Raw genomic sequence first — 70256 nt, 5'->3', positions numbered from 1 at the left:
TTATAAAGTAAAAAAAATAAATAAATGGGAGAGGAGGTGGGCAAGGGGATGGGTTAAATGGATGACGGTATTAAGGAGGGCACTTATGATGAGCTCTGGGTATTACATGTAAGTGATGAGTCACTAAATCCTACACCTTGAAGTAATGCTACACTGTATGTTAACTAACTGGAATTTAAATAAAAACTTGGAAAAAAAAATAAACCAAAACCAAAAAAAAAAAATAAAATAAATAAAATAAACAAAAAAAAAGGTAATAGACATATTAAGTGCAACAGAGAAAGGATATGTTTGGCTATCAGATATTAATTTTTGAAATATTTTATTTTTTCAAAAATTTTGAGTTTATTTTGAGAAAGAGAGAGCACAAGTGGAGGAGGAACAGAGAGACAGAGAGAGAGAGAGAGAGAGAGAGAGAGAGAAAGAGAGAGAGAATCTGAAGCAGGTTCCACACTGTCAGCACAGAGCCCAGTGTGAGGCTCAAACTCACTAACCATGAGATCCTGACCTGAGCCGAAATCAAGAGTCAGATGCTCAACCAACTGAGCCACCCAGGTGCCCTTGAAATATTTTAGTTGTCACTCTCCTTTTCCACAACAAATAAAATGCTACATTGTAGAAGCTTATTATTTCGTTTTATTCTTTTTTGCATGTCTGATCCTTAAAGAATTATTTTTATGCCCTTTCACTCAAAGCGGTCATGCATTCCTTTTTCCTACTGACATTCAATGGAACTACTAAAAAATTATCTTATTTTTCCTGTGTGACCCTAAAGGCAGACGTTTGGTGTCACTAGTGATTGGTGGAAAGAGAGTTGAGTTCCAGTCCCGGCTCTGGGGACTCTCATGGAGATCCTGGCAGTCACTGAATTCTGCCTTTACGTCTGATGGGGGTGGGTTTGAAGAGAGAGACTCTAATTTTTCTCACCATAGTATAGGATGGATGATTTTCACATTCACAGACCCAGGTTTGGGTGAAACATTAATATTTCACGAGGATGCAAAACAATATGATTGAAGACATTTTTTGCTAATTGCAACAACTATAATAATTAGCAGCATGTCGGTTATCTTGCTCACCCTGTCATAGATAAGACAGACTAAGAGTCACGAGCAATCCAGCGCAAACCAGCTATGATCCCACCTCTCTGCTCCTTATCACGAGAGCACTTCAGAAAGCAAGTGACTAAGCATGATGGGTCTGTCATGGGAATTACCTGCAATAGTACCTATTTTTTAAATAAATCACTTCCAAATAATAATAAAAATAAATCGTTTCCAAATGGCAACATATTATTGTTAATTATTAGTTATTGGCAATAGCACTCACACTTGATCACCACTCTTTGGTTGAGAACCACAGGACTAGATGATTTTCAGATACCTTCCAACACAAACATCTCATTTATGCTCTTGGAACTTCTATCCAGTAGACCTTCACAGTAGTTTTTCTGGATTCCCTGCCTTTGAGAGGTGTTTCATGGCACAATTTCTTCTAAGTTCGGTCTAGTTTGCTGATCTGGAAAAAAAAACACTAAAAACATGTTGTAGTGATTCCTTGAAAAAACAAACAGAAAACAGCCTTGAGAAGAAAATAAAATTGCCAACTGAAACATGTCTTCTCCAGAATCCTGAAAGACATGGAAAGTGTCAGGTGGCCAGTGCCTGCCGGCTTCAGAAAGTCCCAGTCATCAGCCCTGGGATGGAGGAAAGGATCGAGCTTACTGACACTAAGGTGCCCAAGGCCTTCAAATGGGAAATCATTGAGGTCCAAGCTGTCAACTTTCATTTTTACATTCAGCATTTCTCCTCAGTTACTTATTTATTCCCTTTGGGATTCTTAAAAGACTGCCTAGGGAATTTTTAGAAAATGTTTTAATCCACATAAGGACAATCCAATATTTGTGTTATAATTTCCCTTATAAACATTCTAATCACTTAGTATTTACCCTATTTATCCTGGCACAAGGTTTTCAAAAACAGGATATTCTCCTTAAGTCCCATTTTAGTTATAATGTGGCAAATTGCAAGCAAGCTTTTCTAATTTTTTTATATGGAAGTCTTGGAATTTCCACAGCATATGTTCTGAGCCAAAAAAAATAGAGATGGAAAGCAGGGAATTTTTGAATCCAGCTGATTTACTTCACATAGCTTTTTGCAGACATATTTGCTTAACAGGGCTGTGAATCTTAAGTGTGATTTGGAAATGGAAAGTTTTATGAAATCAGAGGAAACAATGGTAAAAATAGTTTATATCTGACGATACCAATCCCAGGAAAAGGTGATGTCTAAGCTACTTACTTTCCTTACTTTCCTGGACAGCTACCTGATATAGGAAGACCAGAAAAAGGGCTGGGGTTGAGCTGAATTGAGACTGTTTTGAAAGTTGGCAGTGTGCTAGAGCAAAAAGAACAGTAAACATAAAGTTAGAAAACATCTAGCCCTGTTTGTTTGTTTGTTTGTTTGTTTGTTTGTTTTTATCACCGAGCTGTGTGCCTTCAAGCAGATCAGCTAACCACTCTGACCCTCAGTTTTCTTTTTCATCTAAGGGAGAAAAAATACTCTGTGTACTTTGAATTGTTAGGAGGCTTACGTGGAATAAAGTATACTAAAGAATTTTAAAAAATTATGAAGCGCTTTACAAATTTGAGATATCTTTATAACATCTTTCAATAATTCAGTTACATTTGAACACATGATATTTAAGTTGGAAGAGATGGCAAGATTAATTGGGGAATCTTAGCAGACCAGGACATGGTGTATTATCATTAGTACTTGTTTTCACCCTCCAAAGTTTATACAAATATCTCTTTGGGGCAGAGAGAGCAAATATTACTGATTCTCCTTTAGGACTTAAGAGATGCCTACTGGCTTTGTATTATTTTGTTAGATCACCTGCCTCCTTTCTGCTCTTCCTCTAAAGTTCAAGAAGCTCCTGGAAAGACTGCCCCTCCCCTTCTCAGCTTAGTTTTGCCATTACAAACTGTCCATGAAACCCCACACAGAAGGTGGCAGTAATTAGGTGTGGTTCTGGACTTTCTTTTAAGAGATTAGCAGGATGAATTACATCTTTCCTTACATCCTTCTTGACAAGTCCAAATTTCTGAACTCATTATTGATACCTCTTTGTACAGTCCTTATTCTGAGGCAATTCTGGGTCTTCCAAGACTTCCATTGTGCCCTCTAGAATTTAATACCTGTCATCTACAAAATCTTTGATAGTGTCTACCTTCACTAACCTTTCCTCCATTTTTATTATAATGGAAGCCTCATTTGTCTTGATAACACTCTTTCCACTGGAGGCTGACCCCACATGCCACTGAGCCTGGAGGTTAGATTAGGGATCCTCTTTCTTCTCATTGCCAATTCAAAAATATATCTCCGCTCTGCTACTGCCCAAAGCCTGTGTTCTTTAACCTCCTGCTATCCTAGTGACCCTACTTCACTTATTAATGATTTTGACAGTTGCTTCAATCACTTCCTCTCCACCACTCCTATTTTGATTCTTAGTAACTTGAATACCCTCACGGACCTGGCCTCTGAACTCCTTGACCTTCTGGTTTTTAACAATCATCACCTCTACCCAACCTTCCTTATTTCCTGTCATAGTTATTTTCTAAAACTTGCTGTCACTCATAATATTTCTAATTGAAATCCCAATATCAAGATTACCATTTTCTGACCCCTATCTCATTATTTTTTTCTCCAATTTATTTACTCTACTACAATCCCAAGTTAATAGTTCTTTGACTCTGTCTTATCATTCTTAGGCATGATGTTCGGGCTCACCCTCACTTCCTGTGCCCCACTTTGGAGCCATTGTCCTCACCTGGCAAACTCCCAACTTTGGCTTATTCAGTATCATACCTTGCAGAACCTTGCACTCTTCTAGCTAAACCTGGCCGGGGCAAAACCAGCGACTTCTTAAGATATTTGTTTAAGTGCATGACTTCTTAAAATATTTATTTCATGCCATTTTCTATATCTCAGGCCATTAACATTTAAGATGTGTATTTACTGAAGAAAGGGGAAAAGAAAGAAGTTTCTGAAAGAAACTCACCATCCTCCTGCTCAAATACTTTGTACTTCTACCTGGTGTTTGCTTTGCTTCCCCGTCTTTCTTCTGCGAATCCATTTGCTCTTCACATTTCTTTGTCTCGTTACTCTAGAATGGAAACTCCGTGGGTGCCTGGGTGACTCAGTTGGTTAAGCTACCTACTTCAACTTCGGCTCAGGTCATCTTACCACTTGTAAGTTCAAGCCCCATGTCGGGCTCTGTGCTGACAGCTTGGAGCCTAGAACCTGCTTTGAATTTTGTGTATCTCTTTCCCTCTGCTCCTCCCCCACTCACAATAGTCATTCTCTCTCTCTCTCTCTCTCTCTCTCTCTCAAAAATAAATAAACATTAAAAAATTAGAATGGAAATTCCATGAAAGTAGGTATAATGTTTGCTTTGTCCCCACTGTATTCCTGAGCACCCAGAACAGTGCTCTGGACATAGGAGACAATAAATATTCATTTTGTCACCAACCTTAGCTGTGAAGGAGAGATAGACATGTCCACGTCCAAGGGTTCAAATAGAGACATTTGGGAATAAATAAATCTTAGAGCCCAGAGCCTCAGCCAACATCAGAAAGTCTGTCTAAACCATAAAAAAAAATCAAACACACAAAAAAAGAATAGCAATCACCTAAAGCCACAAAGTAAGATTTCCATGAAAATCCTGCAAAGGAATATGTGCCTGCCAGAGGGCCAATGTTGGTTTGCTTAGAGTCTTAATGCCTGACTAGCAGAAATGTGGCCAATTTATCTGCAGCTCTTTAGCCAGTTATTATTAGTCCAGAAATCATATTGATGATAAGGACTTTGAGAATGTCTATCCTGCTCCATTCTTCTCTGCAGGTGAAAAAGTTTGTACCGTAAAAGTTAAAACTCTTGGGGCATCTAGGTGGCTCAGTTGGTTAAGTGGCTGACTTCGGCTCAGGTCATGATCTTGCAGTTCTGAGTTCAAGCCCCATGTCAGGCTCTGTGCTGACAGCTCAGAGCCTGGAGCCTGCTTCAGATTCTGTGTCCCATTCTCTCTCTGCCTGTCCCCTGCTCACGCTCTGTCTCTTTGTTTCTAAAAAATAAATAAACATTATAAAAATTTTTTAAATAGTTAAAACTCTTGTCCCAGGTTGCCGTTTTATTTACAGAATAGAAGAACTCAGGTATCACTCCTCCTGACTACTTTTTTCTTCACGGTACTTGCAAATGTCCAAATATCTCTCTAAACAGTTTAACAATGTAATGTTGAATTATTGAAATGGCACTAGGGTCCTAAAGAAAATCTTACATGACGTTTATGAAAATTGGAATGTAATTTAGCACAGAAATTTAAAATATCTTAAAGGGAGATTTCCACAGATGTTATGCTTTGGGGAGTGCTCTAGTCAAATGGCAGAAAAATCTTCTCTTTTCTATTTTCCATACAAAACTCTGATCTTTGCACATTATGAGATCATTCCCAAATTAAATAATCAATTAATTAATAGACCTAACACATTTTGGTCTAAAGTGACTTTCTCTTACAGTATTTGCTTCTTTTATCTTTCCCATGTGTTTATTTGTCCTTGTTTACCACAATCTCATAAAATGTCCTCTCCAAGTCTCCTCTTATAATGTAAACAGATGTTTTGCAATCATTCTGGAATGAGAAGAACCCTGAATATTTTCATCTCCTCATTCTTTAGTGTCGCCCACGTTGCAAGTGAAGAATGGATTTGGATTCATTTGGGGCTAGAAGGTATGGGGACCACGAGGCTGATCTCACAGGCTGGCTGCCAAAGAAATCCCCCTTAGGGCTGACTGGAGGCAGCTGGAGGAACAAGGATAGGAAGTGTGCTTTGATGCTCAGGGGCTCCACTAATTTTATTTTCTAAGCTCTGACAAGAGGCAAAGGGAATTCCTTTTTTGGAATTAGGTTTTGGGCTTCTAAGAGAGACTCTGGACAAGGTGCTCTCAGAGTGTCTGCTCATTCCTGTCTGTCTTGTACACTAGCAGCAGATTCCAAATGCTCAGCATAGTTGTTCCAGTGCTTAAACTTCAGAAATGGCCCTGAAGGTGGTACTGAGAGGCTTATGCTCATCAGCTCGAGAAGAAGCTGAATCTCCTGTCATATGCATTATGTCAAACTGGAGTTAGACTCATGAGCTTCTGGGTCCCCTAAGTGACAACGTCAATGGGAAGGTATGTCTCTCAACCAACACTGAGACTGAGATACCTTGGTGTAGTGTACCGAGTAGTGAACTGTGAGTGAGGAGAGCTGCGCTTAAGACCCAGGTCACTGTCTGTGTGATCTTGCTCAACTAAGCTTCTCTGAGCCTCAGTTTTCAGATCAACACCATGAAGATAAGAACAGCCACCTCACCCCTCTCATAGGGTTGCTGTGAGGCCCACAAACAAGAATCCCCAAACACTTTGGAAAACTCTTTTCGGAAAGAGTTACACAAATATGAAGGGTTATTAATAACTGAGGAATTGTCCTGAATGATTGCCTGAGTAATTATCTGTGGATGTGATAACACCTAGCAGCTCAGAACGCACACGCTTGTTTACTGTCACTTTACAGGCACTTGGGGCACTCCGAGCCTCTGACTCAGTAATATGTAAAAGTTGGCAAGACTTCTACACCCAACGTGGCAAAATCCATTGAGAAAGCAAAGCCCATGCTGGAAATAACAAACAATGGAACAAATACAAGGCAAGGTGTTTCAGAAAGCCAGAGATGGGGATTAGCAGACAGTAGGTGAGGGTCACCCCAAACAGGAGAACTGGAATACACAAAAGGTATCTTTGTCCATCTTGAAAACATGTGATAGTCAAAGCATAAATGATACAAATTCTGAACTCTGTTTAATTAATTTACAAAAGGGAAAGGAGAAATAATTTTTATAGGGGCAGTCTTTTTTTATACTATTATTTTATGTAATAATTCAGTGCTGGATTAGCAATTCAGTCAGTCACTCATATCAGATGCATGTTATTAAATAGATATTTTTTACTTCTATTGATGAGTAATATTTTTCTCAAAATTCCAGAAGGCTACAATAAACCCATGGTGAAGTAGGCTTTTAGCTAATGATTCTTCCTGTGGTTTGTTTTCCAGAAAATTTCAAACTTCTATCAGCTTGCTAAAATACGATTTATCTCCTAATTACAGATAAGTCACAAGTTGAACTTTGTGAACTGTGCAATTCTTCATTCTGATACAGGAACTGAGTCTGTGTCTTCATTTATTGTTTCCAGTGCTAGCACAGTGTCTGTGTAGTAGTTCCTCAGTAAACACTTATAAACTGAAATGAATTAGGAAATTGTGACAGACACTGCTGGTCACCTACTCATTATCCATTTTTCCGTTTTTCTTATGAACAGCATCCTGATTTATCTGGGGGCAACTATGTATTCAGTTAAAATATTCAATCTCTCCACCTTTCAATGAGCCGTAGGAGGAAGTCACCACCTGGAACTTACTGAAAGCTCTTTATTATTATTTTTTACTGTTTTCTTATTTGACAGAGAGACAACATGCAAGTAGAAGAGGGAAGAGAGAGAGAGGGAGAGAGAGAATCTCAAGCAGGCTCTGTGGTGTCAGTACAGAGCCCAGTGTGACAAACTGTGAGATCATGACAAACTGACAAACTGTGAGATCATGACCTACGCCAAGATCAAGAGTTAGACACTTAACCAACTGAGCCAACCAGGGACCCCTGGAAGCTCTTTAAAGGGGGATCAACTCCACTGGGTTTGTCTTCTTCCCTTCATTTTTTTCTTATTTTCCTGTTTGAAATACAGATGCAATGTTTGGAGATGGAGAAGCCAACTTAGGATCATGAGGATTGTCCACGTGCCAAGAATGACAGAACCAGCAGCTAGAATCAATCTTGGTCTTTGATGTTTTCTTCAGGTAGCTGATTCAGCCTTGAGCTGCATCGCCTTTTTTAAAAATGTTTTTAATTTTAATTTTTGAAAGACAGCACAAGCAAGGGAGGGTGAGAGAAAGGGAGACACAGAATCTGAAGCAGGCTCCAGGCTCTGAGCTAGCTGTCAGCACAGAGTCCGACGCGGGGCTCAAACCCACGAACCATGAGATCATGACCTGAGCTGAAGCCAGACACTTAACCAACTGAGCCACCCGGGCGCCCCACTGTATCGCCTTGAACCTCACGCTGATTTTGCCACTGTAAAATATTTCTGTTACATAGAGCCAAATGGAGTCATAAACACAGATCTTAAAGCCGGGAGAAGTTGACATGATAGAAGGTACGTTGTCATGTTCCCAATCCCACTCTAATATTCCCTCAGAAAAATGAATTGCTCTTTCTCTCCTCTGGGTGAGAATTACTGTCATAATGAGCCACTGTTACTACTGGGAATGTCACTTTCCTCAGATGTGTTAGGTCACCTCCAGGGAGGCCCATAATAATTTGCCTACTTGAAAGTTGTGAGTGTTGGAGTTGCTACAAACTCAGTAATTATTAAATAGGCTGAAATAAATATGCCTGAAGCATCTCAGAGTCCAATGAGAGAAGCTACAGAAGATGCTTTAAATTGTCATATGGACAATGAGGGATTGATGAAATTAGGCTGAAAGGCTGGATTGTACTACCTACAATACAGAATCCTAACAGTGGAAGACACCTTACTGACCATCCAATTGGCTATCTTATATGAGGCAAAACCTGACCTCTGCCACATTGTATAAATGTCATCCAACCTTACTTAACCACTTCTATTGACTAGGAGTTGGTGAATTCATCACGTGACCCATTTCATTGTGGAACAGATTTAATAGCTGGAAAGTTCTTCTTTTTTTTTAGAGTGAGCTCAATATGGCTGTATCTTGATGTTATTATATGCCGTACATATGGTGCTTTATATATCTAAAATGGTTTCATATGATCACATTTAATTTGATAGTAATAAAAGTCATGTGAATCACTTGGAATGGTACTCTTACCCCTATTTGAGCATGTGTAAATGAGTGCAGAGTGGTTACCTATGCTTATGCAAGGTTTTACAATTCCTGAGTAGAGTAGCTGGATTTGAACTCAGGACTATTGGGTTGTGAGTCAAGTCCTTTCTCAAATTGTTATTATTTGTCCATTTGATATTGATTTACTGAGCTCCTACTGGTCACTATGTTAAGTGCTGAAACTCTCATGGTGAGAGGACACACATATTCCTGGCCCTCCACTTACTAATGGGTGCTATTTTTAGCCCTTGGCATAACACAGGGTAAAAAGTGTATTCCTTCCTCTGCATATCAGTCATTCAGTTATTACATAGCTTCATTGGTGTCTCTTATCCAAACAAAACATACTGTTCCTTCAATAGCTCCTACTATACCCTGAAGTTTGGAGCTGCCTACCATCTTCACCACTTTTCTCTGGACACTCTCTACTTTTTGTCTCTATCATAAGAAATTGTGTCCTGAATCAGATACCTCTGCTCCCAGTATTGTCTTGGATTGCCTCGGGTGATTAGAAAGTTGAATACTGTAAGTACAGCTTGAGCTTATTGCATCTATTTTGGCTTCTCATGGCAATGCTAGCTTGTGTTCACCTTATGGATCACCAGGAGGTCTTCTTATTGATTATGGTCAAGTCAACTCTCCTCTATCCTGTACTACTCAAGTACTTGATGTTTCACATCTAATTAATATATTTTAATGCATTCCTATTAAGTTTCACTTCATCATCTTTGAGATCTTTATGTCGATTCTGTCATTCTCTAAGGTTAACTATCTCTTACAGTCTTCTATTATGAATAAATTAGATAATCGTGTCTTATGAATAAATTAGATGATCATGTCTTCTATGTTACTGATAAAAATGTTGAACTGAACAATTTCAAAGACAAAATACAGGAAGATTAGTCCTAGTCTGTTAAACTTACACTTGCAGCTCCCTTCATTCACTCATTCCACAAAATTTAATGAATGCCTTATCTCGGTCTAGATATAAGATAAAAAAATAAATAAAACCACCTGAGGTTGTAAGTTGGGAAAGATAGACATGTTAACACATAAATGTCACATGACAAGTGCTCGGCTACCTGTGTGCATTAGGGCAGAGAGGCCATAGAAGAGTGCAATCAATTCAACCTCAGAGAAGCAGGTGAAACCTCAAATGTGTACAACTCAAAGATAAAATGAGGGACTTTATCATATATTTTGCTGAAAGCACTATTAACTAATTCAATAGGTTAGGTATTTCTTCAATATTCAAAACTTGGAATCTTATCCAAACTCCAGACTGAAGTTATTTATTTACCATGACTTGGTCTTTAGGATCCCACCTTAGATCCTATCAGTCACTTATTTTTGTACTTCAGAGAGATGCATCAAAATCCCTTAATCCCTTTTAGATTTCTTCCGAAGATAAGCAGACAACATAAATGGTTCAGATCATCTTCTTCCATGACACCAATTTTGTAAAGAACCATTAGGTTACTTGTTTACCAACCAATTTTGCCTGAAGTCACCTTTCTTTCTTTTTTTTTTCTTTAATGTTTTATTTATTTTTGAGACAGAGAGCGAGAGAGAAAGACAGTGTGAGCAGGGGAGGGTCAGAGAGAGAGAGAGGGAGACACAGAGTTGGAAGACGGGCTCCAGGCCCTGAGCAGTCAGCACAGAGCCCGATGTGGGGCTCGAACCCATGATCTGTGAGATCATGATCCCAGCCGAAGTCGGACGCTTAACCGACTGACCCACCCAGGCGCCCCTGAAGCCACCTTTCCAATCCTTCGATATTTGGTAGGTAAAGTCACACGTGTCTCATCACAGCCCCAGAATAGCTCCTCTTTTTCTCCTCTGTCCTTGTCCAGTAGTGAGTCTATCCTTATCAGTATCCAGGAGGATGCCCAGAAGCCTCTCCAGCCCTGAAGGGACAGGGGTACTTTCCAAACCTGTTACGGCCTTTGTTACATAGCACTGGACTCTTGGTTATACACATTCCTGGGAGTCAAGGAGCTCGGGGATTTTTTGTAGAATCCAAATTTTTCTCAGGCAATACTTATATATTATTGTTAGCGTTTTAAAAGTTTCTTTTCCAAATTTTAATTCACAGTATTTATTATTGTTGGATCTACTAAGGGCAAAACCATGCATTAGATGCCGGGAAGGCGGAGATTGATACAATGATGTTCAAGAACTGGTCCCAGCCATTAAAGGACTGGTGATCCAATGGAAGAGGTAGACCAGCATGTACATAATACAAGGAAGTGGTTATTCTGTTGTTTTTTTTTATTAACAAGCATTTTGCAAACACTTGAGCTACGTGTGTGCAAGGCTGAAACAGTCATTTTAAAAACAGCTTTAGAAAATAATTTCACTGGGCAAGGTGGTATGAGTTAGGGAGGGCATAAAATGGGGTATCATCAACTCCCATATAACAAAAACACATTATTTGTCATGTTTTAACTGTGTCTGTGGTCCATTCCAAGAGATTTGCCACTTCAGATGAATTCCATACATTTGTATTTAAGTCTGAGAAGGACTTTCAGTTACCAGGCAGTTGAATCAAAAGGATTAATAACTTTTCTGAAAAAAAGAGGGAAAAATTAGTTCTCTTGCTTTAGTAGCATTCCTTTACTTTTCACTCAAGAAAATCATTTCAGAAAATTGACATTTGTCATCAAAAGAAGTATTTTATGAATATTTTATGAATAGAAAGTATAAAACTAAGAAGTTATGCTGTCTCCCTTTTAAAAAATATTCATCAAAAGATAGGACTTTTTCCTTTTTCTTGTGAGAGAAAAATTAAACCTTATTTTGGAATTTGCAAATATGTCTTAATGGAGAAAAAAAAATCAGTTCACATGATACAGTGGTTATTTAGCCACTTCAAATTCAGAGTAAAATTTACTATTCTCTCTCTCTTCCTTTCTTTCTGCCTATTTCCTCCCTTTCTCTCTCTTGCCTTTCCCTTATTCTGAAATGAGCATTATTCTGAAATGTACATTACCTTGTATTTTTCTTGCAAAGATATCCATTTGGAGGGAAAAACCCGGAAAAGCTTTAATTTTATCACCTTGGGAGTGTTTCAGTTTTCTGTGGCAGAGAGAGTAGTTTTAGCACTGAGAGCAAAGGAAGGGGTTAACCCTGGACTTGGCTGGGTGTCAGTAAAACTTTTTCTGGCTCTGCTCCGGGTTTCCCCTTGAAGGGATTTCCCTCCGCCTCTGTGCTTCTGCGACAAGACCCTTTATAAGAGCAGACTTTCTATTTCACTCCTCACTGAGCCTCACTGGCTTTAGGAGCTGAAGCCTCTTCCAGGGCACTTTCAGGTGGGACGGAAAGAAGAGTTTTGGGACCATTATGTTCTCATCACAGAGGCAACTAAAAATGCCTAGGAAGATGGTCGTGATCTTTGGAGCTTCACATATACTTTGGATGGTGTTTACAGTTTGTAAGTTCTCTTTGATCTGTTCCAAATGCTCACATTCCATTTCAGCTCCGCTTTTGGCTTCAGTCAGTTTTGCTATGGTAGTGAAGAAAGGCACTAGGATTTTTAGGCTGTGGAAAACCTTAATTTAACATAACATGTAATGTGCTATTGAGTATTGCTATGTACCATTGTTTTGTCATAGTTGGAGGTGCAAACTGATTTTTTTCCAGATATCTTTTTCCAATGTCAAGTAAATAATTGGATTTACCTCTAGTAAGGTCTATCTCTTCAGTTTCCTGTACTTGATAATGATCTTAAACTTAGCAAATAACAAATTAATTTTGATAAATGGGCATCAAGGTCAGAACTGAGAGTTCTCCATGATTCTAACACCTTTGGCAGTGACTCCAATTCTTTTTGGCTGCCTTGCAAATAGTTCAAAATTTAGGAAACGGACCAGCCAGATTGTATTCTGGACATTATACTAGGACAGAGAAGAAGGAGTAGAATACTAAACAAAGTTTTCTCCTTTTGCCTTCACAGCTCAAGCTTTTAAAATAGAGACCTCCCCTGAAGACAAAATTGTTGCTCAGATTGGTGATGTCGCTTCACTGACCTGCAGTACTACAGGCTGTGAACGCCCATCTTTCTCTTGGAGAACCCATTTAGACAGTCCACTGAATGGGCAGGTGAGAAATGAGGGGACCAATTCCACGCTGACCATGGATCCCGTTGGCTTCAGGAATGAATACTCTTATCTGTGCACAGCGATTTGCGGATCTGAGAAACGGGAACGAGGAATTCAGGTGGAGATTTACTGTGAGTACTTCAGAGAATCTTTGATTTTCTCTTAATTTTGCTTTAAGATAAGTTTTTTTTAAAGGATATTTTTAAAAGAAAAAAATGAAAGGATATTCAGGTCCAAATTCTTGGCTAGAGGACATACGGTACCAAGAACATTAGAGGCAGCTGAATCTAACACTGGAGACGGAACCCAAACTTTGGCTTTTATTTCTAACTCTGCCACAAACATAGTGACCATGGTTAAGACTCAACCTCTCCAGGCATTTCTTTTATTAGCCATAAAATGAAGCTCTCTCAAGTTCTTCAACCTTATTTTTCAGCAATTTCTATTTGATTATATCCTCACATGTTTACTTGGCCATACATCCAAATGATTTATGAATTCCATTCTACAGGGATTTTCCACTTATTTATTCTTATGCAATTTTGTGCTTAAAATCAGCGTAAGTAGGAGATCTACAATTCAGTAATAGGCTTCAGTACAAGAGTTTTCCCTTTGACATAAGAAAAGTATCTGCAAACATTTCACTCATTTGACTTTGATATAGACAAATTTAGGAGGGTGGTTTTTATTTTTGTTTTTGGTGTCTTTAAGCCTTCATGCTCAACCAGTCAACCTCAATGTTATTTGTGTAATGGATTAGATTTGCCTGATGCATGTTAATAAGTATCCCTAGTTTGCCATTCTACCAAAATGCATCCCATTCCATTCTCAACCCAGCATATAAAGTTAGCAAGAAGAGTTAAAAACCAACCTGAAATAAAAATCTTGCCTTTGGTTACAGATGATTACTCTTTCAGAAAAACAAACAAACAAAACAAAACAAAACTCTGGAATCCTTTATGGCAATCTCTTCATAAAGATCCCATTTGATTATCTTATAATTATGTTGGTTCCCTTGTGCCGTGGCGGAGCTTAGCTTTGTCCAGTATCTGTAATTGATTCCTCAATAAGTCCCATGTGTTACTAATGTGTCCCAAGAAACTGTGCCTGGCCGGCTGCTTTCAATTATGCTGGTTGCACATGCATTGTTTGTACAGCCTCCTGAGGTCCTTAAGAGGCCCCCTTATGTAAATACAGGGGAAAGTAACAAGTTCTTATATTACCTGACAGCAAACCATGTGGATTATGGGCACATTTCTTACAGAATAGGAGGGATAGAAACTATTGGTGGAAAAATTTTAAATACTGTTTTTTTTTCCCCACAAAACAAAGCATTTCCAGTTCCTTTGCCTTTGCTTGCAAGTATCAAATAGTTGAAGATTTTAAAAGGAGAAATAAAGACGCTTCTGGCTTTAATTATCTTTCTGGAGGTTTTCTCCCTCAAAAATATCTGGCTCTCATTATGTTGAACAATCCTGTCTCCATTCCACATTTGATTGTAATATTCTTTAGAGCTGGGACCTTTGTGTTCCTATTACACAGAGTCCTGAATCCAGCCAATGTGTTACCGTCATGACAGTTTGTAATGAAAAGGTAGGCCTTGCAAAGGAAGCAATGGCTGGCTGACATAGCATGTTCCCTTAGCACTGAAAGGTTCAAGTGCTGTGCTGGATAGGACATTGAGCTAAGCATTTCAAGAGGCAAGTCTGCCTTCCAGAATTTAAAGATTGCACTTTCCTGGTGGATGAATTCCTGTCAGAGGCATCACTTTCAGAAGCCAATTATTTAATGTTGCTGTCTTCCTTTCTGAGTATGTGTTGCCCAATAAATATTCTTTGCAGTGACATTCTGAGCCTCAGTTTTCTTATTTGTAAAGTGGGCATATCTCTGCCCTAAGAGAATGTGGTATAATGTAATCTTCAGTAGCAGCACAGAATAATAAAAAATCCTGAGTTAAAATCCCAGACTTGCCATTTGCGAGCTGTGTGACCTTAGGCAAGTTATGGAAATGTACTAAGGCTAGGTTTTCATAACTGAGGTGTGGTCTCTATGTATTAGAGTTAAAATAAAATTCTTTATATTTAATGAATAGCACAGTGATGGGCATATGTAAGTATCCAACAAACATCAATTTCTTGTTTCTTCTATTACTCTAAGAGTATGTAACCCCTAGTACATGCAAGCTCACAGCTGAAGAACTCTCTAAAGGGTGATTGATTCTGATTCGTGAACCCACCCAAAACCATGAAAGGCTATTTAAACAATGAATTAAGACTGTATTAACAGAAACATTAGACTTGGTTTGCATTGCATTGAATCAGTAAAAGACCTTATACTACATGAACAGAAACCCTGCTCATGGGTATTCATTTGACCTTTGCAGCTTTCCCTAAGGACCCAGAAATCCATCTGAGTGGCCCCATGGAAATTGGGAAGCCAGTCACAGTCACGTGCTTGGTCCGTGATGTTTATCCATTTGACAGGCTGGAGATGAATTTGCTGAAAGGCAATGATCTCCTACAGAATAAGGACTTTGTGGAACCTATGGAAAGGAGGTCCCTGGAGACCAAGAGTTTGGAGGTAACCTTCACTCCTACCAATGAAGATACTGGGAAAGCTCTTGTTTGCCGAGCGGAATTACACATGGATGAAATTGACTTCAAGCCCAAAGAAAGAGAGACTACAAAAAAACTGCAAGTCTACGGTAGGTACTTGTGTGATGTAGTCTAGTCTTTATGGGAATTTAGTCTTGGATGTATATAGCATTAAACTTAGCAGCTAAAGTCAGGAAGGCATTTTTTTATAGTTTTTACTCCATTTTTATTCATTGAGAACATAATATTTGTCAAGAGCATAATTCAATGAAAAGATCATTGGATTTGGGTTGAGAAGACTTCCGACTCCATGAACTCTGTGAGCTTGGGTTGTTTACTTTCTTTACTTCCCAGCCTATCAAAGGGGAGTAATAATACCACCTGACTGGGTAGTATGAAGTAGGCTCAGAAGATAAAATGTTTTAAATCATATTTTATAAGTTCTATCATATACCTTGCAAGATTAAGTTATAGAGATTTTACAAGGTGAGAATTTGCTCTGTGTGTGCGTGTGTGTGTCTGTCTGTCTGCACGTGCAGATATGCACGTGCTCACACATAACCATGTGCATTGGGTGGGAGAGTGGAGATGATTACCTCCATATTCCCCGAGACTCTGGGGGAGTGTGAGGCAGACTTGGAGTCCCAGAATTGTGTAGGAGTGGACTCACTGTACTCTGTTCCGGACCCAAAGGCTGTGTTTTGCTTTGAACACTACATTTAAAAGTATTGCCAACTATAGCACGTTTTGCTGAAGGAGAATGAGATGGAAAGGCTTTTATCAATATTTTGAAAAGAATAGTCAAGAGAGGGGATATTTTTCCTAGAGAATACAGAACTGGGAAGAGAGCTATCATTAAGTATTTGAAAGACAGTCGTGTGGAAAAGGAATTTGATTTATTCCGTAATAGCAAAGGACTGAACTATGGCCACTGCATGAAATTTCCTTACAAAGAGAAAGGTTTCAGCTCAATTGTTCTTATAATTAGAGCTGTCCCCAAATCAAAAGGACTGTTTTGTAAGTTAGTTATTTCCTCAATCACAAGTGTTGAAGCCAACTTCTATGAACACTTGTCAAGGATTTGAATTTAGGACTGCTACCTTATCTAGGAGATTGAACCACATTACTCTAAGGGTCTTTCTTAATTTCTGAGTATCTGTTGCCATCTGAAAACACCAAACATCAGAAAAGTAATTCAATCAGATTAGTCAGAAATTGGATTGAGTGATTTTTGTAAACCCACCATACTAATTTCACACTAATTTGGCAGAGTAAGTTTGTCAAAATTGTGAAAGCATGTAAATAGAGACTGAAAGAAATACATTTTCCTCATTGGATCAAGATGATGCCTAGCAGTTACTAATGTCATGCCCTGCCTTTTCAGTCTCACCCAAGAACACCGTTATCTCTGTGAATCCCTCCACAAGGCTGCAGGAAGGTGGTTCTGTGACAATGACATGTTCCAGTGAAGGTCTACCAGCTCCAAAGATTTTATGGAACAAAAAATTAGATAATGGGAATCTACAGTTCCTTTCTGAGAACTCAACTCTCACTTTAATTGCTATGAGGATGGAAGATTCTGGAATTTACGTGTGTGAAGGAGTCAATCAAGTCGGGAAAAATGGAAAAGAGGTGGAATTAATTGTTCAAGGTAAGTAGACTGTGAAAAAAGAATGGTAAGGGTGCCGTGATTGGGGTTTGCATAGTAGTGAAACAGCTTCAATGCCAAAATCACTTTCTTAGATTTTATTGATGACCCATCTGATATCATGTACTCCAGCATGATTGTATGTTCATCTTGCTCATACTTCTCGGAAGTCTTTCCTCCCATGGCTTTGCTTTTCTGATTCTTTTCCATCCCTCACCATTCCTTCCCTGCCTCCTTCTTTGGCTTTCTCTCTTCCTTCCTCCCCTTGTATATTAGTTTTCTCAGGTTACCACATCTGTCCTTGTTTCTACTCACTCTGGACTCCCAGTATTTGGGCCACCACACTCTGCTTACTCCTAAATTCATGTTCGCATTCCATATCACCAAATCCTGCCCATTCTTCCTCAGAATGATCCTTAGAATTTGAGCTTTTTTTTTCAACCCTCTTGCCATTGCCTAAATTTATCATCTCTGACTTGGACTCTTGCAAGATGTTTTCAAATAATGGCATTCGTTGAACACCAGCTGTATGCTAGGCACTTTATATATGTTAGCTGTAATCTTCCAGAAATAACTAGGGAGTAGGTATTTTATACTCATTTTACAGATGAGAGCATATTGTCTCATAGAAATTAATAATAGCTCCTACTGATCATACACTTGAGTTTTGTTGGGAATTCTACTTTCTACTTTATCTATGTTGCCTCCATAGTCTTTACTGATACCTTATGAGGTGAATAAAAACTGGTGAGTTCAGCATGGTTCATAATTTGACTAGGGTTAAATCACTCACTAGGGGCTTTAACTGTGATTTTAATACAGGCCCATTTTAATCTAGAACTCCATGACTTTTCAACTAAATTGCTAATTGTTTTCAAATGGTCATCCCATTATCATTCTGTCCTCAAGACTGTCAACCCTGAGCAATGCTACCAGAGTAACTACCATAAACCAAGCCTTAAATGCATGTAAATTAAAATCACATTTATTAAAATAAAACTTTTTATAATCAGGTCAGAAACTACCTTGACAGCTTTGGTGGTGTCTCTGTACCACTGTCTATGTTGTTCCTTCTGCCTGGAGTACCATTCCTTCACCTGGCAAAGTCGTGGCCATCCTTCAAAACAAAGCTTCCAATTCCAGATTCTGTTGGGCAAAGGTGGCCATTCCTCCCTTTTTGTACGTCCAACAATTGTTATCGAAGTTTATCTACTTCTGTTTAGCTCAACATATATTAATTAAGAGCCCTTGTCCAAGAATTGTGCTTGGTGCTGTGGGGGCAGAAATGAAAAAGTTATGGCGGCTGCCATTGTAGAGCTTATAATGTAGGCAGGAAAGACAGGCATATAAGTAGATAATTTAAATATACTTTAGTAAGAGCCAAAATAATGTATTTATTTAAATGTGTCTTTCCATTAAACTGTAAATCAGGAATTGTATGCATGTGTATGTGTTTTAATATTTGGGTGTCTGCCACAAAACAGGTGCCCAATGAAGGTCAGTTGCATAAATTGTAAACATGAGCAACACAAAATTTTAAAATATGAAAACATAGGATTTAAACTTGGATGGTTAAAAAATAAAATTGAAACTCAACATCAATAGATTAACTCAGTTGGGTGTTAGGTTACCATTCTCACGAGACCAGGAAAGTATTACACTAATAAAATCATATGCAGCTAATCACCCATCCTGGAATAATTCCAACCCATAATAAATTAGATCCCATTTCAGTGTGAGAAGAAAATGCCCTGTGGGGTTAGGGAGGGTTGTTTTGAATTTTGCATTACAGATACTAATCACCTTAAGTACTGAAGAGAGAATTGAACTTTGAAAAGATCTTTCAGTGACGGAAGAACTACTCCACAGGGGCAAAGGGTTCACCGGGTAACATATGCAGCCACTGGGAAAAAATGATCTGAGAACACTTCACAGGCAGGAAGTGGGTCTGTTTTCAAGTTCCCTTTTCTCACACTAGCCATAAGGAATTCAGAAACTCTGGTTATTGTTCTCAATGATTTGTCTTTTTCAAAACCTAATAGCATATCAGTGTGTTGAGGTAATTTGAGGAGAGCCTTTTTTGGAAAATACTACGATGTCCGATGTCCGCAGTGAGACAAGCCAAACAGGGGAGTAACTTCTCCTGGCACAGATGAGAACTCTGCAAAATGTGGTGTATTTGGATGACTTCTGTGTTGAGCATTCTTTCCTCCCTCTCCATTCTGCTATTTACAGGAACACTTTTAGTGATTTTCTGTGGAGTCTTAATTGTCACTCTCAGGGTTATCCAACCACTCCCAGTTTCTTCAGGGAACAGGGAGTGGAGATTTGAAACTCCCTTTCTCCCCAGACAGGACGGATCCCAAAGCAGCCTGTGTCTCCAGCAAGGATAGGACTGGCAGCCAAAGAGTTTTTCTGGATATGTGAGACTTAGGACTTTGACCTCCGATCTCATTCTCAACCCCCGAATTAATTCAAAGTATTTTTGTATTGCATCACACAAATTTTGGAGGTGGCTTGTGCATCATTTTCATGTTTAGATTTGGACTTTGCTTTCAATGTGATTCTGTGTGCTTTCAATGGTATAACTTTATATTGTTGGCACAGAAATTCTAAGCACTGGTCCATTAGGGTAATATGTCTAATCAGAAGACATGTTTTTGTAGCTGCTTTCACAACCTCTCTCAGATCTGGTTTTATCTCCACATGAGGATGACTTGATTCAGTTGTTGAAGCAACTGAAAAGCTGGGGTCTCGAATCAGATTCACTTAGCTTCAAGTCCTAATTTTGTCAGTTGCAAACTAGATAAGGTTATCTAGCATTTCTGAGCCTCAATTCCCTTAAGGAGAAAGAGGAGGAGGAGGTGGAGAATGATGGGAGAAGAAGGATGAGGAAGAGGAAAATAAAGAGAAGAAGCAAGAGGAAGTGAAAGAGAAGAATTAATGGTAGCAGTTCATGAAGTTGTGAGGATTAAACAATGAAATATATGCAAAGTGGCTTACACAATGCTTATACACTGGAACCTCCTTAATTATTGGAGCTGTTGTCCATTACTGTAGGGATCTGATAAACTAGAATTGAGCAGAAACTGAATTAGTGTCATGAAAAGATGCCAGCTTCTGTCCTAACAAGTCTTAATCCACATTTGTTTTGTTAAATGAATGACTCAATGAACTCTTATGGGTTCATTCTTTAAAAATATCTTTCAGGATTGTCCCAAGGTAGAAAGGAGTGATTTCTTGGCACAGGTGTTAACTGTAAGGGATGAGAAAAAAAAGACCATATATTGGAATGTGGTGAAGGAAGAAAAGAATCTTATCTTCTTTTTGTCTTGTTCTTTTTCCTCCAGAGAAACCACTCACTGTTGAGATCTCCCCTGGACCCCAGGTTTTTGCTCAGATTGGCAACTCAGTTGTGTTGACATGTGGTGTCACAGACTGTGAGTCCCCATCTTTCAGTTGGAGAACCCAGATAGACAGCCCTCTGAGTGGGACGGTGAAGACTGAAGGGAGCAAGTCCACGCTGACCCTGAGCCCTGTGAGTTTTGAGAATGAACATTCTTATCTGTGCACCGTGACCTGTGGCCATAAGAAAGTGGAAAAGAGAATTAAAGTGGACCTCTACTGTAAGTTGTTTTCAGAACTGTTTACTATTTTTTTTCCTCAATTCTATTCAAAGAAATAGAATGCTAGTCTGTGCTATACAATGAGATCCATGTGTTCATGTGCCATCCTTGCACAGGGGCCATGCTAATCTTCTCTGTATCATTCCAATCTTAGTAAATGTGCTGCCGAAGGAGCATCAGATCCATGTGTTTAGAAAGGGAACTTAGCATTGTGAATTGTTCCAAAATCTCTGGACCAGAACTTTTGATGCAACCTAATTGGCCTACGTCTTAAGTATATACTAGGAATGTACATGGCATCCACAATCCTTACTTTGTGTCTTGTCAAAACTCTGTCATCATGCACTGGAACACGCTACATGTTCACTGCTTCCTTCCTGTGTGTAGGGGGTATTCCAGAGGTGGGAGTGAGCAACGAGAGGGGATCAATGCCCATTCAGATGATTGGATAGAGGTTACTATTACTCAGCTATTTGAAAGGGGGTGAGGCCCAAGCCTACTATTTTGAAGGTACATTTGGAAAGTTGATTGACAGGATGGGAAAAAATGAGGCAGTGGGGAGCAAGACAAACCCCAAAATGAAAACAGATCATTATATTGGCCATAGGGCGTGGCCAGCAGCAGCATCTCAGGTGAAAAGCAGAGCCAGGAGTTAGCACTAGATCTTAACATTGATTTACACTACACACTTCCAATACACTTTTTCTCGCTGTTCCTGTCACCTTACTAAAAAGCCTTTACAACCTCGAACCTCTGCAAATTTGACATTGCCAGAATTCCTCATTTTATAATGAATGAGGGGCAAAATATTCAAAATGCTCTGAGAATTGATTACTTTGAGAGGGTTACCCTGGCTTGTGTTATTCAGCTGAATTCAAGAGAAAAAATAGCACATTCTCTACCAGAAAACCTGCCCAAACTTGTGTTACTCATCAGGATTTTGTTTAGCATGAGTTAGAGTATGTCTGTAAAGGGATTTGAATCTCTCAAAATAAGGGTGAATTTTATTGTGTTATCCTACTACCCAGAGTCCAGGATCTGCTGATGTTGGCACATTCCCAAAAGAAATGAGATCCAGCAGTTCAGTCTTACTGCAATTTGAGGATGTATCACTTTAACAACATTTTGCGCAAGGAAAAATTTTTAGCTTTGCTCTTGCTCTTGATAACTATTTTAGTCTTATTTTTATTGGTTTGCCTAAGATACATGATACATATTAATCAGAATGTAGATCTCATAGTTTTTTGTTAACTGCAAGGATTGTCTGAGAAATATTTAAAATTTGCTATCTAGGGGCGCCTGGGTGGCTCAGTCGGTTAAACATCCAACTTTGACTCAGGTCATGACCTTTCGGTTCGTGGGTTCGAGCCCTGCATTGGACTCTGTGCTGACAGCTAGCCCAGAGCCTGGAGCTGTCTTCGGATTCTATGTTTCCCTCCCTCCTGACCCTCCCCTGCTCATGCTGTCTCTCTCTCTCTCTCTCTCTCTCTCTCTCTCAAAAATAAATAAAACATTAAAATTTTTTTAAAAGTTTGCTATCTAAACTTGGCCATTGAAAATGAAAAGTCTAACCTGAGAACTGCACTGTAGGTCTTATCCGATACCCAGACACTTTGCAGCTCTGTAAAACCGAGCCTGGGTTTTGAGCTCAGAGAAATATGAGTCCTGATCTCAACTCAAGTGACTTACTATAGAAACGATGCCTAATGAGAATCTCTGAACTTCTATCAGATTTATAAGTTTTCCTAGCTGTAAGATAAGTTCTCTGTAAGTTTTCCCAGCTGTAAATATGTTAAATAATACCTATTTTATCAGGTTGTTTTGAAGACTGAGATAATTAAGATAAGATAATTAAGGGGTTAACTTATAGTTAACATTCAATACAGCATGGGAAATAAACATTTAAAGTATACAGTTACTAAATAAGATGGTGAAAACTCATGTTCCTGCAAAAAGATCAGTCCATGGCAGTCAGAAAGATTGCATCACTAAGAAGAGAAAAATAGGAAGCATATTTATTTCTTGATTAATTCATGTGCTAAGTTTGTGTTTATAGCATTATTTATATTTAACATCACAAATGTTTATACTTGATGGCATTATTTATGTATTAGTGATCATTCTATCTCAAGTGAGTTAAAAATGTCATTTTTGAGAGCCTTGCATTTAATAGAGATTAGTTCCATTTTTCCGTTGACTGTCACATATAAACATCCTTTTTCTATGATATTTGCAGCATTCTCTAGAGATCCAGAGATTGAGATGAGTGGTCTACTAGTGAGCGGAAACCCAGTCACTGTAAACTGCCGGGTTCCTAATGTGTATCCTTCTGACCTGCTGGAGATTGAATTACTTAAGGGGGAGAGTGTTATACAGAATAAAAACTTTCTGGCGGACGTGGATAAGAAGTCTCTAGAGACTAAGAGTTTGGAAATGACCTTCATCCCCACCACTGAAGACACTGGAGAAGTTCTTGTTTGTCTGGCTAAGTTACATATTGATGAAATGGAATTTGAACCCAAACAAAGGCAGAGTACACAGACACTTTATGTTAACGGTAAGTCCGTGTGTGATGTATCCGCACCTGAATATGGATTTCTTACCATGTTTGACAGGCAGTAGTTAACATGGGGTTAATAGTTAAAACCTCTGTGAAAAAAAAATAAGTGGAAAAGAAATTTTCAAATAATTATTATAACAAACCACTTGTAACGCTTAAGACAACAATCATTTTTTACTTTATGATTCTATGAGTAGGCAATTCGAAAAGGGGTCGGATGGGCAGTTCATCTGCTCACTGTGGTACCAGATGAACTCACTCATGCATTTTCAGTCCATTGGGCAGGTCAGCGGGGCATGACTGGTCCCAGATGGGCTCACTCATATTTCTGGGGCCTTCTCTGGGGGTTCTGGGCCTCCCTTTTTCCATGTGCTGTTTCATCCTGAAGGAAAGGAGCATGGGCTTAGTCACCACAGTGCAGCATTTCAAAAGAGTGATAATGAAAGGAGCCCTTTAAGGCTCAAATCTAGAAGTCCTAGAGTGTTAGTTCTTCCATGTTATATTGGTCAAAGTGAGTCACACAAGGCCAGCCAAGATTCAAAGGGTGGAATAATAAACTCCATCTTCTCACAGGAGATTCAAATAATTTTTGGCGATGTTTAATTTACCATAAATGTTGATACACACTATCAGTGATCATCCCTTCTTAGTAAGGGACTTCCTACAGAACTGATTTCTATTAGAAAATATCCATGCTGGGTCCATATTCTACTCTCTCTCATTCTGTATCTGTGTAAGGAAATGGGGACAGAAATCCTCCTTTGATAAGGTTATCAACATTAACAGACTATTCCAGGGGCGCCTGAGTGGCTCAGCCAGTTAAGTGTCCGACTTCAGCTCAGGTCATGATCTCAGGGTTGGTGGGTTCGAGCCTCACATCAGGCTCTGTGCTGACAGCTTGCTCAGAACCTGGAGCCTGCTTCATATCCTGTGTCTCCTTCTCTCTCTGATCTTCCCCGCTCATGCTCTGTCTCACTCTATCTCTCAAAAAGTAAATAAATAAATAAATAAATAAATAAATAAATAAATAAACTGTTCCAATTCATTGAATCGTAGCTCGGTTTTGCAACATAATTAAAGCTTTTTGGAACTCAGGGTAAAAAGGGTCAAGCTGACAAGTGTCCCTGCCCTTTCAGTTGCCCCCATGGATACCACCGTCTTGGTCAGCCCCTCCTCCGTCCTGGAGGAAGGTAGTTCTGTGAATATGACATGCTCCAGCAATGGCCTTCCAGCTCCGAAAATTCTGTGGAGCAGGCAACTGAATAATGGACATCTACAGCCTCTTTCTGAAAACTCAACGCTCACCTTAACGTCTACAAAAATGGAAGACTCGGGTATTTATGTGTGTGAAGGGATTAACCAGGCAGGAATAAGCAGAAAAGAAGTAGAATTGATTATCCAAGGTGAGTAAAACATGATTAATGAGTTATTATTGCTAGAATTATTTTGATTGTCACTGGTTTTGAACAAAGCCCCCTATGAAACCAAAATTTTTACTAAAAACATATTTGAAGAGCCCATGATGATTTCTATGCTTGGAAAGTTTCTGTAATGACACTTCCTCATAAAAAATTCCAACGTCACTTATCCTAAAATTATTTTAACCTCAAGTGAAATGATAGCTGTGGGAATGGTGCCAGGAGTTCCAGTTACATTTATGAGACACTGGTTATGGTGTTGAAATAAGGATAGGAAGAGGTATATATGTATTTGGAAATTAGCTAGGATTAAAGCCACTGTATCTACTGAATTGGACTCTGAGTGGTAATCTCACAAGGCACATACTAGTATTTGCTTAGAAGCCTAAGAAGGCATGTAAGTAAGCCTTTTGTAAATTTTGAGGTTGAGTAGCTGAGTTTCACCGTGCCCTCTGGTTCATCAACTTGATGGCATAGAACTACTAGAATGGCTTAAGTTATTGGACCCAGACCCCCTGCCTCCAGGATGGAGAGCCAGGACTGAGAACAAAACAATTCCTAGTTGACAGGTTGAATTCGTAGAAAATTTTGGGCCAAAGCATGAAATGAACAATTTGGATTTCTACCCACACCTTCCCTTTGGGGGTACAAGTTCCTTATTTTTTTATTATTATTATTTTTTACTGGAGCTGTCATTTCCTCTTTTATCCCTTGGTATTATTTCCACAAAGGCATTAGTGACTTTCTTGTTACCTCACCTCGGTGATAATTTGCATTTTAAAGAAACGACCTTGGAAGGGCAATGCACAACTTTAAAGAAAGCCTTTAGGATAGATGTCATGGTACTACTATAGCTCTTGTTGGGGAAAGAATCTCAAATCCAGTCACAAAAATATATGGAAATCTCATTTGTAAAATGGTGATATGATAGATACCTTCTTCCATAGGCTATGTATTAATAGAGATGTTGTACATTAAAAACTTAGCCCAGTACCTGGCACTTAGTGAATGGTGGTTGTGGTTGTTAAGAACCATAAAAATAGTAGGAAAATCCAACTCAAAATTCAGAAGCCTGTAAAGACTTTTGTACTTCAAGGAAAAACCTTGCACAGCGTTGTAAACAAAATACATTTTTTTTTCATGTTTGAATTCTATTGCTGTTTTTTAAACACCATGTTTTTGACTAGTCTGGGTAAAAAATTAGATTAAGGGACATGAGAGAAGTATAGACATGTCTTCTCTTATTAAGAACATGGTCATTTACAGGGGCACCTGGGTGGCTTAGTAGGGTAACAGTCTGACTTCAGCTGAGGTCATGATCTCAAGGTTCATGGGTTCAAGCCCCCTGTCAGCTTTGTGCTGACAGCTCAAGGCCTGGAGCCTGCTTCAGATTCTATGTCTCCCTCTCTCTCTGCCCCTCCCCTGCTTGCACTCTGTCTCTCTTTCTCAAGAACAAATAAACACTTAAAATAAATAACATAAAGACACAGTCATTTACAAAAAAACAGTCAATGCTTAACTTCTTTACTTGCCTCTGTAAACATTTAATGCAAACAGTAAGCACAAACATCTCCTTCACAGCTAATTGTTGCTGTCATTAAATTAATATGGAATTGGTTTATATTTCACCCAATCAGAGGTGTCTTTTAAACTCTCTTTACAGTTGCTCCGAAAGACATACAACTTACAGCTTTTCCTTCTGAGAGTGTCAAGGAAGGAGACACTGTTATTATCTCTTGTACATGTGGAAATGTTCCCAAAACTTGGATAATCCTGAAGAAAAAAGCAGAGACGGGAGACACAGTGCTACAGTCCAGAGATGGTGCATACACCATCCACAAGGTCCAGTTAGAGGACGCGGGAGTGTACGAATGTGAATCTAAAAATGAGGTTGGCTTGCAATTAAGAAGTTTAACCCTTGATGTTAAAGGTTAGTTAGATTTTTGTTTTTATTTTTGATTATTTTTACAATAGTCAGAGGTTAGATGGATTCTAAAGATTTTCTACGATTAGGTGAATGAGTTGGCAAAATAGAGCTGAATATCATGTTGATTGTGGTTATTGCTCAATGTTTCCTAAAATAATCATGCACAGCTGCCCTGTCCTACGGAGTTTAGCCAGGAAGTTGACATTAATCATTGGTGAGTACAGAATTCCCGTTTGCTTTTCTACAAGTTTACAATTCATCATTGGTCTCTGAAGTCTCGCATTTCCTAAGCGTTTAAACATACTTCTAAAACCTTTCCCTGGAGGTTATAAGGAAATTAAAGAACTAGGATTGGCGCATGGAAGACAAAAGGTGCTATCCAGATTTTTGTCACTCCTAAAGCAAGAGACCGCTATTCTCTGGACATGGAGTAACTGCATATTTTCTGGATTGACTCCTTTCAGAATAATTAGGAGTGCCAATTTTGATGCTGAACAACATAAAAGAGTCTCTAGACTACAGAATTGCCTTCTTAAGAATCCAAGTTCCTTGTCCAGCCTACCCTATTCCAGTAGGGGGTGGGGGTGGGGAGCAATGACCTCAGCAGAGAAACTTCAGGGGCCTTTTAATTTCCTACCCCCTCTTGTGGATGCCCAGTAGGATCTGTTGCTCTTATTGGTGTAAGGCAGAATATGTTAGCCTGTACTAATTAGTCTCCATGCCTTGTGTGCTAATGAGTTCTCACTGTGTGTTGGAAACCAGACTTGGAGCAAATAAATGTAAGTTTTGGAGCCTGTGGCACTTGGCTATCAGAGTTTACAACCATGGGTCAATGTGAAGAAAATTTGAACTTAGGTCAGAAAATGAGTAAAATTGTTGCTCATCTGGCCAGATTTCTCAACATTTCAAGCCTTACCTTATGTTTTCTGTTGTCACAATACCATATCAATGCATCTACCTAGAAATGTTAAAGACTGGGAAAATACCATGTTTACATGTTAAACTTTTAATCATCCACTGCCTGAGGCAGACAGAAAACTTGGCAGATCCCACTTGCAGTGATTATCCTGAAAATAGTTGATCTTGCCAGTGAAGTTACTATGTGCTCAAAGAATGGAACATTTGCCTTGTATCATGTCACTCAAAATGACACAAGGGCATATGTAATCAATGCTTCTAATGAGGTTGGGGATGATTCTGGATGGCTTGAGATCTCAGTTATGACTAGGTTGAAATTCATTCATTCCTATTTCTTTTCATCTCTGATACCTCTAGTCCACTTTTAATTAAGCCTGATGTTGGGACTCCTAACATTTCTGTGATTCTGTTTGTAGTTAATGATTCTCTTTTAAAGATGTATCAAAGTGTCTTCTCTACCTTTTAACTCTCTCTCACACCTTGTCTTTTCTAATCTTTTATTAAATTAGTGACTTACATATTTGCCATTTTTCACTCATTACTTACATGAACTATCCAAGCACTTTAGGGGCTCAGCCAAAAAATTCAGACTGCAAAACCATGGTGTAAAATAACTGCAAATGAATGAAGACAAAAATTTGAAAATTTTCCTTGGTATTTGAATTAGCTTACCTTTCTGCATAGATGAGTTTTCAAATTAATTTTGTTTTGTTTTGGTTTGGTTTGAATGTATTCCAGTGATAAAGGAATGGTTGGGAGTCCTTATGATTTTCAGTATTTATACAGCTATTGAAAATAGTGTTTGAAGGTTGTCCCGGTAACCGACTCAACAGCAAATTTGTGTTTGCAGATGCCTCAAGGAAACACTGAAAGCAAAAGATAATATTTATTAAATTAAAAAGAAAACAATAGGAGTAGAAATACCATTGTCCAGCATATTGTCAATATTGATGCCTATCCATAGTTATGATAATGGACATCCCATTAAAATATTATACTTGGACTAGTTTTACTCTAACAGGGAAAAGTTGAAAAATGAGGCAGTTATCATTATGTTTAGAATTAAAGGATTTTATCTCCAATAATTTGAAAAAAATCGACTTCCCATCATCTGATTATCATGATCCTGTTCTACTTGGCTGACCTCCAGTGATTAGAAACTTCTAGAAGGAATGTAGTCATCGCCAAAATCAGGTTTCTTCAAAGACAAAAAGTATACATGCTACTTTAAGAAATTTAATATTTGTGAGGTCATATGATTCTGGGCAAACATAAGTACAAATAGAGATGAGCCTCAGTAAATGCCATGTTAATTTTCTCAGATGTTCTTGTAAGCTTAAGTGTTAAATAGTATTACAGCGATCACGTGATTTTTAGTAGATTAGAAAGAGTACTAATTTTTGCTTTTGTAAACTATTAACTTCTGTTCCTAATTTACAACTAAATGACAAAGTTACAGCATGTAGAAAGAAAAGAAATGTATTACTATTCAAAAAATATTTATTGGGTATCAACTACCTCAAACAATGAATCAGTTACTACCTATCCAGTGATAGACCAAAAAGAAAATTGATAAGTGGTCTTATGTAACTTATAGACCAAAGTTAATAATCATACGAATAAATGTTTAATTACAAGCAATGATAAGAGCTATGAGAAGGAAATTGTAATGAATTGTAAAAGTATATCAGGGTTCCTAATTTAAGCTGGAGACGATGTGATTCAGAGAATGCCTCTGAGTAAGTAACATTCAAACTAAAATATGCTACTATCCAAAGAACTTCAATTTATTAAGGAATGATATAGATGTTGATGAGTAATAACATATATTAAGATTCCCTACTTCAGAGATACAAAGTTTTTTTTATATATCTCTGTCAAAGCCATTAGCAAGAATTCTTTTTTTTATTTTTACTATCATATATGCTGTTTGACTATAATTATTACACTTCAGAGGTTACAAGGATTTTCCTGGAAAACTAGTTAATTATTTTAGTTTATGGTCATCAGAGTCCTAGTTCTTCAGTAGATTTTTGTTATTTCCAAGGCAAACATTCCTCTTCAATTCTTGCTTTTGTAAAAGAGCCCTAGAATGTCATGTCCTTATTTCCATTATACAGTAGAACCTGATTCTGTTTGGACCCAACAACTGTCGTCTTTAGACTCATCATGACCACAGCAACTGCCACCTGATTATTTGGATAACTGAAAGAAGTTTGCATTTGGTTCCTGTTAGCCCATATTGCTGCTTTGATTCGCTCTTATTTAGAGAACCAGTTATACTGTTAAAATAAAATATGTAACTCTTAATATCAAAAAATTTCTTTTTGTACCAGACATTAATTACAACCATTTTGTTATTTTCCAGGAAGAGGAAATTACCAGGACTATTTTTCTCCTGAACTTCTTGTGCTCTACTGTGCATCTTCCTTAATAATACCGGCCATTGGAATGATCATTTACTTTGCTAGAAGAGCCAACATGAAAGGGTCATACAGTCTTGTAGAAGCACAGAAATCAAAGGTGTAGCTAATGTTTGACATGTTCATCCAGAGCCACTATTTATCTTCCATATTCTTAATACTGTTCATCATTCCATGAGGAAAACAACAAGCTCAGAGTCCAGACTTCCCGGGATGTAGTGAATTCTTGGAAAGAAGTGGTTGCCTGTGCCCCATGCTGTGAACAAGAGGCCAGAGGAAAACTTTCTGCCTAAAAAATAGGCACAACCATTGAGATGTGTTGACTGGAGTAGTTCCTTGATGTGTATATACAATAACATGATTTGTACATATGTAAAATAAAATTATTCTGTAGCAAGATCGCTTGGAATAGCAGCCCTCTGTAGTCAGATCTTCAAATAATTTAACAGTGTTGTCAGGGCTGATTGTTGTAACTGAATGCATCTTAAGACAATTTAACATTAATATTGACTGGCAACTGACCTGTGTCACCTTTTAACATTTTATTTTCATTAACAAGATTTTGTTCCTATAAAGTTGATTGACAATAATTTGATGTTTTGTAAAGATGCCAAGGTTTTTTCTTTTTATAGGCAGAGGATAAACCAGGAGGGCACTGGGTTCACTTTCAGGTACTAAACACTTCAACTTATTGTATAATGGTTGACTTGATTTCTCTAGATGGTACTTGCATGGTACGGAGATGTTTATCAGACTCTTGTGCAACTTTTCTAATGTGGTCTAAAAATGCAAAGTCTTTTGATTTTCTTTTGTAAATGTTTAGTATTTTTTTGTACAGTAAAGTGATAATACTTGGAGTTGGAAGAATTGTGTGTTTATTTATTGTAAACTGCCACCTTTAATCATGGTGTTTGAAATGCCAAGTTCCAAAAGTAGAGTTCAAACCCATAGAGATAACAAAAGATTGCCCTTGAAGTACAATCCTCGGGTTACCTTTATCAGAATGATCATGGGAACTTGACAAAAATTCAGGTGTTTTACTCCATACTCACCCGCTGAATTTAAATGTCTCATTTCATGTCCTTGGGGTTTGAAATTATTTTTTTTGCAATTAAATTGAAAAAATAGAATACACAAAAAGAGTGAATGCAGATGAATGTGCACATGTCAAAGAGTGACAAATAAACACTTATGTACATATCACTACAACCAAGAATGGAGCATTACTGTTGCCACCAGAGCCCATCTGGTCACCTGTGCAGAGAAGTCAAGTCAGTTATCTTCATCCCTGTCAAGAAAGGACCTTCTAATAAAGAGCTGTCTATAAACCTTGTTTATTTTCCAGAAGGCTGCCTGACTATGACCTGAGACCTTACTCAGCCCCAGTCCTTGTCAGTGGCCCAGGTCACTTATAAAGTCCCTTTAGAAAGAGTTGGATTATCTACTCCAGAAGTTCAGTCATGATGTGGGGGGAAAACAGTGATTCATTCTCCCCTAGAGACCCCAGAGGTCCCCACCTCCTCTTCCCAATCTTGTTTGTGAGCACTTTTATTGTTTTTTTATTAATACTATAGGCCATTTTTTTTCTTTTACAGTTTATTCAAGTTGGTTTCCATGTAATCCCCAGTGCTCATCCAGAGAAATGCCCTCCTCTATGCCTGTCATTCCTCCTGCCTTCCCCTCTCCCCACCCCCATCAGCCCTCAGTTTGTTCTCAGTATTCAAGAGTCTCTCATGGTTTACCTCTCTCCCTCTCCCCAACTAATTTTCTCCCTTCCCCTCCCCCATGGTCCTCTATTAAATTTCTCCTGTTACACTTATGAGTGAAAACATGGTATCTGTTCTTCTCTGCCTGACTTATTTCACTTAGCATGACACCCGCGAGTTCCATCCACATTGCTACGAACGGCCAGATTTCATTCTTTCTCACTGCCATGTGGTCTTCCACTGTATAGATAAACCACATTTTCTTGATCCATTCATCAAGTGATGAACATTTAGGCTCTTTCCATGATTTGGCTATTGTTGAAAGTGTTGCTATGAACATTGGGGTACATGTGCTCCTATGCATTAGCACTTCTGTACCCCTTGGGTAAATCCCCAGCAGTGCTATTGCTAGGTCATAGGGGAGTTCTATTGTTAATTTTTTGAGACCTCCACACTGCTTTCCAGAGAGGCAGCACCAGTTTACATTCCCACCAATAGTGTAGGAGGGTGCCCATTTCTCCACATCCTTGCCAGCATCTATAGTCTCCTGATTTGTTCATTTTAGCCACTCTGACTGGCTTGAGGTGGTATCTCAGTGTGGTTTTGATTTGTATTTCCCTGATGATGAGTGATGCTGAACATCATTTCATGTGTTTGTTGGCCATCTGCATGTCCTCTTTGGAGAAGTGTCTATTCATGTCTTCTGCCCATTTCTTCACTGGATTATTTGTTTTTCAGATGTGGAGTTTGATGAGTTCCTTGTAGATTTTGGATACTAGACCTTTATCCAATATATCATTTACAACTATCTTTTCCCATTCCATCAGTTGCCTATTAGTTTTCTTGATTGTTTACTTTGCAGTGCAGGAGCTCTTTATCTTGATGAGGTCCCACGAGTTCATTTTTGCTTTCATTTTGCTTGGCTTTGGGGATGTGTTGAGTAGGAAATTGCTGTGGTTAAAGTCAAGGAGGCTGTTTCCTGCTTTCTCCTCTAAGGTTTTGATGGTTTCCTGTCTCACATTCAGGTCCTTCATCCATTCTGAGTTTATTTTCATGTATGGTGTAAGAAAGTGGTCTAGTTTCATTCTTGTGCATGTTGCTGTCCAGTTCTCCCAGCACTACCTATTAAAGAGGTTGTCTTTTTTCCATTGGATACTCTTTCCTGCTTTGTCAAAGATTAATTGGTCATACATTTGTGGGTCCAGTTCTGGGTTCTCTATTCTATTCCATTGGTCTTTGTGTCTGTTTTTGTGCCAATACCATACTGTCTTGGTGATGACAGCTTTGTAGTAGAGGCTAAAGTCTGGGTTTGTGATGCCTCCCGTTTTGGTTTTCTTCAATATTACTTTGGCTATTCGGGGTGTTTTGTGGTTCCATATAAATTTTAGGATAGTTTGTTCTAGCTTTGAGAAGAATGCTGGTGAAATTTTTATTAGGATCGCACTGAATGTGTAGATTGCTTTGGGTAATAATGGCATTTTAACAATGTTTATTCTTCTGATCCATGAGCATGGAATTTACATCGTTGGTTAGATTTATTCCCAGGTATTTTATGTTTTTTTGTGCAATTTGAATGGGACCAGTTTCTTGATTTCTCTTTCTGTTGCTTCATTATTGGTGTATAAAAACGCAACCGATTTCTGTACATAGATTTTGTACCCAGCGACTTTGCTGAATTCCTTGGTCAGCTCTAGTAGGCTTCTGGTGGAGTCTGTCAGGTTTTCCATGTAAAGTATCATGTCATCTGTAAAAAGTGAAAGTTTGACTACAACTTTGCCAATTCTGATACCTTTTATTTCCTTTTGTTGTCTGATTGCTGATGCTAGGACTTCCAGCACTATGTAAACAACAGTGGTGAGAGTGGACATCCCTGTCGTGTTCCTGATCTCAGGGGGAAAGCTCTCAGTTTTTCCCCATTGAGGATGATATTAGCTGTGGGCTTTTCATAAATGGCACTTATGATGTTTAAGTAAGTTCCTCTATCCCGACTTTCTAGAGGGGTTTTATTAAGAAAGGATGCTGTATTTTGTCAAACACTTTTTCTGCATCTATCAATAAGATCATATGGTTTTCATCTTTTCTTTTGTTAATGTGATGTATCACATTGATGGATTTGCAAACATTGAACCAGCCCTGGAACCCGGGAACAAATCCCACTTGATCATGGTGGATAATTCTATTTATATGTTGTTGAATTCGATTTGCTAGTAAAATGTTGAGTATTTTTGCATCTGTATTCATCAAGGGTATCGGCCTATAGTTCTTTTTTTGTTGTTGCTGGGTCTGTCTCTGGTTTGGAAATCAAAGTGATGCTGGCTTCATAGAATGAGTCTGGAAGTTTTCCTTCCTTTTTTTTTTTTTTTAATTGCCTGAGAAGAATGGGCATTAACTCTGCTCTAAATGTCTGGTAGAATTCCCTGAAGAAGCCTTCTGGCCCAGGACTCTTATATATTGGGAGATTTTGATAACTGATTCAATTTCTTCACTGGTTATGGGTCTGTTCAGATTTTGTATTTCTTCCTGTTTGAATTTTGGTAGTGCAAATACGTTTAAGAATTTGCCCATTTCTTCTAGGCTGTCCAGTTTGTTGGTATATAATTTTCATAGTATTTCCTGCTAATTGCTTGTATTTCTGAGGGATTGGTTGTAATAGATCCATTTTCATTTGTAATTTTGTCTATTTATGTGCTCTCTCTTTTCTTTTTGAGAAGCCTGGCTAGAGGTTTATCAATTTTGTTTATTTTTTTCAAAAAAACCAACTCTTGGTTTCATTGATCTGCTCAACTGTTTATTTAGATTCTATATTGTTTATTTCTGCCCAGATCTTTAATATTTCTCTTCTTCTGCTGGGTTTTGGGTGCTCTTGCTGCTCTCTTTCTGGTTCGTTTAGGTGTGCTGTTAGATTTTAAATTTGCACTTTTTCTAGTTTCTTGAAGTAGGTCTGGATTGCAGTATACTTTTCTCTTGGGACTGTCTTTCCTGAATGCCAAAGAGTTTGGATTGTTGTATTTTCCTTTTCATTTGTTTCCAAATAATTTTTAATTTCTTCTCTAATTGCCTGATTGGCCCAATCGTTCTTTAGTAGGGTGGTCTTTAACCTGCATGTTTTTAGATGTTTTCCAGACTTTTTATTATGGTTTATTTCAAGTTACATAGCATCGTGATCTAAAAGTGTGCATGGTACTATCTTAATTCATTTATATTTATTGAGGGTTGCTTTATGACCCAGTATGTGGTCTATCTTGGAGAAGGTACCATGTGTACTTGAGAAGAAAGTGAATTCCATAGCCTCAGAATGTAGAGTTCTAAATATATCTGTGAGATCCATCTGGTCCAATGTGTTGTTCAGCTCCATTGTTTCCTTAGTGATTTTCTGTCTAGTTGATCTATCCAATGCTGTAAGTGGAGTATTAAAATCCGCTGCAATTAGCACATTCTTTTCAATAAAATTGTTTCTGTTTGTGATTAACTGTTTTATGTATTGGGGTGCTCTTGAATTCGGTGCATAGATGTTTATAATTGTTAGCTCTTCTTAATAGATAGACTCTGTAATTATTATATAATGCCCTTCTTCATTTTTTTGTTACTTCCTTTACTTTAAAGTCCAGTTTGTCTGATATAAATTTGGCTACTCTAGCTTTCTTTTGACTTCCAGTCACATGATAGATATTTCTCTATCCCCTTACTTTCAATCTGAAGGTGTCTTCAGGTCTAAGGTGAGTCTCTTGTAGATAGCAAATAGATAGATTTTGTTGTTGTTGTTTTTAATCCATTCTGCTACCCTATGTCTTTTTATTGGAGCATTCAGTCCATTTATATTCAGTGATTTCATTGAAAAATATGGGTTTAGAGTCATTGTGTTCTCTGTGGGGTTCATGCTTGTAGTGGTATCTCTGGTACCTTATGTTCCTTGCAATATTTCCCTCATAGAGTCCCTCTTTGGATTTCTTGTAGGGCTGGTTTAGTGGTGATGAATTATCTCAATTTTTGTTTATTTGGGAACACTTTTGTCTCTTCTTCAATTTTGAATGACAGGCTTGTTAGATAAAAGATCTTGGATGCATTTTTTTTTTCTGTTCATCACATTGAAGATTTCCTGCCATTCATTTCTGGCCTGTCAAGTTTCAGTAGATAGGTCTGTAACTACTCTGATAGGTTTCCCTTTGTATCTTAGGGCCCTTTTATCCCTAGCTGCTTTCAGAATTCTCTCTTTATCCTTATATTTTGCTAGTTTTACAATGATATGTCATGCCAAAGGTCGATTCAAGTTACGTCTGAGGGGAGTTCTCTGCGCCTCTTGGATTTCAATGTCTGTTTCCTTCCTCAGATTGGGGACGTTCTCAGCTATAATTTGTTCAAGTACCCCATCAGTGCATTTCTCTCTTTCTTTTTCTTCAGGAATTCCTATGATACGGATATTGTTTCATTTGATTGTATCACTCAATTCTCAAATTCCCTTTCTTGTTCCTGGATCAATTTATCTCTCTCTTTCTTGGTTTCCTCTTTTTCTATAATTGTGCCTTCTAATTCACCTATTCCTTCTGCTTCTTCAATCTGTGTGGTGGCAGCCTCCATTTTATTATGCACCTCATTTATAGCATTTTTTAATTCTTCACAACTATTTTTAAAGTCCATAGTCTTTGTAGCAAGTTTCTCTGATGTCTTCCATGCTTTTTCTCAAGCCCAGAGATTCATTTTATGACAGTTGTTGTAAATTCTTGCTCAGGTATGTTGCTTATATCTGCTTTGAACAATTCTGTAGCTGTGACTTCTTCCTGGAATTTCTTTAGAGGAGAATTTTTCTGTTTCATCATTTTGCCTAGCTTTCTGTCTCTTGTCAGTTTTAAAAGCTTGTTACGCACTCTCCACCTGTGAGTACTGCTATATTAAAGGAAGCTCATTGGCTGTCCAGGGCCTGTCTGTTCAGGAAGTGTTCTTCTAATGGTGCCCCTTGGTCTCTCTTCTTGTGCCTTTGGTTATTTTATTTCCCTACTCATAGTGATATTTGGGACTCTCCACCATGTGTACTTTGGCTTGTTTCTTGAGGTGGCCCTGAAAATGAAAACAGACAAACGCACAAAAGCACAGCCAAGTCAAACAAACAAGCAAAACAGAAGAGAAAGAAAAAAAAAAGGAAACAAAAACAACAAAAGAAAAAGCACAGTCTAACAGCATAAAACCAGAAATCCCAACTACAAATAAAGAGCAGGGTGGATGCAGTGCTGATGGAAGAGCATACACAAAGAGGGAAGTGACAGGGGTGGGGAGGAAGAGAAATTGAACATTGACCAGGCAGAGAGACTAAAAGAGGAGAATATGGTAGGAGGCGAAGAGAAAAAAACGAAGATAATGTTACCCAAAGAAACTTTATAGTCTCATTATTCCAGAGAGAGAGAGAGAGAGAGAGAGAAAGGAAGGTAGGTGGTGTAGAGTATGCATCAAGAGAATGGATTAAATGTGACTGTTTAAGCAAACCAATGACCAGAGTGCCCAGTCCAACAGAAGGGAGAGATAAGAATGAGATCAGGGGAAGTATATTTGAATAGCAAGAAATGATCTAGAGTTAATCATGGCAATGCATCAATGTTGGTCCAACCCGAGCTCTGGAAAGAAAAAAGAAAAAAGCGGCTCTCCAGCGTGGATGGGCGTGGTTTGGTGTAGGCGGGTCTTACCTCCACTGCGAGTCTCTCGGCTGCTCCCTAAGGCCCCGCCTTTGTGGTTGTGGGGAGGAAAATAGCGGCACCCCAGTCCCTTCTTGTAGCAAGCATTGAAGCTCACTCTTTTGGGTCCGATTTCCCTGTGCTGCGGGCAGAGCCAAGGTTGGCCAAGTTGTATTTCTTAAGCCCTGCCACGTTTCCAGATCTTAGTTCTTGAGCACTTTAATGATACCACCCTAAATGTGCTTCCGCAGACCGGGCAGCTTCTTAGCGGGGGATTGAGCAGGAGAAGTAGGAGAGCAGTTTCTCCTGGTGCTGCCTGTAGTCAGGGTGCCTAGCCCAAGGAAACTGCCACAGCTAGCAAAAAAAAAAAAATCTCTCTCCAAACACCCTGCGCTTAAAGATGGGATGATAGGAGCCCTCTCTGTCCCAGGCTGAGGTTTTTCTTTTCTCCAGAGACAGTTTCTAGCAGTTTCAGCGCTCTTTCTCTTCCGCTCATCTCTCTGTGGCTCTTTGTGGAGGGGGCTCCCTCTTGTCTGGGCCTCTGGGTCCTGGCTCGTTTTTATCTTCCTCAGTTCACAATCACACACCTATGAGGCTGTCTTCTTAGTGAACTCTGTCTCTTTTCCTCCTAGACTCTTGCGGTTCAGTGTCTTATGGCTTCAGTCCCTCCTGGTTTGAGTGATGCGGGCAGGTGAAAAAATACACAGCTTGCTACTTCTCTGCCATCTTGCCGTGTCCTCCTGTGAGCACTTATAAAGGGAAGTAGCAGGAATGAGATCAAAGGTAGGTAAAGAGACAGGTCTTATACCTTGACAGTAGGTGCCAGATCTTTGGGAAGAAAGGAATTTTTCATCGGACTCTTGGTCTCTGAAGTGGGTGTGGTTTGTATTAGATACTACTTCTGACTTTTGTCTGGCTGACGGTGAAGCATGGAAGGCAACTGTCAGGGCTTTCCCTCTCACGTAGATCTCCTTCTTGGTGTCTAGAAATCTGAATTTGAACTAATTCATTTGCCTTATATTCTAGTGGGAGGGAAGCAAATGGTTGATTTGGGGAGGTACAAGGGCACTTTCAGGATATTGGTAAACTTTCATTTCCCTCATAATGTTTTATAGTCTGATTGTCTGAGAGATAGGTTAATATATTGCTACCGACTTTTGGTAGTATTGGTTCTCAGCTACCAGAACATCCTTTGAATTTCTGAGATTGGCAAGTTTGCCATCTTTTACTCTGATACTGTGATAGTCAAACCAAGACTACTTAACAGGTTGAAAAAAAAACTCAGGACAGTTCACCTCCTACAACCACACCATCATCTTTCCTGCTCTAGGGGAACGACACAGGGAGATTATGAAGTAGAACTGAAGATTGTTTACAAATAAAGGACAGTTGTACAGTCCCACCAAAATTTCTTGATGAAATGCCAATTCAAATTGTGGTCTCAAGAACACTGGATGTTGTATGGAAACCAATTTGACAATAAACTATTAAAAAAAAACAAATTGTGGTCTCACATGGAAAAAATTTTTAAATATGCTTTGTGTATTAAATCCTCAGAAATACCTCCTTTGTTCTGCCAATGTCAGATTTGGGGGAAATGCTAGTACCAACTGAAGTGACCATGAGAATTAATGGGGAATGTAATAGTTGGGGTCAATTGCCTTATGCATTAAGGAGCTTTAGTTTCCTTGGACATAAAATGAAGAGTATCTACCAATAAACTTGGAGGTCTCTATCAGCTCTCAAGCACAATTGTCCTTTGAAACTTTACACATGAGCCTTGGATAATTTTTTGTCACTTATTTTAGAGAATCTTTTGTATTAAGCTAAACGAAGACCTAGAGATCTTCTTTCTATCTTTCACTTTAACAGAACTAAAGACCAAAAAAAAAAAAAAAATCAAACATTTAAATTAATCCCAACATTAGGAAGTAGTTTCTGCAAAGATTTTATAATAGCCACTCTTCCTTGCAAGGAAAGGGGCATTTGTACTGTCTTTTGAAATACCTTTTATTTTACCTGTAATGATAAGGAAAATTTCACTCCTGAAAAAAATATATATGCAGTGGCTTTTCAAGCTGTGCTGCTATTGAAAAACATGGTTTCTCTCAACAGACTAATCTGTAAGTCTTGCTTGAGAAAAGCACAAAGAATTGAATGGAACTCAGTATTCCTTTCTTTTGTCACTAGCTGGGACTCTTGAGAGTATTGTGAAGAAAAGAAAAGGTTGATTCAGTAATTGAAAAGCAATGGTTCGGGGGTGCCTGGGTGGCTCAGTCAGTTGGGCCTCTGACTTAATTTTGGCTCAGGTCATCATCTCATGGTTTGTGGATTCGAGCCCTGCATCTGGCTCCATGCTGACAGTGTGGAACCTGCTTGAGATCCTCTCTGTCTCTCTGACCCTCCCTCACCAATAAATAAATAAACTTTTAAAAAAGAAAAAAAAAGAAAAAAGAAACAGCAGTGGTACAGTCCCGAAAAGAATGAGCAGATGACACCAACTTGTGGGGCAAAGGGTGGAAGGTGAGTCACTCCCACTTTGAATTGTGTTGTGAAGAAGTGCAATTCACTTTCTCAAATGAAAGTTTCAGCTGTGAAACGGATGTTTAAAATCACAGTTTGTAATTAAGAATGTTATTACTATCTTTCTTTAGTCCACTTGCAGGGAATTTAAATTTATTTAAGTATTGGGACATTGAATACAACTATGCTGAAAACCCAAAAGAAAGGGTATCAAATATAGAAGTTTGAACGCATGATAAAAATGAACATTACTGATCCTTCTGGAGGTCATATTTACTATTTAGATATTTAGAAATAGTCACATGAAACCCACTTAAAAAACAGCATATTCAAGGAGTTGCTTTTCATAGAAGGTTCTGTTATTGCTATGTCAAGGTTTGTGGATATTTTCTACATTGCCATGAAAATCACTTTATGCTCCCAGGCAGAAAACTGAACAGACAAGTTCATTTTCCCTTGTGACAATCTCATAAGGGCCTGCTTCTCCTTATTTGTTTGAGTTCCTCTTATTTAAGGGGCCTAGTCATTTTAGAGTTAACCCTTAGTGTTACCCACTTCATGGTCTATGGTGATGTTCTGGTAGTATTTCCCAAACTCTCTTCATCATGAAAATTCCTAAGGAGCTCTGCAAATACACAGAGTCATGAGCTCTATCCCATACCTACTGAATTAGTATCTCCAAAGTAAAACCTGAAAATCCAAATCTTTAATGAATATCCCTGATGATCCTTATGTCTGTATTTGGGAAATATTTTTCCACTAAAACTATTTAGCTATTCAGTAGGTTTTTATCCCCAGAAAGCATTGACTGAATCCTGAATTTTGGAAGAGTTTCTCCAGTCTACAACCATCGTTTCTCACCTTTTCTGGAAACCTGATCTATCATTCACTCTGTCTTCAGCCTTCTACTCTACTAGCTCTTATAAGAGTCCAATCTCTTCCACCTTAAAAACAAACAATAACAACAACAACAAAAAACTAACAAAAATTTATTTCTTAATTCTGCACCTCCTGCTAGGTACAGCCTTATTTCACTTCTTCTTTTAACAGCAAGATTCTAGAAGGGATAACCAAATAGCTCTCTCAATCCCTGTGCAACAAACTCTTTTCTGGTTTTTGAATATGCTTCTACCAAAGTTAATACTAATCTCTTCACTGATATAATGGGGATAATTTTGATAAGTGAAACCAGCATGCTTTCATTTCTAATAATCTCTAATTCCTATTTGTCCCAAGGCTTCTCTATTCAACCACTCATGGTTTGTGGAGACAAATGGAACCTAGGTAAAAAGAAAGAATTATGGCTCAGTTTCAAATTTCAAGCCAGGTTTATCCGAATCCACACAAAGACGATGGTTTTAGAAGGCAGACTATGTAAAGTAAAGTAAAGCACTATCTTGCATTCCAAAAATTCCTCTAACACAGCAAGAGCTTCTAGTGTGGAGAAGACAGGGGATGGAAGGTCAGCCCCAGACACACAGTTGGGGAGAAATTTGTCCTAGAGCTGAGAGGAGGAATCAAGAAAGGAATGGCAAGGTATTAGGCACAAATATCCTCACCACTTTCAGCTTTGGGGTCAAATATTATAAGAGGGTCACTGCAGCAGAATCACTCAAATAAATGTGCGGGAAACAGGGAAGTGTAAGGGCGAATAGTTCCTTTCCTGGAGGTTGAAGCTTCTCAGAGAAGATGGGTTCAGCATTCTTTCATGAGATGTGGGAGCAGAAAAGCAGCATTGGAAAAGAGGACTGAGGAGAGATTAGTGAACCAGAAGTGAACTAGAACTGGAATTAGGGCAACAAAAGTGTGGGAACATTAGGACCAGACACAATGGCAGGTCTACAAGTCTCAGTAGCTAATAACGTGATGCCTAAAAAAGACAAGGACCAGTTATACCAGCTTCACTGAGCAAAGGTCATCCAGCAGACCTCTGGCCAGAAGGGACAACCATCAGCATGGGGACCACAAGACTCTTACTGCCTCCAAATGACACCAGAGAAGAGAACAAAGGGCAGTCTGAAAGGCTGAGTAAATACGAAAGGACTTAAACTAAGAGGAAATGCTTTCAATTATTAAACAATTTTTTCTGTTATCAGCAGAAATGGTGACTCAAGGGCAAGAGTAAGTCATTATTAGATAATCAAGTTAACTTCTTTTTGTACATATGAATTATAGTATGAAAATCTCAGGCTTCTTAAGTACTAAATGCAGTGAACTATTTCATCTCTTTTCAGCATTGGCAGTTGAGCATTCCTTAATTCTCAAGTCTCTCTCTTTTGGTTTCAATTATATCACATCATATTGTTTTTCCTCCCATTTCTCTGGTGCTTCCTTCACATATTTTTACACAATCTTCTTCTGCATGGCCTCTGCAGGTTGTTTTACTGCAAATTCCATACTGATTCTCTTTTCATTTTAGATACTTTCCCCCAGTGACCACATCCTTCTTAGGGTTTATATGGTCATGATTTCACATATACGTTCCAAGACTCAACCTGTTTCCTGAGGTCCACTTGTCATCTTCAGTGATATCTCCTATGCACTTCCATTTAGAGTTCCTTATAATTTTGTCTTTCTGTTCTATTATTGCAAGAGAGGTATTGAAATTTCCAACTATAATTTTGGATTTGCCTATTTCTTCTCTCAGTTGTGACTATTTTGCTTCTTCTACTTGTAAGATCTCTTATTAGGTGCGAAATTGTTTAGAATTAGTATGTCTTCTTGATGAATTGATCTTTTAATTATTATTTAAAAGCCCTCTTCCCTTGTAATAGTTTTTGCTCTGAAATCTAATTTTTCTCATATGAACATAACCACCCCAAATGTCCTTTAATTAGTATTAGCATGTTACATTTTTTCTATTAATTCTTTTATCCATTTACTGTCAACCTATTTATGTATTTATATTTAGAGTGGATTTATTGCATTTGATTGGGTCTTGCTTTTATAACCAACATGACAATCTCCTTTAAATTGGAATGTAGACTATTTGCATTATTGTCAGTGATATGTTTGGGTTTAAATCTACCATAATATCATTTGTTTTTATGTCTCTTGTCTGTTTGTTTTTAAGTTTAATTTCATTGTAGTAATAAGAACTCTTAACATGAAGACTACCCTTTTAACAGATTTTAAAGTGCACAATACGATATTGTTAACTATAGGCACAATGTTGTATAGCAGCATGCTAGAATTTACTCATTTTTCATTACTGAAATTTTACGCCCATTGGTTATCAATTCACCATTTCCCCATTGTTCCTGCCCCAGGAAATGACTGTCTATTCTCTGCCTCTATGACTATTTTGGACACCGCATACTAATGGAATTGTGCAGTACTTGTTTTTCTATGATTGGCTTATTCCACTTAGTATTATGTTGTCAAGGCTCACCCATGGTGTCACATATTGCAGGATTTCCTTCATTTTGTAGGATTGAATAATATTCCAGTGTATGCGTATACTACATTTTCTGTATCCATACATCTCTTCATGGATATTTCTGAAGATGCATGTATAGCCTCAGTTGGAAACAGGAAGGTTAATGATCACAGATTAGAAATTTTAGGAGGCTTCTGAAAGACAAAAAGCACAGAGACTTAAAGGAAACATCAATATCAATAAGTATAAAAATTAAAAACCCCAAATCTAGATACATTATAATAAAAAATTAGGACATTGCAATAGAGGGCAAGTCCTCAAAGTTGGCCATAGACAAAACAAAGATCATCTATAAAAGGAAAGAAAATAAGATGGGCAAGAGATAGTCCTTAGACTTCTGATTAGCATTACTAATGGCATGAATATAATAAAGCAATTCCTCCTGGTAATAATAACCAACATTTATTGAAAACTGTTCTAAGGTGTTTTTTGTTTTGTTTTTGTTTTTGGAGGTTTTTTTTTTCCATTTAAATCGCACAACACAATGGGGCGCCTGGGTGGTTCAGTCGGTTAAGTGTCGGCTTCAGCACAGGTCATGATCTCATGGTTCGTGGGTTTGATCCCCACATTGGATCTGTGCTGACAGCTAGCTCAGAGCCTGGAGCCTGCTTCGGATTCTGTATCTCCCTCTCTCTCTACCATCCCCTGCTCACGCTGTCTCTGTCTCTCAAAAATAAATAAAAAACAGTTAAAAAAGTAAAAATAAATCGCACAACACTATGATCATTCTCATTTTACAGACGAGGACCTAAAACACAGAGAGGTCAAGGAACTTGCCCAAGATTGCATAGCTGGCCGATGACATGACATGGAGTAGATGAAAGTGTACCATAGTGGGCCAGAGTCTTGAATAGACGTTCTTGCTGATATTAGCTAACATCTCTTCCAGTTCTAATAATCCATACTTACATAATTCTTCTATGTTTAAGGCACTGTGCTAGGTGCTGTGGGCAATTAAAACTTGAATCAGACACTAATCTGGACACAGACAATGAAAAACCCAAGGTAGGGTCCCCAAAGTCTGATCATCAAAATGTGGTATGTGAAGAAAACAATTTAAAAAACTTCAGTAGTTTATTAATTATTTTCATTTCACTATGCCTATATTTTTGAGAGCCATAGTGCCTTTCCACTAATGAACTAATGAGAGGGATCTAATGTTTCACTGAAATGTTTTTTTTTTTGAGTAAAATTAATGTATATAATCTTATGTTGAGTATGAAGATGTGTTCCAAATCATGCAGTTGGTACATAAAGCACTGGCTTGGAAAATACAACACACGCTTCTCTGTTGGACTGCTAGATTTTGATTAACACATAATATTAATTATTTTTATTCACTTCTTACTATTATGGTGATGCCTTTCAACTATTCTTTGCTGAGTACGTTCTGAGACAGGAAGCTTGTAACTTGCTTAAAATACTTGTGGGGAGAAGCACTGGGTGTTATATGGAAACCAATTTGACAATAAATGATTAAATTAAAAAAAAAGAGTAAGAGCTAAGATGGAAAGGGTAACACTGAGGCATTATTTGTACTAGGTTGAACTGTATGGAATTGCCATTCAAAAACTGTCCAATTTCAGCAATTCACATGGTTTAACATGTATATTGCTGTTAGGTTTTTTTTAATGTTTTTTTTTGAGAGAGAGAGAGAGAGAGAGAGAGAGTGAGCCCAAGCAGGGGAGGGGCAGAGAGAGGGGGAGACACAGAATCTGAAGCAAGTTCCAAAGTTCTGTGGTGTCACCACAGAGCCTGACAAGGGCTCGAAATCACGGACCACGAGATCATGACCTGAGCTGAAGTTGGAGGCTTAACTAACTGAGCCACCCAGACACCCCACAGTTAGTTTTATCTGCAACGTATACAAAGCCAAAATCTTGTGGTTTAACAACTATCATTTTATCATGTCTACGGACTGAGGTCAGCTGCCTGGGTTTGGATTCTTCTGTTCCAGGCACCGCTGCTAGCAGATCAGGCTTCTAGGGGCTGCACTACACGTGGGTGTTCAAGCTGATTCACCACATGGCTGGTGGTTAGAGCTGGCTGTCCGCTGGGAGCTTAGCCATAGCTGGTGAACACAGAACTTTGCTTCTTCCCTTTGTCGTATTGGCTTCCCACAACATGGCCTGGATTTGGAAACTCCAGACTATTATTTCTGCTGTGTTCTACTTGTCAAAGCCAATTCACAAGGCCACCCCAGTTACTGAGAATTGGAGGTAGGACACAGCCCCATATCTTGATGTGCATGGTAGAATGCATCTGTAGAGCAGAGAGGAAATATTGAGGACCATCTTTTTGGAAACCAGTCACCACAAAACCCCCACAACATTTCTCAGAGGAATATGGGAGATGAATCTGGGCAGTTTTTATTCAGACAAGGACCCACAATGTGATAAATGAGTAGTATACTGTGGATGTTAATAAGTCCTTAGAGTGTGGCAATAGAAATCATAATCCTCAGGGTGTTTGAGTGGCTCAGTTGGTTGGACATCTGACCGTTGGTTTCTGCTCAGGTTATGATCTTATGGTTCGTGTGTTTGAGCCCTGCGTTGGGTTCTGTGCTGACAGCATGGAGCCTGCTTGGGATCCTTTCTCTCCTTCTCTCTCTGCCCCTCCCCTGCTCACACTCTTTCCTTCCCTCAAAATAAATAAATAAACTTAAAAAAAGGAATTATAATGCTCAAAAGGATAGTGTGACACAAACATGTCCAAAAACATTAATCCATAACATGACAAGAGTGATTAGATGTGTATCCACATCATCATAATTCAAGTTAATTTGATGTGTAAGTAGAGATTAGTAAAAGGCAAAAGATTTATACGATCTGAAGAGAAACCAGAGTGTGTGTAAGTAGAGATTAGAATGGAGAAGAAGAAAACACTAGCTCTGGCCAGGAGAAATTGAAAGAATTTTAAATATTTCCATGGCGCTATTTGAGCTGTGCCATGAATCAATGGATAAGATGTAGAGAGGTCACTATGAGGAAGAGCAGACATTCAAGGGGAAAGAGTGAGCATAGGTATGGAGGGAACAAAAGCCTTCAATTTCCATTTAGACCAGAGTAAATTGGTCCACTTGGCAGAAATCTGGGGGAGTGTAAAAGAGTACAGTGAGAACTCAGGTTGGGAAAGTGAGTTGTAACAAATTGTCGAAGGCCTTGAATGCCAGACTTGGGAGTCTGGGCTTCAGGAGTAGGAGCCATTGAAAGAGACTAACAGGATCAGGAAATTGGCACTTCATGTCTGATATTTTCTATCTATACCTTTATCCCCTGAGTATTATGAGACTCTCTTCCCAACTTCCTGCCATTCGTGGTAATTTCCTCTCTAATGTTTAGTTCTAGGGCTGCCCTGTGCTGGAAAAAAAAAAATCACTTTTCTTAGGCTATGCAAGGATACAACACAGTATTTTTTAGACATTAAAATAAAGTTTTCAGGGAGCCTGGGTGGCTCAGTTGGCTAAGCATCCCACTCTTTATTTTGGCTCAGATCATGATCTCATGGTTTGTGAGTCTGAGCCCCACATCAGCCTCTGTGATGACAACACAGAGTTTGATTGGGATTCTTTCTCCCTCTCTCTGCCTGTCCCCTGCTCTCTCTCTCTCAAAATAAATAAGTATTTAAAAAGAAAATAAAACAAAAATTTCAAAGAATATTATTTAGCTAGTAAAATGACATTTTCAAAAAATATTTATTGGTATGAGCAAATGCCTATGTTCCATTATGACATAATAAAATAACAGATTACTTAAAGCAGAATTAAAATTATATATAGAATTTGAAAACATCATAAAAACCTGAACCCTGTGTGTCTATTTGTGTGTACTGTAAGGATATAGAAAGGAAAAGAAATCAAAGTATAAGCATGGATAGTGGAATTATGACTATTTTTCTTATTTGTACCATTCTCTGTTTTCCAAATTAGAATGTATTACAGTTATCATCAAAAAAGCTATCGTCTAATATGTTAACCATAGCAAGTAAGTCTTCAAGCAGCAACCAAGTAAAAAATAGCCCTCTACCTGAACTTGAGACTCGGAATTCTCAAAGACCTATAAATATTCAGGACTTTGAGATCCAGACACGGGGTGAGGCAGCTGCTTTGGCTTTCTGAGTATGTGAATGTTTGTTCTGAAGAGAATAAAAAGGAGAGGAAAGTACTTGAACAACCTTTCACCACTAAGCCACCTCTGAAATTTCTAAATAAGGCCATACAGCCGTGGAGGAAGAGGGGATGACATGAAGGCCTGCACACCATCACTCCACACTGTCATGGGGCTTGGAGTCAGGGAGAACCGAGCCATCACTGTGCGCTAAAATGCCACACTGAAGTGAAATAGTAAGGCTCAGACCTCCAGCCTTTAGGTCCAAAGCACTGGGGCCGCCTGTGAGTGCTGACTTCGTGTCTCAGGAATCACTTGTTCATTCTCTTTCAGTCTTGCATAGTTTACTACCGTGGACATCTGACAATACTTAAGCAAACACGGAAGGATTTAAAAAGTCCTGAGAAAAGAGAAAAACTTCCACATCATTATTTTAAATTACTGTATTTGAGCAACTGGACTTATTAATTCATTTGATTTGCTCAGAAAATTCTAGCCAGGTAGCTTTGGAATTTTTTTCTATGTATCTGACGTAAGAAAACAATCTTATGTCTCTTCCAGAGTCACCCTTGCTACCAGTCTGCCCCTTGGACCTTCTGTCTGCCATGCAAAGGAACATGAGCTCCTCTAGGATTTATCTGAATAACTGTAGTTCTAATTTCTCAGGTTCTCCCAACAAGGTAGAGAAACTTAAAAGTTTTTTAAATTTTATTTTAGAAAGGGAGAGAGTGTGAGCAGGGGAAGAGGGCAGAGAGAGAGACAGAGAGAGAGAATCGCAGGCAGGCTCCACAATCAGCCCATAGCACGATGTGGGCTTGATCTCACAACCCTGAAATCATGACCTGCACCAAAATCAAGCGTTAGACCCTCAACCAACTGAGCCACCCAGGCACTTCAAGGTAGAGACACTTTAGGAGACTTTCAAAAAAAGTTTTGATAGCTTTACCAGGAAGATGAAGGAGAAGCATGAATAATATAAATGATAGTAACAGAGAAAATATAAAGAACTAAGTCTCTTTTTCTTTTTTCTCTTTTTTACTGTTTCCCTTTGGAGAAATATATCCTCAAGATCTTAGGATAATGATTGCATAAGCCAACTTGTTTCTTCGTAGTCAATGAGTGAGGTTGAGGCCAACATTAATGAAATGTATCAGGGAATAAGGGTCCTGCTCGGTGGTCCCATTACGTTACTCCTAGGTATATCCATGCTTCAGGCTGACCAAAGCTGGAGAACAAATATGGCTGATGTGTCTGGTATGTTTCTAATGGGACCCGATTAAAAAAAAAAAAAAAGGATGGCTAATATTTATTGAGGATGTGCTACATTCCTATCTTGGATTAAGTATTCTCCATAAATTATTTTATTTAATACAATAATCCCGCTAAGTTCTGTTAGCTGACCAACAGGAGAACTAAACAAAAATACTTACGTAATTTTCCCAGGGTCAGTAATAGATGAAGCGATGGTTGACCTCAGTTGTCTGATTCCAGAACCTGTGATTCTCTGTGGTGTGCTGCCTTTAATTCATGGATATAAAATAGACCTCCACAGGCTTAGACAACTTTAAAGGACAGATGGCAAGTAATCCATAAAAAGACATTTATCTTAGGTCCTTGGTTTGTTATGGGAAGGAAGAAAGGCTGATAATATTGCCCAGATAAGTTCTTACTGTGTGTTTTTCTGGAGAGCATAAGAATCCCGGATTACTTATGCCAAATATCCAGCTTTGTTCACTGGACACTTACTTTCTTTCTGTTGGATCTAAAAGAAACATATGGGTTACTATGTTTAAACAGCCATCTGCCATCATAAGCAAATTCTTGAGGAAATTGCTTTGGACCTAAAGCACAGCACATGTTTGATCTTTATGTCTTATTTGTACCTTTTGAATTTGGAAACTTTTAAATAAGAAGGTAGATATCAGGAAAGAAAATGAAAAAGCAAAAAAAAAAATATTTTAAAAAGCAAAATGAGTGCTTTGTGGCATCTTATACTAGTGAGAGGAAGAGAGAAAGTATTGAGGCTGCCCAAACAGACCCAGCCTGAGGCCAAATTGGTGGTGTTGCTCCAGAGACAGAAAAGGCAGGGGCTTTTCTAGCAAAATAGCTAGTTAACATGTGTTTAGCCGAAACTGACTATTTTGGAATAGAGATGCTTGGCCTGAATCCTTGTGTGGCAGGCTGAATAATGCCATCCTCCTCTCCCCCACAGATGTCCATGTCTTACTTAATTCCTGGAAACTTACATGGTAAAGGGCATTTTTCAGATCTATGATTAAGGATCTTGAACTAGGAAGATATAGTGGATTACTGAAGTGGGTCCAATGTAATCACAAATATCCTTATAAGAGGGAGACAGGAGGGACATGGAGGAAGGAGCCTTGAGTCAAGGAATGCAGGTGGCCTATAGAAGCTGTGAAAGGCAAGAAAATAGCTTCTCCCTTAGAGCTCCTGGAAGCCATGCAGACACCTTGGGTTTAGTCCTAAAAGACTCATTTTGCACTTCCTACATCCAGAGCTGTGAAATAATACATTTCTGCTGCTTTCAGCCATGTAGTTTAGAATACTTCAGTATAGTACCGATAGAAAACTAATATATAGGACTCAGAGGATTCTAAGGATGCACAATGGGAAAAAGATGAGGAACTGCTTCATCATCTGTCACCTCTCCTGTCTAGTCCACCACCAAACCCCACTCACCATTTCTCATTCCCTGAGCATCTCTCCTTCCCATTGTAGCTGTTGGCCCCTGTTCCCAGCACTCAAAGGACTATAGGCAGCTCTCCTGTTTCTTGTCCCCCCTCCATCCAGGGGAACTGGAGTGCCCCACACCTGCCACCAGACTAACATTAATAAAGTCTCTGCCAGCCCAGACTTGGTTGGATCCACATTATCCATAGATAAAAGGCCTTGGTTCTGCCCAGTGGCGTCCCAGACCCTCTACCCCTCCATCTTCTCCCACTAAGACACACACTAACTCCCAGTGCTGCCTCTATGCCTGTGCTAGCACTGGGACCTCTGCCCGGAATGCTTTCCTCCCCCTTGGACATCCCAGCATTCACCTGGGTAAGCAGGAAGTGTGGGAACATGGAGGATAGTGTTTTGTAGAAGGGTCCTTGCTTGGGGGAAAAGTTGAAATCTTTTTTACACATAAATAATAAATTAACACATGTCTGATAATGGGAATAAAGGAAAGAAATGTAGAATTTTAAATTAAAAGGGGAAAGGTAAGAAAAAGGGATGAAAAATAGCTCTGTAAAATAAATAACCATAGTAAGAGGGAAGGGTTAGAGTAAGTTATGTCTTTCATAACTCTAAATATTCTAGACTGCTTAAGTCAAAGAATAATGTGCAGCAATATACTTTTTATAGGAAACAAATTTAAAACAGAGGTGAAACGAGTTGAAAACAAAGAGGTGACGAGCCAGGGATGTGAACAGGGAGTTCACAGAGCAGCAAAGCAAAATGACAAACATTCATGAAAAGATGCTCAAACTTTCATAGTCAGGGAAATGCTAATTAAGTAAAAATAAGATATCACAATATTTCTATTGAATGGTAGCAGTTGAAAATAGCTATAAAGCTATTGCTGGAAAGGATATTGGAGGAAAAGGAACACTCATCTTTGCTGATCAAAATGTTATACAACTCTTTAGAGGGCAAGCTAGCAATATCTATTAAAATGTAAAATATCAACCCAGCAATCCCATTCACGGTAATCTATTCCATAGAAACAAAAGTCTCCAGATTCAAAGTCATGTGAACAAAGGCCCTTTATTGCAACATTGTTCATAACAACAAAACAGTAAAATAAACTGAATGGCCATCAACAAAGGGATGAAAAATTATAAAGCATCATGAGCAGATACTATTAGTCATCAAAAAGAAGAAATTATAAACTAAAAATTCAAAAGAACATGATAAAAATACAATTGCAGTGGGAGACATTAACATACAACTCTCAGAACTGGTCATCTGTAATAGATAAAATATTAGTAAAGTCATTGAGGAATCTGATCGTTTTGGTGAAAAAGATACAAATAAACTTGTATCCCTCAAACATAGAGGATACACTTAGTAGAATACTTACTAAGTTTACCATATATTTTCCCAAAAATCTTCATTCTGGGGACTATCATAAAAATAAAATCATCACCATAAAAATAAAAGCATCCTTCCACAGGACACCTGGGTGGCTCAGTTAGTTAAGTGTCTGACTTCTGCTCAGGTCATGATCTTGTGGTTTGTGGGTTCAAACCCCACATTGGGCTCTGTGCTGGCAGTGCAGAGTCCGCAGTGCCTGCTTTGGATCCTCCGTCTCCCTTTCTGCCCCTCTAACGTGTCCTCTCTCTCTCTCTCTCTCTCTCTCAAAATTAAAGGTAGTAAAAAAAAAAAGAAAGGTATCAGTCCATGAGGACATATGTGTTAGAATATATGCTGCAATAGTGCTCATGGTGGAAAAAGTAATAAATACACGTATATAAAATATGCATGTGTGTTCTCATACATCCACTCAGGAAGTGTCTTTACTGAACTCCTGCTACATGCTTTGTTCTGCATTAGACTATGAAGTTTGATAAAGAGCTCCCACCTTCAAAGATTCCCTAGAGCTGAGGAGCCACGGCACACAGATGCAGATACATAAACACCAAACAGGATACTTTAGACAGAAGACCCTGTAAGCAAAGGCAGTGGAGGAGGGCAGAAAAGGCAGGGTGTGTTCTTGGGATGGGGACTATTATCTCACCAGAGAAAAGAATCACACCCCAATTACTAAAAAGAGAAAGAAATCACTAATTATCACGAATTCTTGACTAATCCTCCTGAATGGAGGCAGATTGCCAAACAGCACTGAATGGGGAGCTTGACATGGACCTTGCTAAGATTCTAAAACTTTTAAAATAAAAATACAGCAGTAATAACCAGGATTTGGAAGGGGAAAGAAGATTATCCAAACTAAATTAGTTTTCATGTTTCACGAATCCTCTAGAGAAGAATGTAATAGACATGATGATATCAGCATTTTGGCAAGGATTTGATAGTTTCTTTCATCTTTTGGGGGCAGATGTGAAGCAAAGTAACTGATTTAATGACTAACTGGGTGAGTGGGTCAGTTACTACAGAAAGTTTCATTTGTGGGGAAATCTCATCTGAGACACTTGTGTGTCTTCAGTCAGTGTATGTGAAAAGGAATTTGCTACTTATACTAAAAGGAAATTGACATGGATTCAAAGGTTTCCCTTGAATAATCTCTCATTTATAGGCATTCAGATGGTTTAAGTGAACCAGAGAGAAGGAGATGGGCGCCTGGGTGGCTCAGTCGATTAAGCATCCTACTTTGGCTATAGTCATGATCTCACGCTTCGTGGGTTCTAGTCCCGCATCAGGCTCTGTGCTGACAGCTCAGAGCCTGGAGCCTGCTTCGGATTTTGTGTCTCCCTCTCTCTCTGACCCTCCCCTGCTCACACTATCTCTGTCTGTCTCTCAAAAATAAATTAAAAAACATTTAAAAAATTAAAAAAAGATAAAAATAAAATAAAATTAGCAGGAGAGACATGTGCATAACCCTCAATCCCCCAAACTCTCAGAATATATCTGGATCTACCCCCCCAGCAACCTACTGTGTGTCTGTACATTGCTGCAGAAAAACTAGTGAAAGCCATGCCCTCAGGGTAAGAGGTATGGTACTCTCTGATCCCACCTTCCTGATTCAGATCTGAGACAAGGCTGAAGCTAAAGCAGGAAGTAGCTAATACATTGATTCATAGCCTTCGTCATGGAAAAGGCTAGGTGAAATTGATGGTAAATAATACAAACCACTATTCTAGTCTAAACTGGTCAAACATAATTGGGACATTGTGTTAAAACTCTGTCCACCACCATTATAAGAAAAGCAGTAATTAAAATAAAGCTAATTAAAAGGAAATCAATCAGGCTGGAGACAGTAACTAAAGGAACTGAGATGTTTAGATTAGAAAGGCTTAGGGATGTGAAATCTGCCATCATATATTTGAAGTCGTATTATGAAGAATGGCAAAATGACAGAAAGAACATAGGGCTTTTTAACTCAGATAGGGGTTGTACTGCTCAAGACTGTAGGATTCCTTATAAACCTCAGATTCTAGGAAATCTATGGTAAAATTTTACAATAGATTAGGAGGGCTAGGTTTGGAACATCCTGGGCCCAGCCCTCCGGTATCAAAGCCAAGGAATAGAGTAGAGCCCAATTACTGGGGCCAGTGCCAGCTGGGCTTCCTGTGGTGGTAATTCTAACGAGGGCATCCAGAGGACAAGCCAGAGGGTCACTTAACAAACAGGAAGACCGGGCAAATGTCATGATGATGAGAAGACAAAGCTGAAAAAAAAAATAAGTGGCAAGAGGCAACTATGGAAGCCAAAAAATCAGGATGACACAATCACAGGGACTAAAGAAGAAGGGAAGTAAAATAATTAAGCTGGTGGCTGGGTGGGATGACTGTGGCCGAGAGAGAGTCAGGTTAGGACCAGCATTACTTCGGGTCAAATCTCGTGTCATCGACAAGGATGACTTGTTGCCTGGCACAGGGCAAACACTCAACAAACAGGAGACATTATTGTCGCCTGAAATTTTGCCCTGATCAGTTGAGTTGGGATCAATATTCACAATGATGGGGAACATGCTAAATTAGGACCCGATCATGGAATGTCACCCTCCAGAGTATAGATGTAATTCTACAGGCAAAAAGAAACACAAAGTGATGTGACCTGGGATGTGCTTTAGCAACATTTCTCACTCAGCACTGCCAAGAGTAGAAGGGCCTTATAAGAAAGGCGGCAGAGCTCCCGGTAAGGCTTTTGTAAAAATAAAAAGGAGGAATGATGGCCTTAACTAGGAAGTGGTGGTTTGGGAATGGGGTGTTATAAGAAACAGCCTAGGGTGGGAATGTAAGGGTGCATCGCCTAACTGAATCACAGAGCTGGCTGTGTATAGAGTCAACCTAACAAAGATATATACATATATATATATATATATACACACACATATATACATATATATGTATATATAAAGATATAGCAGGGTGTTGTTACCCTCGTCCAGGATGTGACACAGCAGGGTGAGAATAATCATCCCCATTAAATACTACTCATTCCAGCCGATCTCAAGGGAGACTCTTTAATGACTGAAGTTTCAAACACCTGAAATGCAAGCTTGGTTCTTTCCAGGGCTTCTTTCTTCACTCAAGAGAGAAAGTTAAATCCAAGGAGAAAGTTAAATTTAAAATTCTTCTCAAATCTGAGCTGATCAGGGCCCATCCACTTTGGAGGTAAGAAAAAAAAAAAGAGGTTCTCACAGAAGCTAAAGGAAGAAGGATTTTTCAAGGATGGAGTAATCCAGTTTCAGATACTATGCAGTGGTAATGTAAAGGACTGAAAAATGGCCATTTAAAATCAAGACAGAAGGCCTATAGATTAATATGCTAATGCTACAATCATGAGAAATAAAGTGAACCTTTTAACCCTCAGTGGTAAATAAAATCTTGTTGTCATTGTTGAGACTCAGACAGATGGAATTCAAAATTAGAATATAAAAAGGTGGGATTTTTAAAAATTTATTTTTGAGAGACAGAGAGAGACAGCATGAGCAGGGGAGGGTCAGAGAGAGAGGGAGACACAGAATCTGAAGGTAGGCTCTAGGCTCTGAGCTAGCTGTCAGCACAGAGCCTGATGCGAGACTCGAATCCACGAACCGTGAGATCATGACCTGACCCAAAGCTGGATGCTTAACCGACTGAGCCACCCAGGCGCCCCGGGAGGGATATTTTTAAACATTATAATAGACAACTTAATAGGTAAGAAAAATTTGTCAAGATACACATCAGAGCAGATACCCATGGACTTAAAGGCAGAAGGATGTTGGAGAGTATCTGGACCAGTATGAAGTAGATAATAAGTGATTTAATGAATGCAGTATTGGCCACTGGCACATTCTTAAAATAACAAGCTCATGCAAGACTAATTCATTTGTTTCCTCTTGTATTAACAAGCTGTGTTTGATGTGAAGGAGTAAGAGTCTCTTCCCTTGAGTCACTCAAAGCATACCAGAGACTCCAGAGAAAGCATCCCAGAGATGGTGACACGTAGGTTGGGTCTTGAAAGATGGCTAAATGTTGCCAAATGAAAGAGGATGGGAAGAAACCTCCAAGCAGGAGTTCCAAGTTCAAAGAAATGGATGGATAAAAGCAAGGCTGTAATGGTGAGGACTCTGGTTACAGATGACCGAAAACTAATTCAACCTGATAAAAGAGGAATTCTTTGAACCGACATTAACTAAACCTTGGGAAGATTAGGGCTAGATCATCAGAACCACAAACTCAGGACTCTTTTCCATCTTTCAACTCTGCTTCTCTTGATGGGCCAAATTTCTTCTTTCAGGTGAGATTCTCCATAAGATATGAGGCCTGCGGGATCGAAGCTCTGGGTTCAGTGGCTTATTATTTTCTGACTGAGAGGAGAGACACTCTTTTCCTTCATCTTTAGTTTCCAAATTCCTAGGAAGGAAACTAATCGACCCAGATTGATCCTTCCCTTACTGCTACTCTGACACAGAGAGGCAGGGGCTTCTCATTTGATGTATAACTGCAGTGAGAAGTGTATCTGGTCTCTGAAGGAATCGTGAGGAATCTCTGCTTATGTCTATTCCAACAGCACATTCAGGGTATTATAAGTGATTCAGGATGACTGAATCTTGAAAACAGCTAAAAACAGATATTCCAGTTAAGGAATTATTTCAGGAGTACCTGGGTGGTTCAGTTGATTAAGTATCCGACTTCTGCTCAGGTCATGATCTCACAGTTCATGGGTTCAAGTCCCATGTCAGGCTCTGTGCTGACAATTCAGAGCGTGGAGCCTGCTTCAGATTCTGTGTCTCCTTCTCTCTCTGCCCCTCTCCCTCTCACACTCTGTCTCTTAAAAATTGAATTTAGGGGCGCCTGGATAGCTCAGTTGGTTAAGCATCCAGCTTCAGCTCAGGTCATGATCTCACATTCGTGGGTTCGAGCCCCTCGTCGGGCTCTGTGCTGATGGCTCAGAGCCTGGAGCCTGCTTCAGATTCTGTGTCTTCCTCTCTCCCTGACCCTCCCCTGTTCCCACTGTCTCTCTCTGTCTCTCAAAAATAAATAAAGAACATTAAAAAATTTGAATTTAAAAAATTAAAATAAGTTATTTCAGTATACAGTTCAGAAGTTAATTTAGTATACTATGAGACAGAGACTCAGGGATGGATATAAGAAAATTTAGAAAGAAGATTTGAGAGGCACCTGGGTGTCTCAGTGGGTTAAGCAACTTACTCTTGATTTCATGATCTCAGTCATGAAATCGAGCCCCAGGTTGGCTCCAAGCTGGGCATGGAGCCTACTTAAGATTTTTGCTCGCTCTCTCTCTTTCTCTGTCGCTCTCCCGACTCGTGTGCCCTCTCTCAAAAATAAATAAATAAATAAATGAAAGAAAGAAAGAAAGAAGATTTGATAGAAAAATTCCAAGATTTGCATATTTGGGTTTGATAAAGGAAAGATTGGGATAAGTCACTAAAATAAGAAATAAACAGGATTTAATTACTGGGATTATATAAATAAAAATATCTACTACATAAGTGAATATATAGAGCAGAGTTAGGGAAAACATCAGAGCTGAAGACCTAAAACTGCATGCCGTTGGCACAAAATGGTGGTAGAAGTGAGGAAACGGGTTTGCCCATCTCTTTCTCCCCTGATCTCTACATCAGCCCTTCCTCCTCCTCTTAGAGTGTGTCAGACTTGTTTCCATCTTGGATCTTTGCACTTCCTTTTCCCTTCTCCTGGAAAACTCTTCCTTTGGATTATGTTGTGGTTTGTTTTCTCATTCCTTCTGAACTCTGCTTAAATTAAACCTCTTCTGAGAGGCCTTTCCAATGCTATCTCAAGTGGGGCTTCAGAAAACATATACTCTTACTTTAACCCTTTATCTTGGTTTATGTTTTTTTCATAGCACTTACTCTCTCTGAAATTACCATGAGTATTTTTTTTACTTATGTGCTCCCAGACCACTCCCTGAGAACAGGAGTGTTGTCTTGTGTTATTGCTGTATTTCCAGGGCCTAAAACTAGTGCTCAATAAAGACTTATTGATTATGTGACTATATTAAACATAGTTTTCCTATTTTTGGTTTAATTATCTACTGACCAATTAAGATGAGAAAATAGACTATAACGGAGCCTTCAATTATCTCCATTTTTGCCAGATAGGGTTTTTACAGTTTACATTCTCAACTGCTAAACAGTATTGGAAAATATCTCAAGGAACCAACCCATTTAGCTAAGGAATCACTAACTATGTGAATAATTTTTTGTTTATTGTAGAGAATGCTAATGTCAAGTAGAATTTCCATGAACTTCTTATTTGGCTTTTTGCCCTTCAAAAGAAAGAATATAGGAATTTTTTGCTTCCTCAGTCACATTGAACTTCTTGTTTTCAGAAATGCTGAATTCATCCTAAAGTCTTCCCACTGAGCATTACTAGATTAACTGTCTGAGCAGTGGATTTCTTATAAGACTTCTAGATTTTATTAAAAAGGGCTCTCTAGTCCACTCAGTGCAAAAGCTTCCCATAGGAATCTGTAATCAATTTATCTAAATCTAAATAATTATATGGTCCTTTCTTACAGGACATATTTTGCTTCATTTACTTAGTTTTATATTTAATTTACAAACTCTCTGAGAGTGGGAATTATTTTTTATATATGTGCTTGTGAATATACACATTACTGTTAACATTATCAATGTAAGGACTAGATTTTTATATAATAGTGTGATATTGTTCTAAATATAAGTGACATTCACTGTAGCTTTTCAGGAAGTAATATTCTTTTCTAAGTAAACTATCAAGTATAACCTATAAAGTAATGTGGATGAATATATCAATGGATCAGCAGGTGAAACTTACATGATTAACTCTAAAAGTCTGTAAGATTTCAATATTCAGTAACAGTGCCTTAAAATTTTTCTGGCTTTAGACTCAGAAAGCTTTTAGGTTAGGTTCTCCATCCACTTTTTATTTATCATTGATATGTTATCCATAGCTACCATGTTGACTCTGTTCATAATTAAGAAAAATTTTTTAATGTTTATTTTTGAGAGAGAGAGAGACAGAGTTTGAGTGGGAGGGGCAGAGAGGAGACACAGAATCTGAAGCAGGCTCCGGGATCTGAGCTGTCAGCACAGAGCCCAGATGCAGACCTCAAACTCACGAACCATGAGATCATAATCTGAACTGAAGTCTGATGCTCAACTGAATGAGCCACCCAGGCACCCCAAGTCTGTTCATAATTTTTAAATCAAAGGGTTATTTTTCTAATGATAAGAGTAATACATTACAGGAAATTTTAGAAAAAATAACAAGGATAAAAAATGTATTGAATTGTCAACCTCCAGATAACTAGGATTAGCCACTATTCAATTATCAATCCATACATCATTATATTGATATTAAAATAGTTTTAAAGACTATGTTTTCATTAAACATGATATCATATGTCTTTTCCTACATTAGTAAAAAGAAGTTCTGTAAACTAAGAAAAACTTTTTTGGTATAGTTGACACACAATGTCATACTGGTTTTAGGTATATGACTCAGTGAGTTGATAAGTTTATACATTACACAAGTGTACACCACAAGTGTAGCTACCATTTGTCACCAAACAACACTATTCCAATACCATTGACTACATTTCTTATGCTGTGACTTTTATTCCCATGACTATTCATTCCATAACTGGAAGTCTATATGTCTCCCACACCCCTTCACCCATTTTGTGTAAACATTTTTAAGGTTACATATATTGTCCCTTTGTGCTTGACACTTCGAGTGTTTCTAAATTATAGATATTTTAGTTAACGTTGAAATAAATTTTTATGCATAAAATTTGTTATCAACAGTTCCTATTTATTTAGAAGAGAGTAATAAATTAGAAGCACTAGGGGAAAATGTCTTGATACATATTGCCAAACTTTTCCAGGTCAGCATTACTAAATTGTAATTATCCCATCACATTGTCACCAGGACTATCATTCAAATACTTTTTTGTGAATTTTATGGACAACAATGATGTCTTATTGCTACTATATTTTGATTTCTATATTTGTAGAGAGAAACATTCTTATTTTATTATTTATTTATCTTTATAAATGGTATTGGTCTTTTGCCCATGTAGCTATTACAAACTTTTCTTCTTACGGATTTTGTAAGAGCTCTTCTTATTAAGGATATTAATGCTTTTGTTTTTTTCTACAAATATATTTCCCAATAAATTTTCTACTATGCATAATATTTCTCCCTTTAGTAAAATAGAACATTATATAGTAGTGGGTGTAGTTGTTACTGGAAAAATAAAGTTAGTCTTCATGCCTCTCAAACAGAAAATTTTTAATTAAGAATTTAGCTGATGTTATAAGCTGGATTCATTTTAAAGTAGTTAGCGAAGGGTAGAGCCATTAAATAGAACATTGCTGTTTGAGGAAGCTCTTTCTTTTCCCACATAGATACAAAGGAATCCAATTTGAAAGATTTGAGAATGAGGGGGCCTAAGAATGAAACAAAAGCAATTACCTCTATTCTGCAAAAATAATGTGAAATACTAACTCCAAAGAGAAATACACACCTCACAAATTTTGAGGCAATTGAAACTATATTTCTGTCTTTCCCAAATAGATCGTATACATTCATGAGAAGAAACAGGTGTCTGAGTCACATTGGTAAGGGAAATTGTGAAGGGGGCTAAATTCATCATGCTCACCTACTCTCATTTCACCTGGCTTGTTGTGTAGGACTTTGTGTATCAACCACTACCACTGATTGGCCTATGCTAAGGCCTCCTTGGAATGACTCAATTATTATGGTAACAGTTTGTTTTCCTAAAAACAACAACAACACAAATTAAAAAGTCTGTGATGGAAGTTAGAAGGTATTTCTAGAGATCTAAAATATGATGCTAAGGGAGACTGAGTCTTGCTCATGGATAGAGTTCCTCTGAAGCTTTCAACTCCTTGGTTTTTGTTTTCTTTAAACCTGGAATGAGTCATATTTAGCACACAGCATTCTGCTTTTCCTTTTAACTTCACTGCTTCAGTAAAATCTATACCCTCTGTGGGGCTGCTTGGAAGAGGAGATGGGAAATGCAGCTGACTCTACACTAGTCCTTTTGTGGTTCATGTAAAAGAGCAAGTAGCATCCTGTCGAAGGTTATCTAAGGGCTTCAGAGGCTGATCCAAGGAGAAGCGCAGGCATTAAGATGTTCTGCTGACTAGGTGTTCCTCGAGGAAAACCTTCATTAACGAATATCTCCTCTTCCCCTACTTAAGCTGGCTGAGAAGTCACCCTTTAGTGTTGGAAGAGCAGTGAAGGGCTAGTGGAAATACTTGGGGTACACATGTTCATATGCACATAGAGTGTGCACAGAACTGTTAACAAAGTGAGAAGTAGATTATGGTAGGGGAGGAAAAGTCACTTTCATTTTTCCATGGTTATCTCCTTATTGCTTGTATATTTGCGCGCGCGTGTGTGTGTTTGTGCATGTGTGTGTGTTTATTTTTATAATGTTTATTTATTTTCGAGAGAGAGAGAGAGAGACAGAGTGTGAACAGGGAGGAGCAGAGAGAGAGAGAGGGAGACAAAGAATCTGAAGCAGGCTCCAGGATCTGAGCTGTAAGCACGGAGCTCCACCTGGGGCTCGAACTCTTCAACGACAAGATCATGACCCAGCCTAAGTCGGAGGCTTAACCGACTGAGCCACCCAGGCACCCCATGTGTGTTTTGCCATAAGCAACTATTGCTTTGGCAATTCAGAAGTATATAGCAAATTAAATAATATATTTCCCCCAGCCTGTTGTCTTCTTTTACACTTGTTTTTTTATTTACAGAAGTTTTTTGGTGAAATTTTTATTTTTATTTGCAATTTCATGCATTGTATTTAAACTTTCCCTATCCACTGATCAGATTACTAGCATGTATTTATGTTTATGCAGCCTGCTCTCTGCCCTATGCCAAGGAAAAATTGCAGTAAATTACCATCTGGGGTCTGTCAAGCAATGTATTTAAAAGCTCTTTAGCAAAGCAGGATAAAATGAGAAAGATTTTATGAAATGGACATTTGTGATTATAATTAATGGATTTTGGTTGTGTTCCAGTGACCCCAGGGCCCCTGAGTCCTGTGAGGAGCCCGTGGTCTCCAATGAAAGGTATTGTTTTAACGGCATGTCAGAGAGCCCTTTGCCATACAAATGGAGATCCTCCTTGGCAGTTCCTTCGTTTGCCCAGGCTTGCACTTAGAAAATTGGAATTAAGGCACCCAAGTCTACTGGTGATTGCTTCTTAGTCTCCCACCAACTCAACCTGTTTGTTATCTAGAGCAGAAACCAAAGTAAAGGAGGCAGCAAAACTCAGAAGTCAGCATTAGAACATAAGAAAAACAGCTCTGTGTCAACTATACGCTAAGCAGAGTGATCCCCAGTTTCTCCGACTGTATGGCTCAATGCAAAATTTATGAGACTTCCCAGATCCGGGTCAAACGTTTTCCTGCTCCTGTTATAAGCCTTCCTATCCTGCTTCTCTTGCTTTTTATCTTCCTTTCCCACAGTTTCCTCTCCATCTTTCTTTGTTTTGGTTTTTAAATTTGGAATTTTCTTTTTCTTCTTCCCTCAAACCCTCTATCCCAAAGTCATTCTTCTCTTTCTGATTTTCTCTCCATGTCTTATTTTTATTCTGGTCCTTATCCACCAAGTCCCCATCAACACCGTCCTCACTCTTTTTTTGTAAATTCCCTCCTTCATATCCAAATTCTACTGTCAGTGTTTATATTATTGAACTATCCTTAAAAATCAAATCTCATGGATCAGTATTGGATTGTAGGTTTGGCTACGGAGACATTTTTCAGCATCAAAAGGAAGCACTTTTAGTCATCTATTAGATTAGATGCAATTAGAAATTGCAAATAGAAAATTAGAAAGCAATTTCAGGAACCAGTCCCTTAGAGCTGAATTTCTTCCTTTCCTTGTCTGAAAGATCTGATGATTATTTAGAATTACGACAACTTCTGGTTTTGAGGAGTAGGCCTGATCATCCTATGGGAACTGACAGCCTTAGCAGATGATTACTTTTGTTCTGTTCAGTAACACACAAAGTGGAACCATTTCTGATATACCACAGTACCGAAAGGTACCGAGCAAGTCTGTTCTTTAATGATTTCGTGATTTTTCCCGCCCGGGCTACTCTAGTCTATGTGTGCGGATAGATTCAAGTCAACCCACTTCCCACCTTCTTTGCTTTCTCTGCTTTGAGAGTTTTGATGGAGTGTCTCTAATGGATTTCTGCTCCTCCTCACATCGTGTTCCTTTTACCCTAAAGATAGCATGATGGGTTTTATAAGGAAGGAGACTATCTATTTCCCTCTAACCTCTCTTCCTCTAGACACCAATTTTTCTCATTTTGTTTATAAAACCAAAATAAAACTCAGCCTTCTTGTTCCTCTTTTTAAAAGCAGTCTTGGCACCTTAATGTAACCAAAAGTTCACACAGACTATCGCTTAGAAAAACCCTGAGGCGGGATAATATTGAGATCCCAATCTGACTCTTATTTTACCTTTATTTTGTCCTTTTCTTTCCCTTTCTTCAATCTGGTAACTGATTCTTTTCTTTGCCACAGAGGAGGCTTTTCATTGGGTGTTTCTTTCCTACTTCTTAAATCAAATCTCAAACTGGAGACCCCAGAACTAAATTTGGTCCACAGATATGTTTTATTGGGTTCACACAGGACTTTTTAAGACCCGAGGCAGCATTTAATAATTAGATATGCTTCACATAGCAATCTGCATTTCTGACTTATTTTGAAAATTGGAAGATCTAGCCACACCAGGCTGCTGTTTCCATGGGGCCACAGTCACCTGGAGCCTTATCGAGGCTATAACTTATGTAGGTTCAAGCTTTCCATTTTTTCAGAGCTCCTCCCCTATCCTTTTCTTGAAAGAGATATCTGGAAATCTTCACTCACTTATGTCACTCACTTATGTCTTGCCCCCATCAGCTTTGCTTGACTCCTGGCTTAAATCCTTTAAGGAGATATATTAGGCGCCCTCGAGAGAGACACCCTAAGAAAAGATCATTTATATTCCTAGGCAGTGGCTGTTATGATGGACCCTCCATCACGCATTCAACAAATATTCCACAAGTAAGCATATGTGTGCCAATCAGTTTTTGGTATGGAAGATGAAAACAATGTACAAAATGGAAATGTTTCCTGTTCTTATGGGATTTGCATTCTAGTGGATGATGGCAATAGAAAAGCACACATTAACAAGATAGTTCTGAGTAGTGCTAAGTATATGAAGAGGTACTTTATATTTCATAATTTCATGTAGTGACGAATATATGAAAAGAACAAAGCAAGGTGATGGGAAGGAGTGCAGTGGTGGGAGAGGATGGGGTGATGATGGGTGACAAGTCTCACTGAGGAAAATGGGGCAATGGCAGTTTATCAAGATATTTTATTTCTCAAAACCAAGGTGTGGAATCACAAGGGACCTGAAGGGACCACACAGTAAAGGATGGAGGGTTCTCAGCAATCACTTGAGTGGACAGAGGACCAGACATCACACAGTTTCCTCTCCCCACACACTCTGTGAGCATGGGAGCACTTCACAGATCTGGGATTATGGGGTTTTGAAGGAAGATACACAGAAATTACTAAGATCAAGTTGTCTGCCGTGAGAGCTATATGGAGATTCAGAGACCGAAATTAGTTGTGCCAGAACTCATCTCCGTTCCCCATGAGACAATCTGTGGGATATAAAATTCCCCCATAATGCAATTTCTGAAGATTGACTTATTCAGTGTAGCTTAACCCACTGGTAGAGCTTTAACAAGATGGTTCAGAGAGATTTTGGCTCTGAAGTGTGAGCCCCTTTGAAATCTCCTCACAATGTGAGATCCAGCCAAGAACAAGCCATACTGGTCATCCAGTCTAAGTCAGTGAGTCAAATACACATGTGGGCAAAAACACTTGCCAAAGAAATATATTTATTCTCGAAAATAGGGTACCCTCGTTCCATAGATTAAAAAGGAAACATTTCCCTACATGCCACAGTCTTAGCAGACTCCTGCCTACAAAAGGAATATCCCTTACAGCAAAGGTGTTGGCTGAACCCACTTGCGCACCATTTTAATCATCAACTGGTTTCTAAGCTTTATCCCGGGATAAATCTGAAAAACAAATGAGCTCCGGTTTCAAATCCATTTACCTATCAAAGACCAGGCAAAAACTACAGTTAGCAGATTTTGCCACTTTGGGCCAAATAACATTTCTAAGCATATTCACATTCCGTGAGTTGAGAGGAGAGAATATGCATTTAGGAGCCCTGTACGTGCAATGCCCCACTGATGAGTGGGGAGGAATTCTGTTCCTCCCACTACATGCACAAGCATACAGTCTTACCAGCTCTCACAGAGTTCAGTGGCAAAATGAAGAAGAAGAAGAAAATAAAGAGGAAGAAAAAGGAGAAGGAGAAGTTGTTAAATAGCATTTTGAGTTCAATCCTCTCATTTTTAAAGCTATAAAAATAGGGTTTTATAAAGGTAAAGTTTCCCAAAGCCCACAACCGAATTTCCCGGGATCTATAACGTAGGCCTGCTTACACCCAGTCTGCTACTATTTTACTTTTAATATAAAAGTTGTTTCAGTAATGCAGCCTTAATGATCCAAACTATATAGGAAGGCCTAATATGAATTTTTATTAGACAACAAAAGACACCAATGTATCTTTCATCTTTTTCATCATGTACATAAATATAATATATAAATGTAATTTGCAAATATATAAACCTCAACTCATAAAAATGTGAAATCTCCTCTTCTAATTTTGGTTAGCAGGGAACTTGAGTGGTGGTAATATGCACACATGTTGCTGTAACATTAAGATGCTGACAAGTCAGCACAGTTTGGGGGCACAGTTTTAATGCTGAACTGGGTAGATAATCTCCAAATTGTGCTTGCTTTCTAAGACTGTGCATGTAGGAATGAAGAACAATAAACAAGAAATAAACCATAATAGCTGTTAGGCTTGTGATAAAACGTTGTTCCCAAAGATTCTGGTCGTGTGTGCACAGAATATAATCAGCTATCTATTTAAGGTTTAATTAGCTAAGTTTAGGCAAACTGTTGACTCTGAACTGCTACAGCAGAATGAGTCAATCCATATGTTCTCTGTTACTGGAACATGAGTGTATAAACAGATCTGTCTACAAGGGGGAAACTCACAGATGACTGATAAACGAATGTTGGCAGTGTCCTATTATCATCATTGGCAATCACTGGGGGAAATATTGACAATGGTAAGGACTGAACCCCTGGAAAGAGCGACTCCGAGCCTACCTCATACCGCAACTGTGGTTGAGCCGTGAAGCAGTTCTTGGGGCCAGAGAGATTTTAAATTGGGCTTTTAGGGAAGGGAAAAGGGATAATAAATGGAAGCAAAATTTTCTAGGAATGTGTCCAAAGTAAATGACTGCAGATGTGTGTGGTTTTCTTATTCTTGCCATATATTTCTCTTCCTCAGCAGAGACTCTGTGTGTGTGTGTGTGTGTGTGTGTGTGTGTGTGTGTGTGCGCGCGTGCGTGTGCGCCTTGATCGTAATGAATATTCATGCACCTATGAAGAAAAGTGTTCTGTTAACCCAAAGCTACAAAGCTTATCTATCAAATTCCAGCACGAGCACCGTGCCATCTGCCTTGATTTGTTCTGAATCAGGACACTTCTCCCAGAGAGGAGGGCCTGCTCCGAGGGCGGCGGGGGCACAGAGAGGCAAACAGCAGTGGTAGCTCACAGAGCTTAAATTCCTAAATCATCAGTGCACAGAGCTCATGCTCCATCGCGCTGGAGACAAGTGGGGGATGACAAGATGCTCAAAATAGCAGTGCTGCTTACCTCGGTATTTGTGTCAGAATCTTGCTGGAGAACTGGCTGGCTTATTTCAGCGGAACACGGGCTAAACTTCAGTTATCAAAGGCACAAGATACTGTGATGGGCTGCTGTGTCTCTTATATAAGATTGAGTTACCATTTAGGACCAGAAATTTCCACTGGTGAAAGGGAGAAAAACTCTCTCCTTTTATTCAGCAAACAAACATCTTGGAGCATTTGCCATGTGCCAAGCACTATGCAAGTCACAGGAACAAGGCATAAGATATTGTGGCCCTGCTCCCAATGTAGTAGAAAAGAGGGACCTATAAACAGCTAAGTTATAACACAGTAAACTTGATGCTCAAAGTGGGAGCAAAGTGCTTTGCTGGTCCCATAAAGACATGAATGAGCTTTGCCTGGGGCAGCTGGAAAAGGCTTTCTAGCCAGGTTCCTAATCAGGTAGACCCCAACACCCATGAGGTACTCTGGGAAGAGAGGGGTTCTGTGCCTGACCTGCCAGGTGGCTGGCCGGAGCAGGAATGGGACCAGGAAAGAGGACTGGAGCAGAGTGTCCGGAGAGGATGATCAAGAAGAAAGTGGGGACTGGATTGCTAAGTGACTTCTGTGTTAGTCTTGCTTATCTTCCCACTAAGGGTAGCAGAAACCAATAAAGCCTTTTTTAAAAATGTTTATTTATTTATTGGGAAGAGGGCAGAAAGAGAGGGAGAGAGAAATTTCCAAGCAGGTTCTGTACTGTCAGTACAGAGTCTGATGTGGAGCTTGAACCCATGCACTGTGAGATCAAGACCTAAGTCGAAATCAAGAGTCAGACACTTAACTGACTGAATCACTCAGGTGCCCCACCAACAAATACCTTTAAGAATAAAATAAATATAATCAGATGTATGTTTTATGATGCTAATTAAGACTACAATTCAGAAAAAGCACCAGAGTAAAGAGATACTGATGGGGTGTGGTACATTCCCTTAGGACCAATTAAAACATTACTCTGGGGTCAGTAATGTATTTGGCTGACTCTGGTTTGGTAGGTTGTTATATTCTTTCATGCACAGTTTCAGGAAATTAAAATGTTAAAGTAAACTAAAATGAGTTCAGACCAATAAAATCCAGGGAATACAAGTTGAATTCTACTATTTCTGTACGCTGCTTGCTATTAAAAAAGGTCAAGAGGCCAGGTTGCCCTTCAGCCCGTGCACTGTTCTGACACTTTCTCCAGGAGGAAAACATGAATGACAGTCAAGGGAGAAGGACTAGAGGAGGTTGTTAAGGATGATATTCATGTGCTTTTGCTCTCTCTGCCTTATGCCTCAGTCTGGTGTAGAAACTTTTGTACTGGTGAATGATGGTATACGGTGTGGGGTAGTGTCATAACCAATTTGACAATTTATTAATCACAAAATAAGAACACATCTCTAGCTTTTACAAAAAAGAGAGAGACAGAGAGAGACAAGGAGGCCTGAAACCAAGGCAATGGCAATGAGGACAGAGAACCCACCACAACTGAGAGGGAAGGACGATGAGTAGTTGCAGAGCCATGTGATTCCAGGAAAAGACCTATTTGGCAAACACACTATTGAAAAGCCAGCCTGAGAAACTGAGCATAAACAAAAGAAAAGGAGTTTGCCCACATCAGGGGTGCCTGTTCTGCATTTATGGCTCTAGCATTTGTTGAGTCTCTATCCTCAATCCAGTCGCGTTGGGTCTGAGTTTCTCCAATTGCCTGCTTACGTTGTAGGGGCCCATTAAGTGAGGAGAAAGTGACCTGCAGGGCAAGATGAGGTGCTTGCACTGCCTGCACTACCAAAAAATATTCTCAGATGATTACATCCTCTGTCTCAGGGACAAGTTGAATAAATGAGAAAGGTCCAAAGATGCTGAATTACAAGAGCAGCTGGGATCTAGTGCACAGAAGGAGGGATGAAGATGCCTGATCCTTGGTTAATGTGCAACAATTGCTTGTTAAATAAATTTAGTGATGATCCATATCACTAAATAGATGCTAAGGTTGGAACAGAAAGACAATGGGGAAAAGCTCAGAGGTATAGTTTCTTACAAAAAGAACTTACTGGCTACTGCATCTAGCTCTGCTGAAGGTTTTCTTGGTTTCATACCAAAGATAAAAAAATGATAGTTATCTTGTCAACAGATGCTAAACCCTTCATAGAACCCACTACAATGCTAAGCACTTACAGACTTTGAAACAAGGCCTTGATATGAACCCATACCCATCACTTATTAGTGTATGTCTTTGGAAATTCTTCTTAAACCCTCTGAGACTTGGCATTCTCTTTGTGGACTTTCTTAGATGAGTAAGTCAATGTATGCAAAGCACCTAGCATAATGCTTTGCACATAAACACAATAAGTTGTCAGTATCACTAGCTCAGGGAGATCACAATGCCTGTTCCGAAAAGTTTTAAGAATTCATTGAGAAATGTGTTTAAATTCATAGCACAATATACTTAAAAAATAAGTGGATTTTTTTTACCTACAAGTTTGAGCTCTTGAGTGTAAATATGTATCTTTTTTTAATGCTTATTTATTTTTGAGAGAGAGAGAGACAGAGTATGAGTGAGGAAGGGGCAGAGAGAGAGGGAGACATAGAATCCAAAGCAGACTCCAGGCTCTGAGCTGTCAGCACAGAGTTGAACGCGGTGTTCGAACCCAAGGACTGTGAGGCATGACCTGAGAGGAAGTCAGACACTTAACCAACTGAGCTACCCAGGCGCCCCAAAATATGTATCTTATGTGATGTTTGTCTCCACCATTGTGTTAAGTATGATGAGTTGAATTAAATTTAGAACTGCAAAGAGTTCACTTCGAGGCATCAACATATTTTAACCACACTATTTTTAGGCCTTACTATGTTATCTTTTGCACAAAGCCCTACTGGGAAGCTATCTGAAAAGCATGCTAAAGTATGCCACTATTAAAGGAAACTTAATGCCAGTTTGAGCCAAGTAAGGATTGTGAAGAGCTATGTCGAACAATCTCTGTAGTCAGACATGCCCTCCATCCAAAGGTATTTTCCTTCTCCTGTTACATCCAACTAGTAATTTATAACTTTACTTCTTCATGAACACAGACATCAATGAAGGCAAGTTAGACTGACCTGGATTAACATTCAGTCCCCAAAGCTCAGTGGCTTAAAACAGCAAAGATTTATTCCTTGTTCATGTTTCATGTTCATTTGGAGGCAGTGGGGTCAGGAGTGGGGGGATTCACCTAGTCACTCGTCATTCATCCTAGTCACTCAGAGATTCATGGTGATAGAACAGGCACTATTTTTATCTTAAACTTACCAATCATCATGCACAGGAAAAGAGAAAGGTCTAAGGGTCTCCCTGTGAACCCTAAGTGTTCTAACCTGGAAATGACACATATGGTTTCACCTATTATTCACTGGGCAAAACTGGTCATATGATTTCCTTCCTAGCAATAAAAGAGCATGGAAATGGGCACTATGTACCCAGAATGGGCAGAAATAGGAATATTTGGCAACTAGCACTAATGACTACCACCATCGTTGAACCTCAAACAGGATTAATTTCCTTGGAATAATAAACTACTAAGTTTGGCCACTTATGAGAATCTGTTTCTTAAACTACTTTGCATGATTC

General features: G+C 38.8%; 1 protein-coding gene and 1 non-coding gene across 2 annotated transcripts; one reads left to right on the top strand and one right to left on the bottom strand.

Moving 5' to 3' along the window:
- Positions 1 to 12272: 12272 nt before the first annotated feature.
- Positions 12273 to 31093, top strand: VCAM1 (vascular cell adhesion molecule 1). Its single transcript, XM_029947470.1, has 9 exons — positions 12273 to 12445; positions 12968 to 13243; positions 15496 to 15816; positions 17091 to 17357; positions 20705 to 20980; positions 23217 to 23537; positions 24677 to 24943; positions 26622 to 26888; positions 30172 to 31093. Exons 1-9 carry the CDS (start codon positions 12355 to 12357, stop codon positions 30330 to 30332), a joined length of 2247 nt encoding a protein of 748 aa, XP_029803330.1. The 5' UTR covers positions 12273 to 12354; the 3' UTR covers positions 30333 to 31093.
- Positions 21056 to 21157, bottom strand: LOC115300515. Its single transcript, XR_003912687.1, has one exon. It is a non-coding gene; the product is annotated as a U6 spliceosomal RNA (small nuclear RNA).
- Positions 31094 to 70256: the final 39163 nt, after the last annotated feature.

Source organism: Suricata suricatta, chromosome 8 (assembly GCF_006229205.1).
Source record: "Suricata suricatta isolate VVHF042 chromosome 8, meerkat_22Aug2017_6uvM2_HiC, whole genome shotgun sequence".
Lineage (NCBI taxonomy): Eukaryota > Metazoa > Chordata > Mammalia > Carnivora > Herpestidae > Suricata > Suricata suricatta.
The sequence above is the reverse complement of the archived record's forward strand: the minus strand, read 5'-3'. Positions and strand labels throughout refer to the sequence as shown.

Excerpts from the sequence above, each read along its gene's own strand:
- VCAM1 (XM_029947470.1), top strand. The coding sequence starts at position 12,355 with ATGTTCTCATCACAGAGGCAACTAAAAATGCCTAGGAAGATGGTCGTG. Across the intron at positions 17,358-20,704 it reads GGTGGAATTAATTGTTCAAG|AGAAACCACTCACTGTTGAG; the intron begins GTAAGTAGACTG and ends TTTTTCCTCCAG. Across the intron at positions 24,944-26,621 it reads AGTAGAATTGATTATCCAAG|TTGCTCCGAAAGACATACAA; the intron begins GTGAGTAAAACA and ends CTCTCTTTACAG.